The sequence below is a fragment of the Oncorhynchus gorbuscha genome, linkage group LG11, assembly GCF_021184085.1.
Source record: "Oncorhynchus gorbuscha isolate QuinsamMale2020 ecotype Even-year linkage group LG11, OgorEven_v1.0, whole genome shotgun sequence".
In the NCBI taxonomy this organism is placed as follows: Eukaryota; Metazoa; Chordata; class Actinopteri; order Salmoniformes; family Salmonidae; genus Oncorhynchus; species Oncorhynchus gorbuscha.
Genome location: NC_060183.1, coordinates 30,141,087 through 30,196,260, shown reverse-complemented (window position 1 = coordinate 30,196,260; position 55,174 = coordinate 30,141,087). Strand labels below are relative to the sequence as shown.

The window sequence follows — 55,174 nt, the reverse complement described above, 5'->3', positions numbered from 1 at the left end:
AGATGAGTGGAAGACCACTCAGTACCACCTCTGGGCACTATGAGTACCTCGACATGCCGTACGGGTTGATGAATGCATCATCAGTCTTCCAAGCCTTTGTAGACGAGATTTTCAGGGCAGGGTGTAGTAGTGTATATTGATGACATTTTGATATACGCCGCTACACGCGCTGAGCATGTGTCCCTGGTGCGCAAAGTGCTTGGTTGCCTGTTGGAGCATGTACGTCAAGGCTGAGAAATGCCTGTTCTTCCAACAGTCCGTCTCCTTTCTAAGGTATCGCATTTCCACTTCAGGGGTGGAGATGGAGAGTGACCGCATTGCAGCCGTGCTTAATTGGCCGACTCCCACCACGGTAAAGGAGGTGCAGCGGTTCTTAGGGTTTGCCAACTACTACCGGAGGTTTATCCGGGGTTTTGGTCAGGTGGGGGCTCCCATTACCTCACTGCTGAAGGGGGGCCCAGTACGCTTGCAGTGGTCAGCTGAGGCGGACAGGGCTTTTAGTCACCTGAGGGCTCTGTTTACCTCAGCTCCCGTGTTGGCCTATCCGGATCCCTCTTTGGCGTTCATAATGGAGGTGGACGCGTCCGGGGCTGGGATAGGAGCGGTGCTCTCTCAGTGCTCGGGTACGCCACCTAAGCTCCGCCCCTGTGCCTTCTTCTCAAAGAAGCGCAGCCCAGCGGAGCGAAACTATGATGTGGGGGACCGGAAGCTGTTGGCTGTCAAAGCCTTGAAGGCGTGGAGACATTGGCTTGAGGGGGCTAAACACCCTTTTCTCATCTGGACTGACCACCGCAATCTGGAGTACATCCGGGCGGTGAGGAGACTGAACCCTCGCCAAGCAAGGTGGGCCATGTTTTTCACTCGTTTTGTGTTTTCACCCCGAGAGTAACGGGCAGGTGGAGAGAGTGATTCCGGATGTGGGTAGGTTTCTGAGGTCTTATTGCCAGGACCGGGTGTGGGCAGTGTTCGTGCCCTGGGCAGAGATGGCCCAGAACTCGCTCCACCACTCCTCCACTAACCTTTCTCCCTTCCAGTGTTTATTGGGGTATCAGCCGGTTCTGGCTCCTTGGCATCAGAGTCAGACCGAGGCTCCTGAAGGTGAACATGGACGGGCTCCCATGTTTCCTCCTCATGCCGTACTGCGCCAGAAAGTGGGCGCAGACCGTCATCACAGTGGGGCCCCAGTGTTCGCACCGGGGGTCTGGCTCTCGACCCGAAACCTGCCCCTCCGCCTGCCATGTCGGGGCTGGGTCCGTGGTTTGTGGGGCCATTTAAAGTCCAGAGGAGAGTGAACAAAGTATGTTACAGGTTACAGCTTCCCGCCGATTACCGCTTTAACCCCTCGTTCCATGTGTCTCTCCTCAGGCCGGTGGTGGCTGGCCCGCTCCAGGAGTCTGAGGTATGGGAGGTTCCTCCGCCCACTCTGGACATTAAGGGGGCCCCAGCGTACTCCGTTTGTTCAATGCTGGATTCGAGACATCAAGTGAGGGGCCTTCAGTACCCCGTGGACTGGGAGGGGTATGGTCCAGAGGAGAGATGCTGGGTTCCGGTGGAGGGGGGGTGCCGTCACGACTTCCGACCAAGTAGGTCCCTCTCCTTGTTCGGGCGGTGTTCGGTGGTCGACGTCACCGACCTTCTAGCCATCACTGATCCATTTTTAATTTTCCATTGGTTTTGTCTTGTCTTCCTTCACACCTGGTTCCAATCCCATCAATTACATGTTGTGTATTTAACCCTCTGGTTCCCCTTATGTCCTTGTCGGAGATGGTTTTATTGTATGTGACTGTGCTAGTATGTGTTGTCGTGCGACAGGTTTTGTACCCACTCTGTTATTTTTATATATTTTGGTTTTTGGAGTTTGGTCAGCACTTATTAAAAGACTCTGTTTATACCAACAATCCAGGTGTGCATAGCTCTTACATGATGACCAGACGGCACAGGTGACATCGCACACATGTTGATTTTGGCCCCCCACACCAGCCGCAATCAGGACACTCAGGTTGAAGTATCAAAGTCTGAACCAACTATATTAATTTGGGGACATGTCAAAAAGCATTAAACATTTAGAGTAATTTAGCTAGCTAGCTTGCTGTTGCTAGCTAATTTGTCCTGGGATATAAATATTAGGTTGTTATTTTACTTGAAATGCACAAGGTCCTCTATGCTGACAATTAATCCACAGATAAAATGGTGAACCGAGTAGAAATCTCTCCTCTTTCAGGCTTCTTCTTTGGACTTTATATGGCGGTTGGCAACCAACGTTAAGGTGCATCACCACAACCAACTGGACTGAAGTGTGGGTCTCAGAGCAATGATTGAATAACATGCATATATATGTACATTTATTTTGCAACGCTCGTGGTGTGGTCAGCATGTTAGAGACTTACCCAGAAAGACTCACAGCTGTAATTGCTGCCAAAGGTGATTTTAACATGTATTGAATCAGGTGTGAATACTTATTTATTTAAATGTGATATTTCTGTTGTTTTTTATTCATACATTTGAGAAAAAATATTAAAATGTGTTTTCACTATGTCATTATGGGTTGTGTGTAGTTGGGTGAGAAAAACATATTTAATACATTTTTAATTCAGGCTGTAACACAGCAACATGTGGAATAAGTCAAGGGGTATGAGTACCTTTTGAAGGTACTATATGTTGACTTATTGCATTTGCTATGTCACAATATAATGTTATCTCTACTGTAGTGCATGACCCATATCCATTCTTCTTCTTGAATGATATGTGTCTTTGTGTCATACAGGTTCAAATATGGGTTCTAGTTCTGAAAGACGTGCCAGTTTGTACGAGCCTGATTTAAAAGTTATCTTGCATTGTTTTCAGTGCATTTTCTTATTTGACCTGAATGGAAGTACAAAATGCTATGATGAGACAATGCTCTGTTATGTTTCCGCCATTCGCCATTAAGTTCAAAATTAGACCCTTAAGATCTAAGAGAACCAATACTGTTGTGTACTTCACCAAACCTACCAGATCTTCCCATTTCGTGGTCTTCCTCCTTTTGTATTCTAACTTTTATTAAACCAACACCCCTCCCCTTTAAAAAAGGAACCAGACGAACAAAGACTGGGTCAGAGGATAGAGTCATTCATTCATTAGCACAGTCAAACAGACCTCTATGTCTGTTTGACTACAGCAAACAACTGCTCTAGGTCTCTCGTGGAAGATGGTAATAGAGGATGTTGAGGAGTGAGGACACATTCCTGGTTGACGTACTGTCCTATTAGTTCCCTAGGTATAACTCAATGATGTATACACACACACTCACACTCGCGCACACACATCTATGGTATGACCCCATGTGGGCTATGCTATAGGTCATGGAAGGTTTGCGAAGGGTAAGTGATTTTCTGTCATGACACTTTTTGACTTGTGAGGTCAGCAACACAAGACATGCAGTATGTACACTGTGTGCGTGGACATGAGGTAGTAAGCGTGACCCTTTGTGATAATGCTGCTCATTCACTCCCTCCCATTTCAGGGAGGCCGATGCAATGGCCTGTTATCTCTGGTGTAGGTTGAAGTTCCACTTGTATTGCTGATCTAGGGTCAGTTTTGCTTTGTACCTACCAGTGGCTAACCTTTAAATATTGGTTGATTAATGCTGATCTAGAATTTGTGGTTAAAGGCTACTACTTCTGGTTTGGGTGTTATCTCTATCCCCTCTCCGGTCACAGCATTGGCACTCCCTCTCTCACAGCTCAGGGAAAGTTATCTATCACAACGCACACTGTCACACACCACCCATGTTCCACAATCGCCCCTTTGCGGAGATACACCTCGTTGTCCACCCTCAGACACAAACACACTAACACACTGATTACATAAGAGTGAGCCCGTTATTAGAATGGATGAAGATATGCTTATGCATTGAATTAATTCATTAATAATGGATGTATAGATGAATGTCATATTGTCATATGACTGTCCATTGTGCACAACAAATATTATAAAAGTCATTTTAAACAACAATATTGAAATGCAACATTTGATAAGCTTGAATAGCCTAGGCTATGTGATAAGATTTTGAATCAGTGTCCAGTTTGATTATCCCAGTCTTGAAACAAAAACAAGAGAACGTTCAAATCAATATGACAAATGAATTGGGCAGTGACATGTTTTTTCTGTCACAGTGATCGATTGGTAGTGAGTTGCTCAATGGACTTATGGTAATACATTTCACTAACCAACCAAATCTCAGATTCAAAACTGGACCCACCCCGCATAATTACATCCACACGAGCGTGAAAGTTGTTTGAGTTGGCGTCAATCAACAACGCAAGAAACTCCACCGTGACCACCTCAACTTAGTTGGTGATCAGAATAAGTTCCACTGCGAATAATTATGATGATATATCGTTTACTAAGAAGACTCGTGATATGTAGTTTATTAACTTACTGAGGTTGGACTGCTTCATTCTTTGACAAAAGTGCTGCAATTGCTCAGTATCGTCACAAAGGAACTCTGCTGGCTGGCTAGCTAGCTAACTCGCACGAGCAAAGAAGATCCATTTAACTATTTCTTAGGCATAGCCCAGTTAGAACACTATTTAGCTAGCTACCCATTAAAAACACGCACTGACTTGAATAGTTATCAACGTGAAGTAGCTAAGATCTCAGGGGGAACAGGTAGCCGCTGTTTTAGCTTGAGTGAGACCTCCCCAGTCAAGTTCTAGAAGTTTGGTATTCTAGCATTTACCAGAAATCCAACGAGAGCTAACTAAAACCTTGAGTTGCAGCCGTCTTGGGAAGATGTCTTGCCGAAGCGGAGTCAGCCAGACCCGGGGAGACACTTCTGGTCCACAGCCTTTGAGAGCAACAGTTCCATTCCAGCTGCACAGCAAAGCACAGACCAGCTTGAAAAATGGCAAGTCCGGTATGGTAAACACAGACAGTACAGATATAGCTAGCTAAGGTTACCTGCATGTTTTGATTTTCATTGAGTATCTTATTCAACATAAACCCAAACAAACAGTGGTAGAAATGAACGTGGGTGAGAAAATAAGGTCTTGCAATTATACTGTTAATTGTTCATTTATGGTAACTGCTTTCAAAAGTTATGCTTTCATCCGATGACAACCAGTGAAATGTACAACAGAACAATTTAATAATTTCCTGCCAAAGGAAATGGTTGAAACAATGTTACACCCATTCAACCATCCCATGCTGAATAAGGTCACTTGAACAAAAACAGACAAAATGGCTGTAATATACAGCAATTACTAATATTACTCTATGTTACATAACTTAGATTGTATGACTTAATTTGAAACTGTCATAACAGTGGTAGAAATACAGCTGTACTCTTGGAACCTTCTGGCAACAGTTACTAGTTAAAACAGGTTGAACACCTTTCTGGGCTTCATGAATTATCAGTTTCCCCATCACCAAATACAACTAAAAGAAGTGTAATGGGATTCTATACTAACTTTTTTCCACTGGTGGCACCAGCACATGATTTGGTCCACACACTTGTTTTAACAAAAAAAATGATACTTGACCTAGTATGAGTCCTATAATGTGCCCTCATTCCGTACAGAACCAGGCTTAACAATGACTATTCATCTTTTAAATTACCATGCCCTTGTTCTTACATTGATTTGGATAGATTTACTGTAACGGCAAAGAAAAGAGACTGCTCAAATAAAGTGCAAAATGTATTTATTGCAGATGTTGACGGTTGTTCTTTTCTGCGAAATCCTCTAGAGAGCAGAATTTCAAAATTTTTGTTTTTCAGTGTCAATCAACAGTGCGTAAAACTACATCTGGTGACCATTTATGAGGTCTGGGAGAAATGTCTTATTTTTTGTTGTGTGTTACCGTTTAATTCAGGTGCACACCAGTCAGACAGTTGTTTGACAAGCAGTGTTTCTGTAGCGTACATTGTAGTTACCTTTTTAATTGCCTTTCCATCTACCCTAGAACGGTTAGGCTATCAATAGCATCGTTAATGGCTACGCAAAGTAGTGGACATATAGGTCCTATGCTCACTGCACATGCAATTGAAAGATACTGGCCCCAAAATATTTAATTACTGGCCCGGTCAAGATCTGCCTGGAAAGTGAATGATGCGTTCATCATTTAAATAGCAGGTGATTTTATTTATATCGAGCTCTTAAATATTGACAAGTCAAATTCAAGGAATTTCAAATACTTTTTCATTTTTATATCTAATTGTTTTAGCCTATAGGGGAAAAATGTATGCAAAATGGTATGCATTACCGCTTTTAAGAATATATATATGGGCTCCCGAGTGGCACAGAGGTCCGAGGCACTGCATCTTGGCGCTAGAGGTGTCACTACAGACTCTGGTTTGATTCCAGGCTGTATCACAACTGGCCGTGATTGGAAGTCCCGTAGGGTGGCGCCCAATTTTCCCAGCGTCGTTAGGGTTTGGCCGGGGTAGGCCGTCATTGTAAATAAGAATTTGTTCTTAACTGACTTGCCAAGTTAAATAAACCTCTTGCTCCTACCTGGCACGCAGGCGTCCCATCTAGACATCTGGAAATGCAAATGCGCTACGCTAAATGCTAATAGTACTAGTTAAAACTCAAACGTTCATTAAAATACACATGCAGGGTATTGAATTAAAGCTTCACTCGTTGTGAATCCAGGCAACAAGTCAGACTTTTAAAATGTTTTTCGGCGAAAGCATGAGAAGCTATTATCTGATAGCATGTAACACCCCAAAAGACCCGCAGGGGACGTAAACAAAATAATTAGCATAGTCGTCACTACACAAACCGCACAAATAAAATATAAAACATTCATTACCTTTGACCATCTTCCTTGTTGGCACTCCTAGATGTCCCACAATCACTATTGGGTCTTTTTTCCGATTAAATCGGTCCATATATAGCCTAGATATGGAACTATGAAGACTGTGTGATAAACGGAAAAAAGTAGCATCTTGTAACGTAATTTTTTTAAATTAAAAAAGTCGACGATAAACTTTCACAAAACACTTCGAAATACTTTTGTAATGCAACTTTAGGTATTAGTAAACGTTAACAAGCGATCAAATTGATCACGAGGCGAATTATATTCTTTAGCTGTCCGTCTGGAAATAATGTCCGGGTAAATCTCATGGTCAGAGACCGGAAGAAATGCACTGCCTTGCGTCTGTTTGACCAAGAAACAAATAGTAGGCAAATGACAAGACTCTAGACAACGTGTGGAAGCTGTAGGTATTGCAAGCTCAGCCCCATTAAATGTGGTTCACCTTTATCAATAGGTTCAAGTCGCGCATGGATATATTTTTCCATTTTCAGTGATCAGATTTTCCTGCACTTTTTGATGAAACATACGTTCTGTTATAGTCACAGCCGTGATTTAACCAGTTTTATAAACGTCTGAGTGTTTTCTATTCACACATACTAATCATATGCATATACTATATTCCTGGCATGAGCAGCAGGGCGCTGAAATGTTGCGCGATTTTTAACAGAATGTTCGAAAAGGTAGGGGGTAGGAGTAACAGGTTAAATAAATATGAAATATATATATTCTTTATAGGCCTACCCAATGCATTGACATTCACATTATTTTTACATTCTAACATTTCAGAATAATGTGGGCATTGCCTGATTTAAATGGGGTTGAGGTCAGAGCTCTGTGCATGCCAGTCAAGTTCTTCCACGGCGAGCTCGACAAACCATTTCTCTATGGACCTCACTTTGTGCAATGGGGCATTGTCATGCTGAAACAGGGAAGGGCCTTCCCCAAACTGTTGCCACAAAGTTGGAAGCACTGAATCATCTCGAATGTCGTTGTATGCTGTAGCGTTAGGATTTCCCTTCACTGGAACAAAGGGGCCTAGCCTGAAAACAGCCCCAGACCATTGTTCATCCTCCACCAAACTTTACACTTCACACTATGCATTGGGGCAGGTAGCATTTTTCCTGCATCCGCCAAACCCAGATTCGTCCATCGGCCTGCCAGATGGTGAAGTGAGTTCACTCCAGAGAACGTGTTTACACTGCTCTAGAGTCCAATGGCAGCGAGCTTTACACCACTCTAGCTGACGTTTGGCATTGCGCATGGTGATCTTGGGCTTGTGTGCGGCTGCTCGGCAATGGAAACCCATTTCATGAAGCTCCCGCCGAACTGTTCTTGCAATTGGCATTGAGGAGTGTTTCTGTTCAGTTATAATGCCCTTTTGTGGGGAAAAACACATTCTGAATTGGCTGGGCCCGGCTCCCCAGTGGTTTGGCACTGGCTGCTAAGTGGGTGGGCCTGTGCCCCCCAAGGCCCAACAATGGCTACACACCTGCCTAGTCGTGAAATCCATAGATTTGGGCTCAATTTATTTATTTCAATGGACTGATTTCCTTGTATGAACTGTAACTCAATAAAATCTCTGAAATTGTTGCATGTTGCATTTCCATGCATGTTAAAATTCTCCTCCTTTCATTGTTATCAGAGAAGAAGACCAAAGCGAGACAGGTGACCCCTGGGATGCGGCGGACACTCTCTCTGGATGCCATTGTGGGCCCCTACCTGCAGGGCCACTGGCCCAAAGAGCCCGAGGGCCAGGCAGGCCTCTGCAGGAAGAACCAATCAACCCAGGTGACTACCTCCCATTGAATTCTCTGACAATATCCTTTTGTTATATTTCCTCCATTTTGTATCTGAATGGGGAAAGTCACAAAAGTTTTTGATTTAAGTTCAGGGATGGTAGTTATAGATGTTCTGCTAGTTAGGCTTTGTTAGGAACATTAAGTTATATGTATGTAGAATGAAAACAGACAAAATGATCTACAATAGGCTATGCCTACATCATTCGACTCATGTTTTGAGGTTAATAATAGCCAGCACAAGCGACTGTAAATTACCTGTAAAAGTATTTGTCTAGGCTTTGGAGAGGTTGCGTTTAGGTCTGGGCTTGTATAGCAGAGGATTGAGAGTGAGCGAAAAGGCAAGTACTGAGAGACAAAAAAATGAGTGTTAGGTGGTGGTTCTGCTCTCTGAAGGAGTGAGAACCACAGTCGTGTGAACATGTCTGGAGTCAGCTGACAGGGCCTTTTTTTGTTGCGCAGCAGGCTGCACCCATCCTATCTGTGTGCTTGCGCTCTGCAGGGACTCGCCACTAGCCCACATCCTCTCCCTCTTTCTCCATTTCTCTGAGGCTTGAGAGGCAGCAAGCAGACTAAGTGTGTGTGTAGGGGTACGGTGTGAGTCTCTTACCTCAAGCCCTTATGCTCTGCTCTCTCTCTGTGCAAAGATTTGTGTTTTCAACACCGTATGCATGATGTAATGTCACTTATGCTTTATGCTTATCTAGTAATAGGTGATGTGTCTTACATGCCCAATGTGTCTTACATGTCCCCTCTGTCCTAGTAAAAAGGTCAATGTTGCACGTTATTAGACATTATTCAATGCCCTAAACATAAAAATAAAAAAACATTGAAGACACCAATGCACTTGTGTTTTTTAACTTGCATTAGGCATGGATCAAATGTTTTTGATTCCATGTGGTGAACCCCTCATGACATGGAATAACGTGTGACTTGGGAAGATGATAATGATGACACTGCTCTTCCTCCTCCAGACGCCTGACTCGTGGTCAGACGAGGCTTCGAACAGGAAAGGCAGCGAAGGGCACAAACGCTCAGCATCGTGGGGCAGTGCTGAGCACCTACAGGAGGCATGTAATACACTGACACCCACTCACATCGCATGAAATCACAAGTGTTTGTGTGAGAACAGGAGTTGAATTCTCTTAGGTCTCAAAAAGACAGACGGGTTGCAAAACTCCCGGTAATTCACCAAAGTTAGCACATTGTTTGGACATTTTGGTCATTAAGGAAATCATGGAAACTTTGGTTATTTATAGTTGAATAATAAAACAAAATATATTAATTAGGGATGTAACGATTGACCGATGCGCATTAGTCCCCGATTTTTAAATGTTTTAAGATACAAGTGTGTGGGTCCGTGGACCCCAAACCGTTCCAAATGTAGCATGCATTGGTCAGAAAATGGATTCAAATGTTTTTCTTTGGCTCCTATTACATTATTTCTACCTTCTGGAAATACCTCATCTTTTGTGATCTACAAGTCATTTTGCATGCCCCACAACCCCAGGCAATAAATGGCTTATGTGATATTAGGCTTTATTAGTTTTGACAACGTATGTAATTTGCTAGGTTATTGTTAATCGATGTGCTGTTGAAATTGTGTTTTGCCGGTATTAAAGTAGCTACCGGAGAGACAACTGTCATCTGGTTATACCTGCTTTACAGGGCTTACAATACATTGTATTTGAATGTTCAGGTACACCATCAGCAATTGTTTGAAGCAAAACTACCAAAACTATCAGTGTATATGGTCATTTTTAGATATACAGGTTAAAGTTACAACATTATATATACAGCAATCCCTTTTGAGAGGTGCTCTGCATGGCCAAAGCGAGAGGAGCAGACATTATCACTCTGTAGAAACTTCCAAGTGTTCAGAACCAGTTGATTTGCGATAAGGGGATGAAATCCAAAGTTGTGCGATATATTCATTGCCTACAGTGCATTAGGAAAGTATTCTGATCCTTTCCCTTTTCGAAACATTTTTACGTTACAGCCTTATTGTAAAATGGTTTAAAACATTTCCCTCATCAATCTACACTCAATACCCCATAATTACAAAGCAAAAATAGGTTTTTAGAAATGTTTGCAAATTTATAAAATAAAAACTGATACCTTATTTACATAAGAATTCAGAGGAATTGTCCGTAGAGCTCCGTGACATGATTGTGTCGAGGCACAGATCTGGGGAAGGGTAACATCACATTTCTGCAGCATTGAAGGTCCCCAAGAACACTGTGACCTCAATCATTCTTCAATGGAAGAAGTTTGGAACCACCAAGACTTCCTAGAGCTGGCAACCTGGCCAAACTGAGCAATCGGGGGAGGAGTGCCTTTGTAAGCGAGGTGACCAGGAACCCGATGGTCACTCTGACAGAGCTCCACAGTTTCTCTGTGGCGATGGGTGAACCTTCCAGAAGGACAACCATCTCTGCAGCACTCCAATCAGGCCTTTATAGTAGTGGCTAGACGGAAGCCCCTCAGTAAAAGGCACATGACAGGCCTCTTTGAGTTTGCCAAAAAGCACCTAAAGGACTCAGACCATGAGAAACAAGATTCTCTAGTCTGATGAAACCAAGATTGAACTATTTGGCCTGAAAGCGTCACGTCTGGAGGAAACCTGGCACCATCCCTACGTTGGAGCGTGGTGGTGGTGGCAGCATGTTGTGGGGATTTATTTCAGGGACTGAGAGACCAGCCAGGATCAAGGGAAAGATTAATGGAGCAAAGTACAGAGAGATCCTTGATGAAACCTGCTCAGGACCTCAGACCGGGGCAAAGGTTCACCTTCCAACAGGACAACAACCCTAAGCACACAGCCAAGACAATGCAGGAGTGGCTTCGGGACAAGTCTCTGAATGTCCTTCAGTGGTCCAGCCAGAGCCTGAACTTGAACCAAATCGAACATCTCTGGATACCTGAAAACAGCTGTGCTGCGATGTTCCAAATCCAAACTGACAGAGCCTGAGGCCCTGCAGAGAAGAATGGGAGAAACTCCCCAAATACAGGTGTTTCAAGCTTGTAGCATCATACCCAAGAAGACTTGAGGCTGTAATTGCTGACGAAGGAGCTTCAACAATTGTGGGTGGCAGGTAGCCTCGTGGTTAGAGCGTTAGGCCATTAACCGAAAGGCTGGCGGATCGAATCCCCGAGCTGACGAGGTAAAAAAATCTGTCGTTCAGCTCCTGAACAAGGCAGTTGACCCACTGTTTCTAGGCTGTCATTGTAAATAATAATTTGTTCTTAACTGGCTTGCCTAGTAAAATAAAGGTAAAACAACCAATGTACTGAGTGAAGGGTGTGAATACTTATGTAACTAATATTTCATTATTTTATTATGAATATTTTGAATTTGCAAAAATGTTTAAATCAGTTTTTGCTTTGTCGTTGTGGGGCATTATGTGTAGCTTGAGAGAACCTCAAATGGATTTAAGGCTGCAAGGTAACAAAATAAGGAAAAGTCAAGGGGTCTGAATAATTTCCAAATACACTGTCATACCTGATAAAAAATAAAAACATATAATAAATTAGATACAAATTAGATACAATCTAGTGTGACTGTGATTTCAATGGGGGGGGGGACAAAACACACAAGTCCCCAAGTCCAGAACAGATTTCGGGAAACTACATGGAACTCTATTCCACATCAAGTTACTCGTGCAAGCAGTAAAATCAGATTATTTTCTTAAAGATAAAACTACACCTTGTGCGACAATGTGGACTGTGAAGAGTCATACACACGCTAGCGAACATGCACTCTACACACTTCAGTAAAGGCTCCTCAGGAGAAAGGAGTGGACCATACTTAAAACATTTAAAAGTTATCTTTTTTAGATAACTATACTAAATATATTTGCATGTCACCAATTAATTGATTAAAAGTATTTGCAATGAAGATCTACAGTAGCCTCAACAGCACTAGGTTAGCACTAGAGGACAGATAGCTTCCGTCCTCCTCTGGGTACATTGACTTCAATACAAATTCTAGGAGGCGCATGTTTCTCACCCCCTTACATAGACTTACACAGTAATTATGACAACTTCCAGAGGATTTCCTTCAACCTATCAGAGCTCTTGCAACATGAAATTACTTTGTCCACCTAATCAAAGGATGAGAGAATGAATCTAGTACTGAAAGCATAAGTTACAGCTAGCTAGCAGTGCATAAAATGTGGTGAGCATTTGACTCAGAGAGAGAATAACTGAACAGTTTTGAACACTTATTTCTTCCAAAATGAGGGAGAAGCGAGAGATTTCGTCGCTTTTTTTCAGTTTTACTTATGTATAGCAAATGTAGCTAGCCAGTTTAGCCTGCTCAGAGGGATGCTATGTTAGCTAGCTGGCTATGACTATCCAACACAACAGTGGAACTCTTCCAAGTCAAGGTAAGCTTTTTGTTTTACAAATGTATTGCCACTGTGGCCTGCCTGTGTAAATGCTAATCTGCTTACTGACTACACGGTAACTAGCGTTACTGCATAATTGTATCAGGTTTACTAACTCTTTAGTTCTATTAGCTATGTTGACTATGATTTTACTTTAGCTAATATGGTGACGATGTTGGCTGTCTAGTGGTTATGATATGGTTTGGCTTGGAAAGGTTTTTTCGCCTGGTCGCATTAAGTCCTCAAGCAAAGAGAAAAGGTGAGCAGAGGAGAGCGCATAAATGCGAGAAGTAATACAACTTGGCTGCTATGAAAGTGAACTGTTTACGTGTGATCAGGGTGGTATTCATTCCACCGATTCTGTTGAAAAACTATTTTTAAACGGAAGGAAATGAAACGGGGATTAACATACCTGAATTTGTCCATTAGGAACACTTGTTTCTATTGGACAACTTAAACGGCACCAACCGCCATGGACACGTACATTGTAATATTGTTGTATGGTGGTATTATACATTTTTTGTATTGTAGATATGTAGTTGTCTAATAATATATGATCTACTGTAATTTATTGTATTTATTTTTCGTGTGAAGTAAGTTCCTTGACGTGTTTGGCCCGAGGAAGAGTAGCTGCTGTAAAAAAAAAAAAAAAAAAAACTGCTACATTGCCCCCCATAATCTGATAGTGGTGGTGTGGTGGCAGATGCCTTGTCTCCCTTATGGCTCAGCTCAGGTGCCTACATAGTACATATAGCATAGACATACATTTACACACACACAGTACATACTGTATAGACACACACACACACGCCAGCTCAGATTTAGACCGGCAGTCCACTAATTGATGCTTTGACTTATCAGATCAACTCTGAAAAAGATGTGAAAAGGTCTCATCTGATTGGTCAAAAGACCAATTAGTGGGAAAAAATGTCAGAATTGGGCTGCCTGTGTGAACGCAGCCAGAGGCCCAGCTCTGGAGCCTCATCAGCAGCAGATTTGATTTAGAATGGAAAATTACGCAACAAATGTTAGTTCAACTAAAATGTGTACTTTCAGAGCCATGTATCTAATCGTCCTTAATATTCACGTCTGTGTTGATGAGTTTCTAGATAGACCTTGTGGTTCAGGAGTGAATAGCCTAATTAATGGGGGGAAAAGAACATAATTTACAATTAACTCTGCAACTCATCCAACTATTGACTTTTTCACAACCGTGACCATTTCTGCCCCAAAACACATACAACCAAGATATACACTCCTCAAAAAAATAAAGGGAACACTTAAACAACACAATGTAACGCCAAGTCAATCACACTTCTGTGAAATCAAACTGTCCACTTAGGAAGCAACACTGATTGACAATAAATTTCACATGCTGTTGTGCAAATGGAATAGACAACAGGTGGAAATGATAGGCAATTAGCAAGACACCCCCAATAAAGGAGTGGTTCTGCAGGTGGGGACCACAGAACACTTATCAGCCAGGAAGCATAGGAACTGATGTTTTGGTCACTTTTGAATGCTGGCGGTGCTTTCACTCTAGTGGTAGACTGAGTCTACAACCCACACAAGTGGCTCAGGTAGTGCAGCTCATCCAGGATGGAACATCAATGCGAGCTGTGGCAAGAAGGTTTGCTGTGTCTGTCAGCGTAGTGTCTAGAGCATTGAGGCGCTACCAGGAGACAGGCCAGTACATCAGGAGACGTGGAGGAGGCTGTAGGAGGGCAACAACCCAGCAGTAGGACCGCTTCCTCCGCCTTTGTGCAAGGAGGAACAGGAGGAGCACTGACAGAGCCCTGCAAAATGACCTCCAACAGGCCACAAATGTGCATGTTTCTGACCGTTTGAGCAGACACAGACTCCATGAGGGTGGTATGAGGGGCCCGACGTCCACAGGTGGGTTTGTGCTTACAGCCCAACACCGTGCAGGACATTTGGCATTTGCCAGAGAACACCAAGATTGGCAAATTCGCCACTGGCGCCCTGTGCTCTTCATAGATGAAAGCAGGTTCACACTGAGCACGTGACAGAGTCTGGAGATGCCGTGGAGAACGTTCTGCTGCCTGCAACATCCTCCAGCATGACCGGTTTGGCGGTGGGTCAGTCATGATGTGGGGTGGCATTTCTTTGGAGGTCTCCATGTGCGCCCCATAGGTAGCCTTACTGCCATTAGGTACCGAGATGAGATCCTCAGACCCCTTGTGAGACCATATGCTGGTGGGGTTGGCCCTGGGTTCCTCCTAATGCAAGACCATGCTAGACCTCATGTGGCTAGAGTGTGTCAGCAGTTCCTGCAAGAGGAAGGCATTGATGCTATGGACTGGCTCGCCCGTTCCCCAGACCTGAATCCAATTGAGCACATCTGGGACATCATGTCTCGCTCCATCCACCAACGCCACGTTGCACCACAGACTGTCCAGGAGTTGGCGGATGCTTTAGTCCAGATCTGGAAGGAGATCCCTGGAGGGAGACCATCCGCCACCTCATCAGGAGCATGCCCAGGCGTTGTAGGGAGGTCATACAGGCACGTGGAGGCCACACACACTACTGAGCCTCATTTTGACTTGTTTAAAGGACATTACACCAAAGTTGGATCAGCCTGTAGTGTGGTTTTCCACTCCAAATCCAGACCTCCATGGGTTGATAAATTTGATTTCCATTGATTATTTTTGTGTGATTTTGTTGTCAGAACATTCAACTATATAAAGAAAAATGAATTTAATAAGAATATTTCATTCATTCAGATCTAGGATGTGTTATTTTAGTGTTCCCTTTATTTTTTGAGCAGTGTATATTAACATAGTTACATTAAAAAAACTAAAATATAAAGGATATTCCATTCTGAAACACTCATATTTAACAGCAACTGTATTCAAATCCACTCATTTGAAGGGGTGTCCACATAATTTTGTATATATAGTGCATGTGAAAATGCCACGTTTCCATGTGTTGTAGTAAAAAATAGGAAGGTGAGTTTCCAATGACGTCATGCCTACTCATAATTTAAAATCACATGATGCACATCAATGATGTCATTAAACACTTATCTTCCTAAATGTTTTACTACAAAACATAGAAACGTGCCATTTTCAGATGATGATTTAATGTTCTCGTTCTGAGTGGAAACATTTGCAAGAAACATGTTTTGGTTTATTTCATAACCATAATTTGAGTTTTGTAAAAATAAAAATATTAACAAATTGTACTGCTCTTTTTGGGGCGTAAGCCTAGCGGTTAAGAGTGTTGGGCCAGTAACTGAAAGGTCAATGGTTCGAATACCGAGCCAACTAATTGCTCCTGTAAGTCACTCCAAATAAGTGTCTGCTAAATGACTAAAATGAACGTGAGCAATGAGTGTGGTTTTTCTGATAATGTTTAGGGAGCACGCATAATAATATAATAATAATATTATATGCCATTTAGCAGACGCTTTTATCCAAAGTGACTTACAGTCATGTGTGCATACATTCTACGTATGGGTGGTCCCGGGGATCGAACCCACTACCCTGGCGTTACAAGCGCCATGCTCTACCAACTGAGCCATTTGCGACCAAGCATAAAGTACCTGGCCTGCTCTGCGCAAATGTAGGAAAGTGCTCAATTGAGAATGCCTGATTTGTCTAAACTCACAATGTCCACCACTAATAAACTAAGTCAACAAAGTTTGTTTTTCAACATCCATTACGAATAGGTCCCTCACAGTATCTGAAAAGTCTCTCAAATACTCTCCCGGCTTCTATAATCACCAAGCCTCAGTGTGAGAGCAAAATATCATGATCTGATGATCCCATATGTCCAGTGGAAAGGTCATAAAATACCTGAAATGTTTCCCTTGTGCAAAAATAGCTGTCTGTCCCAAGCTCATTGGCAAGGGAAACTGAGCCCCCGGAATAGGCTAGTTAATACAATGTTGCAAGTTCCATAGCAATGGCATTCGGGCTGGATCCATTTGATACAATGTTGCCACTTCCCTAGAGGGCTGGATAAGTTTGATACATTGCACTTCACTAGTGATGGCTCAAGTCAAGACAGATGGATAGAAAGGGAGGCAGACAGGCGGAGTAGAGATGAATTCGAATGAAAGTGTTTTTTTTATTTGTCAGTGTTAGGCTTATGTATTTTAATTAGTTGACAATGGAATTCATAGCCTATAGGTCAATGCAGCAGTAGGCTTATCTCTGAGTTCCATATGCCCATTTCTAAACTATAGCCTACCATACTATGGAAGTTAAAGACAACTTCTCCGCCCATGTAGCATAGTATACAGGCTATTTAATTGAGACCACACACAGTTGAAGTCGGAAGTTTACATACACCTTAGCCAAATACATTTAAACTTAGTTTTTCACAATTCCTGACATTTAATCCTAGTAAAAATTCCCTGTCTTAGGTCAGTTAGGATCACCACTTTATTTTAAGAATGAAATGTCAGAATAATAGTAGAGAATTATTTCTGCTTTTATTTCATTGAATTCCCAGTGGGTCAGAAGTTTTATATACACTCAATTAGTATTTGGTTTTGGGTCATTTGGGTCAAATGTTTTGTGTAGCCTTCCACAAGCTTCCCACAATGAGTTGGGTGACTTTTTGCCCATTCCTCCAGAGCTGGTGTAACTGAGTCAGGTTTGTAAGGCCTCCTTGCTCGCACACACTTTTTCATTTCTGCCCACATTTTCTATAGGATTGAAATCAGGGCTTTGTGATAACCACTCCAATACCTTGACTTTGTCCTTAAGCCATTTTGCCGCAACTTTAGAAGTGTGCTTGGGGTCATTGTCCATTTAGAAGACCCATTTGCGACCAAGCTTTAACTTCCTGACTGATGTCTTGAGATGCTGCTTCAATATATCCACATAATTTTCCTACCTCATGATGCTATCTATTTGGGAAGTGCACCAGTCCCTCCTGCAGCAAAGCACCCCCTCAACATGATGCTGGCAACCCGTGCTTCACGGTTGGGATGGTGTTCTTCGGCTTGCAAGCCTCCCTTTTTCCTCCAAAAATAACGATGGTCAATATGGCCAAACAGATCTATTTTTGTTTCATCAGACTAGGGACATTTTTCTAAAAAGTATAGTCTTTGTCCCCATGTGCAGTTACAAACTGTAGTCTGAATTGTTTTATTGTTTTAGGTTTTGGAGCAGTGGCTTCCTTGCTGAGCAGCCTTTTGGGTTTTGTCGATATAGGACTCATTTTACTGTGGATATAGATACTTTTGTACCTGTTTCCTCCAGCATCTTCACAAGGTCCTTTGCTGTTCTGGGATTGATTTGCACTTTTCACACCGAAGTACGTTCATCTCTAGGAGACATAACACGTCTCCTTCCTGAGCGGTATGACTGCTGCGTGGTCCCATGGTGTTTATACTTGTGTACTATTGTTTGTACAGATGAACGTAGTACCTTCAGGCATTTGGAAATTGCTCCCAAGGATGAACCAGACTTGTGGAGCTCTACAATTCTTTTTCTGGTGTCTTGGCTGATTTTTTTTTCTTTTTTTCCCATGATGTCAAGCATCGAGGCACTGAGTTTGAAGGTAGGCCTTGAAATACATCCACAGGTACACCTCCAATTGACTCAAATGATGTCAATTAGCCTTTCAGAAACTTATAAAGCCAAGCTGTTTAAAGGTACAGTCAACTTAGTGTATGTAAACTTCTGACCCATTGGAATTGTGACACAGTGAAATAATCTGTCTGTAAACAATTGTTGGAAAAATTACTTCTGTCATGCATGAAGTAGATGACCTAACCGACTTGCCGAAACTATAGTTTGCTAAAAAGAAATTTGTAGACTGGTTGAAAAACTAGTTTTAATTACACCATCCTCAGTGTATGTAAACTTCTGACTTTTCTGACTTCAACTGTATAGTCGCTCCTGATCTCGCCCGCCCAACAAAGACAAGGGTAGGCTACTGAATGTAAATCAGCAAGAATTAGGTTTTGAGTTTGAATGTTGCTACAGTTGCTTTTAATACAATATATAATAAATAACCTACAAAACGAAGAACTAATCAAAATAATCTTGCATTACTTTGATGGGAGCAGGACAATTTGCAGGCAGACTTAAATGTGTTATCAATATTTATTTCCAGTCAATGTCGGAGCCTAAACTATAGCCTAACATATTTAAGAAGTTCATTTTCATGGAAAGACAACTGCGTGTGCTAGTCCGCCCATGCGTATAGCCTACAGGCAATTTTAATTAAGACCAAGCCTAGGCGCATTTTTATCTCACACACCCAACATGAGAGCAGAGGTAGGCTACTGAACTTGAAACAGAATAGGTGATGAGAGTTTGTGAATAGTACGACAGAGGATTTTAAAACAATAGATAACGCTTACAAAACAGACAACTCTTCTAAAATAATCCATGGGAATGCAGCTCTTACAGCCTTAGAGACTGTTTGTGTTTTGAGGTTGACTGACACTACTCTGCCTGTCACAGTTTGCCAAGCTGAAACACCTGCTGCAAAGGTCCGAAAAGGTCCGCCACCACCACTACCTTCAAGGCAGCTACTCCCCAGGCACCACACAGGTATGACTCCCACACTCCACCATTGGTGATCTTTGTCCTGCATCTGCTCACTTCATTCATAGTTGGTCCAAATGTATGTATTTGTTTATGTATTATGAACTTAGTATTCTAGACGAGTCTAAGACTTCTCTTATTGGAGTCAAACACCGAGTATACAAAACATCGCGCCTACAGAAACAAACATCTTTCTGGTAAGAAGAGGGGCGGGGGCGTATGCCTTATGGTTAACGAGACATGGTGTGATGAAAGAAACATACAGGAACTCAAATCCTTCTGTTCACCTGATTTTAGAATTCCTCACAATCAAATGTAGACCGCATTATCTACCGAGAGAATTCTCCTCGATTATAATCACAGCCGTATATATCCCCCCCAAGCAGACCCATCGATGGCTCTGAACGAACTTTATTTAACTCTTTGCAAACTGGAAACTATTTATCCGGAGGCTGCATTCATTGTAGCTGGGGATTTTAACAAGGCTAATCTGAAAACAAGACTCCCTAAATTTTATCAGCATATCGATTGCGCAACCAGGGGTGGAAAAACCTTGGATCATTGTTTGTTACTCTAACTTCCGAGACGCATATAAGGCCCTCCCCCGCCCCCCTTTCGGAAAAGCTGACCACGACTCCATTTTGTTGATCCCTGCCTACAGACAGAAACTAAAACAAGAGGCTCCCACGCTGAGGTCTGTCCAACGCTGGTCCGACCAAGCTGACTCCACACTCCAAGACTGCTTCCATCACGTTGTCTGGGATATGTTTCGTATTGCGTCAGATAACAATATTGACGAATACGCTGATTCGGTGTGCGAGTTCATTAGAACGTGCGTTGGAAGATGTCGTTCCCATGGCAACGATAAAAACATTCCCTAACCAGAAACCGTGGATTGATGGCAGCATTCGCGTGAAACTGAAAGCGCGAACCACTGCTTTTAATCAGGGCAAGGTGACTGGTAACATGACCGAATACAAACAGTGCAGCTATTCCCTCCGCAAGGCTATCAAACAAGCTAAGTGTCAGTACAGAGACAAAGTAGAATCTCAATTCAACGGCTCAGACATAAGGGGCATGTGACAGGGTCTACAGTCAATCACGGACTACAAGAAGAAATCCAGCCCAGTCACGGACCAGGATGTCTTGCTCCCAGGCAGACGAAATAACTTTTTTGCCCGCTTTGAGGACAATACAGTGCCACTGACACGGCCTGCAACTGAAACATGCGGTCTCTCCTTCACTGCAGCCGAGGAGAGTAAGACATTTAAACGTGTTAACCCTCGCAAGGCTGCAGGCCCAGACGTCATCCCCAGCCGCGCCCTCAGAGCATGCGCAGACCAGCTGGCCGGTGTGTTTACGGACATATTCAATCAATCCCTATACCAGTCTGCTGTCCCCACATGCTTCAAGAGGGCCACCATTGTTCCTGTTCCCAAGAAAGCTAAGGTAACTGAGCTAAACGACTACCGCCCCGTAGCACTCACTTCCGTCATCATGAAGTGCTTTGAGAGACTTGTCAAGGACCATATCACCTCCACCCTACCTGACACCCTAGACCCACTCCAATTTGCTTACCGCCCAAATAGGTCCACAGACGATGCAATCTCAACCACACTGCACACTGCCCTAACCCATCTGGACAAGAGGAATACCTATGTGAGAATGCTGTTCATCGACTACAGCTCGGCATTCAACACCATAGTACCCTCCAAGCTCGTCATCAAGCTTGAGACCCTGGGTCTCGACCCCGCCCTGTGCAACTGGGTACTGGACTTCCTGACGGGCCGCCCCCAGGTGGTGAGGGTAGGCAACATCTCCTCCCCGCTGATCCTCAACACTGGGGCCCCACAAGGGTGCGTTCTGAGCCCTCTCCTGTACTCCCTGTTCACCCACGACTGCGTGGCCACGCACGCCTCCAACTCAATCATCAAGTTTGCGGGCGACACAACAGTGGTAGGCTTGATTACCAACAACGACGAGACGGCCTACAGGGAGGAGGTGAGGGCCCTCGGAGTGTGGTGTCAGGAAAATAACCTCACACTCAACGTCAACAAAACTAAGGAGATGATTGTGGACTTCAGGAAACAGCAGAGGGAACACCCCCCTATCCACATCGATGGACCAGTAGTGGAGAGGGTAGCAAGTTTTAAGTTCCTCGGCATACACATCACAGACAAACTGAATTGGTCCACTCACACAGACAGCATCGTGAAGAAGGCGCAGCAGCGCCTCTTCAACCTCAGGAGGCTGAAGAAATTTGGCTTGTCACCAAAAGCACTCCCAAACTTCTACAGATGCACAATCGAGAGCATCCTGGCGGGCTGTATCACCGCCTGGTACGGCAACTGCTCCGCCCTCAACCGTAAGGCTCTCCAGAGGGTAGTGAAGTCTGCACAACCCATCACCGGGGGCAAACTACCTGCCCTCCAGGACACCTACACCACCCGATGTTACAGGAAGGCCATAAAGATCATCAAGGACATCAACCACCCAAGCTACTGCCTGTTCACCCCGCTATCATCCAGAAGGCGAGGTCAGTACAGGTGCATCAAAGCTGGGACAGAGAGACTGAAAAACAGCTTCTATCTCAAGGCCATCAGACTGTTAAACAGCCACCACTAACATTGAGTGGCTGCTGCCAACACACTGACATTGACACTGACCCAACTCCAGCCACTTTAATAATGGGAATTGATGGGAAATTATGTAAATATATCACTAGCCACTTTAAACAATGCTACCTTATATGTTACTTACCCTACATTATTCATCTCATATGCATACGTATATACTGTACTCTATATCATCGACTGCATCCTTATGTAATACATGAATCACTAGCCACTTTAACTATGCCACTTTGTTTACATACTCATCTCATATGTATATACTGTACTCGATACCATCTACTGTATCTTGCCTATGCTGCTCCGTACCATCACTCATTCATATATCCTTATGTACATATTCTTTATCCCCTTACACTGTGTATAAGACAGTAGTTTTGGAATTGTTAGTTAGATTACTTGTTGGTTATTACTGCATTGTCGGAACTAGAAGCACAAGCATTTCGCTACACTCGTATTAACATCTGCTAACAATGTGTATGTGACAAATAAAATTTGATTTGATATTTATTTATTTGATTTAATAACACCTGCTCTTTCCATGACAAACAGCTTCTAGGCCTTCAGACTGTTAAATAGTCATCAATAACCGGCCTCCTCCCAGTACCCTGCTCTGAACTTTAGTCACTGTCACTAGCTGGCTTTACCACCCTGTTACTCTACCATGCACCTTAGAGGCTGCTGCTCCTATGCACATAGTCATGGATGCAAATATATAAAAAATTAAAAACAGCTTAAATGCATAAGAATTCAGACCCTTTGCAATGAGACTCGGAATTGAGCTCTAGTTCATTGTTTCAATTGATCATCCTTGATGTTTCTACAACTTGATTTGAGTCCACCTGTGGTAAATTCAATGATTGGACATGATTTTGGAACGGCACACACCTGTCTATATAAGGTTCCACAGTGCATGTCATAGCAAAAACCAAGCCATGAGGTCAAGGAATTGTCCGTAGAGCTTCGAGACAGGATTGTGTCGATGCAAAGTTCTGGGGAACGGTACCAAATCATTTCTGCAGCATTGAACGTTCCCAAGAACACAGTGGCCTCCATTCTTAAATGGAAGAAGTTTGGAACCACCTAGACCCCTCCAAGACCTGGCCAAACTGAGCAGTTGGGGGAGAAGGGCCTTGGTCAAGGTGACCAAGACCCCAATGGTCACTCTGACAGAGCGCCAGAGTTCCTCTGTGGAGATGGGAGAACCTTCCAGAAGGACAACCATCTCTGCAGCATTCCACCAATTAGGCCTTTATGGTAGAGTGGCCAGACGGAAGCCACTCCTCAGTAAAAGGCACATGACAGCCTGCTTGGAGTTTGCCAAAAGGCACCTAAAGGACTCTGACTATGAGAAACAAGATTCTCTGGTCTGACGAAACCAATATTGAACTTTTTGGCCTGAATGTCAAGCATCACGCCTGGAGGAAACCTGGCACCATCCCTACATCAGGAACAAGGGCAAGTTGAATGGAGCCAAGTACAGAGATCCTTGATGAAAACCTGCTCAGGACCTGGGGAGAAGGTTCATCCAACAGGACAACTACCCTAAGCACACAGCCAAGACGATGCAGGGGAAGCTTTTGGACAAGTTTCTGAATGTCCTTCAGTGGTCCAGCCAGAGCCCGGGCTTGAACCTGATTGAACCTCTCTGGAGAGACCTAAAAATAACTGTGTAGCGACGCTCCCCATCCAACCTGACCGCTTGAGAGGTTCTGTAGAGATGAATGTGGGGAAACTCCCCAAATACATGTGTGCCATGCTTGTAGCGTCATACCCAAGAAGACTCAAGGCTGTGATCGCTACCAAAGGTGCTTCAACAAAGTACTGCGTAAAGGGTCTGAATACTTATGTAAGTGGGATATTTCAGTTTTTTTATTTTTAAAATGTCATCTGTTTTGCTTTGTGATTATGGGGTATTGTGTGTAGATTTGATATGGGGGGGACGATTTAATACATTTTAGAATAAGGCTGTAACTTAACAAAATGTGGAAAAAGTCAAGCGGTCAATACTTTCCGAATGCAGTGTAAATTAAATGAGTCATTCCATGGATCATTTATCTTAAAACAGTTCCTAATGTCAGCTTCTATATGTCAGCTTAGACTCAGTCTTCAGAACTAAAGAAGGATTTTTTTAAGCCGTGAGACAATTGAGCCATGGATGGGGTGAAGGGGCAAGACAAAAGCTTTTAGTGCCCTTGAAAGGGTCAAGAACTGCAAAGCTGCCGGGTTTTTCACACAAGTTTCTCGTGTATCAAGAATGGTCCGTCATCCGCACGACATCCAGCCAACTTGACACAACTGTGGGAAGCATTGGTGTCCACATGGGCCAGCATCCCCCTGGAAAGCTTTCAACACCTTGTAGAGTCCATGCCCTGATGAATTGAGAGTGTTCTGGGGCAAAAGTGGGGGGGTAAAACTTATTTTAGGATGGTGTTCCTAATGTTTGGTATACTCAGTGTTAAAATAAAGAAATACAAAAATGTATACATTTTTAAAATATACTTAAGTAAACATATTCTGGTCCCGGTTAATGTGCACATTTTGTCCAGCCACTCAATCAATGCAAACTTTTTTCAAGCCATATATATAACATTTTTGGACTTATAAATTAATGCTCTTCACCCATTGATTCTACCAGAATATAACTTATAAATGCCTCGTGAGCTTACTTCAACTGTTGTACCCCATCAGAACCCAAAATATAAGCTTATTTTACTCCGATGTTTGTAAACAAAGTAAATGAAATGAAAATGTAGCCTCATGGTAGAAACCATCATTTTGATATGATGGATGGTCAGTCCTTGCATCCATAGCTCAGTCTATGCATTTAATTGTGGTTACATTTATCCAGCCCCATATCAGATTTTTACAGAAACAGGAGCGGTGGACCACAGTCAATTTTACAGAACTGAGTGGTGGACCACACAGTCAATAAGCAAAGCAGCATATCAGAGGAAGTGAATCAAATTAGCCGACTAGTGAAGCAACAGGAAAGTGACGATATCACTACCTACTTCTGCTTTCTGCACCAGCTGTGGAACACACTGTTTCCGATGCTAGCCTGTAGAAGTGGGTTGTGTTCATTAGGGCACACAGCCCCAAAAATGTTTTTAAACGTTTTGCAACAAATGAAAATGAGCATTTCTTAATGGTCATGCCCAGCTAGTATAGCCCTGTTTTCAGTCTTGTTTTCTTTAGTTTGAAGATGCACAATACTCATCGGTTCCCGGTTCAGATGTTTAAGATACGAGTGCATCAGTCCGCTGGAGCCCAAACAGTACCCTGCATCAGTCAGAAAACCCTTTCAAACGTTACGAATGGTCGGTTCCCAAATTAGTTTTGCTCATATTACTTTCTTTCTACCTCATTAAAATACCTAATAATTTATAACTGATGCTTCCTCTCCTTCAGTGTTAAATTAAGCATGTAACTGCATTGACATTTGTGGGAAAAAAGCCAAAAAACTATTATAAAGTTCAACAGTTGGACAAGGGATGAAGATCCATCAGATATTAACTGAATTATAATACATAACATATTTTACTACTAGGGAATTTGGTGGGAATTCAGGTATTACATTTGTCAAATAGCATTTTTTTCTTCTAAATGCACTACTGCATACATTTTCTTAATGTATATGTTAAACTAAAGACGTGTGTAAATATATTGGTGTATTTGCATATATAAATACATTAACATAAAGGGGTGGAACAGGGCTACAACCATCCAACTCTCTGTCTACCCTACCTGAATTCACCTGTGCTGTCTAGACTGCCTCTAATTACTGTTGTCACGTGCTCTTTCGTAACTCAACTGAGGTGTCAATAACAGGATACCCTCAGATTAAAAATCAACACGCTCCACACATACTCCACATTGTTTGCGAGATCAAACATATCACTAATACAAATGTTTTAGTTTCGGAAGTTGTTTTCGATTCAGCGCATCTAATTTGTAAACATTTCAACTGTACTGAATGATTACTTTTTTTCAATTGCACAAAATGGACACCCATCAAAATAAGTTGTCTTCACTTTCTTGTGATGTAGGTGTGTTAAATCCCAGATCAAGTTTTAGCATTTCTTAGATACAACAAAAGAGAACGTATTCCATTGAGCCCATTTTGATTTTTTGACAGGTCATTACAAACATTTCCTATAATGTTAACGGGGAAAAATGACAGGCACAAGCAAGAGTATGAACGAGTCGCAGAAGAAAAATTTAAAGCAATCAATCAGCAAGATTTAAGTGAAAAGTGGAATTTGATTCCATCAAACACAGGAAATGGATGGATATAGTAGACAGATCCTCAGGTGGGTGGGGCATGCGCGTTGCTATGCTGATCTGTAAGACATTTTGCATGCCGAACAACCCCAGGCAGTATCAGTAGCCTAGTCAAACTGTGCTGCTTGGTGCGCGGCATGTTCAGCATTCAAATGGCTTGAGCAATATTAGGCTTTATTAGAGATGCAACCAATGTCATTTGATAGGTTAGTTTTCAAATGCACTGTTAAAAATGTTTTACCCAAATACAATTTAAGGTTCCGGAGACAACTCATCGGGGCTTACATTAGATTTAATTTCTATTAAGTTTCACCAGCAGTTTTGTTTTACAAAATCTGTATATGGTCATTTTTAGATATACAGGGTAAAGTTGAACATTTCATGACAAGGACAGCAATCACTTGTGTGTCGTCCGCTAGTCTCCTTGATGGCTTAGCTCAGGTGACTGCATACACCATAGTCATATACATAATTTACACACACTGCTTAGTCAGCTCAGACAGATCCAGCTCAGAAGCCCAGCTCATGAGCTCAATTAGCAGAAGATTTTAATTTGGAATTGAAAATGTATGTCTTGGCCTCCTGGGTGGCGAAGTGGTTAAGGGCGATGTACTGCAGCGCCAGCTGTGCTACCAGAGACTCTGGGTTCGCGCCCAGGCTCTGTCGTAACCGGCCGTGACCGGGAGGTCCGTGGGGCGACACACAATTGGCCTAGTGTCTTCCGGGTTAGGGAGGGTTTGTCCGGTAGGGAAATGCTTGTCTCATCGCGCACCAGCGACTCCTGTGGTGGGCCGGGCGAAGTGCGCGCTAACAAAGGTTGCCAGGTGCACGGTGTTTCCTCCGACACATTGGTGTGGCTGACTTCTGGGTTGGATGGAGCTGTGTTAAGAAGCAGTGCGGCTTGGTTGGGTTGTGTATCGGACGCATGACTTTCAACCTTCGTCTCTCCCGAGCCTGTGCGGGAGTTGTAGCGATAAGACAAGAAGAACAAGATATCACGAAATTGGGGAGAAAAAGGGGTCAAATTAAAAAATATATACAATAATAATAAAAAAAATGTATGTCTTTACATGCATAACAAATGTTATGCACCGAACTAATTTGTTCCTCTAATCAAACCGCATCGAATCATTTGAAACAAAAACATATATTTTCTGTATAGGGGCCCATGGATCTAGATACGAGTCGAATAGTCTTGAAAGGGAAAGATACACAATGAACATGACCCTTCTATAGGCCTTCAACCCATATGCACTGCCTTATCGTCATTGTGCAAGGAGAGAAGGAAGTATGGGCCAATACACACTCCAGAAATAGGCCTACTCTCATCAAAACATATGAAGACTAGAAATAAGCACAGTAATGGTTATAACGCATTGTAAAATATATCAAACCTGGGTTCAAATGGAAAATTGCTATCTTTCAAATTCTCTGAGTGTTTGCTTGAGCCTGCCTATTGCCGGATAGGCTGGATTTGTACTTTTGGTATGGTTCCATTGCTCTAGGTTAACTCACTCAAGCACAACTAAAGCTAAAGCGATTTCCACTACTAGGCTTATTTAAACCTGGGTTCTTAATTTCCTTACATTTCCAAAGTTTAGTCACTAACTGATAACTCGGATGTGTACTGGGAGCGATATGTCATTTTTATGTGCTTTATCTGTGTGTGTGTGTCCATACTTGCATGTTGCAAGTGTCTGTTTGGTGTACCTATATGCCCTACGCTTGCTTGTTTGTCTATGCCAATGTTTTGTTTACTCTGCATTGCACATACATTATGAATGTGTACTTGATGTCCTACTGTATTGTTCTGTTGTCTCGTTTTACTGTGGTCTTCCACTGATTGTCAGTCAATTTTGAAGTATGAATTCAATTTATTAAATCAGTTGATGCCTCTATTTTTTTCTTCCCCAGCCTATCCCACCCACCCCCCTTTACAAGCTAACCCCTCGTCTGCGCCGCAGCGTGGAGGGCCTCAACCAGGAGTTGGAGGGCATGTTCGTGTGCCAGCCGCCCCACCACCAGTGCTGGGTAAGACATTTACATGTTTAGATTGTGCTAATTTCCATTGCAGCCCTACAATACTCACTACTCAAGGGAAATCTATTCTTGATATTGCGATTATCCATCTCGTTATCTTACCTGTTTTCCTGAATTAGTTCTTAGTTTAAAAATAAATATATATTTCACCCCCGTTTTCTCCCCAATTTCGTGATATCCAATTGTGATCCAATTACGATCTTGTCTCATTGCTGCAACTGTGAAGCTCGAGTCATGCCTTCTCCGCCAAACCGCACTCCTTAACACCTGCCCGCTTAACCCGGAAGCCAGCCGCACCAATGTGTCGGAGAAAACACTGTTCAACTGGCAACACAATTCAGCGTGCATGTGCCTGGCCTGCTGCGTTAGTGACATCCCGGCCGGCCAGACCCTCCCCTAACCCGGACGACGCTTGTGCGCCGCCTCATGGTTCTCCCGGTCGCGGTTGGCTGCCTGGGATCAAACCCTGGTTGTTGGTGATCAGGCTGTTGACACTGTTGTGTCGTCGGCAAACTTAATGGTGTTAGTTGTGCATGGCAATGCGGTCATGGGTGAACAGGGAGTACAGGAGGGGACTGAGCACGCACCCCTGTGTTGCCCCCGTGTTAAAGATCAGCGTGGCAGATGTGTTACCTACCTTACCACCTGGGGGCGGCCCGCCAGGAAGCCCAGGATCCAGCTGCAGAGGGAGGTATTTAGTCCCAGGGTGCTTAGTTTAGTGATGAGCTTTGAAGGCACTATCTGTCACTTCAAGAGTTGTTTCAACAGGTTTGCAGAAAATCTCAATCCTAAACAGAATGTTTAAATATAGCTGCAAGTAGCAATAAGAGGTGCTGGCTTATGTGCAGGCTGAGAGGAAGCATGGCAGCATTATACACAATTCTAAACAAAAATGCCATTTTCTAATCTTTGGATGTATTGCTTTTCTCAAATGTACTAGAGACAGGCATGATTAACATACATTCTGAGTTTGGAGTTCATGAGAACATTTTTATTTTTTATTTGATCTTGTATTAAACAATTCAATCAATATTCAGATTCCAAGAACACAGGATGAGATGTTACTATCCTTTGATAGTAACATCTCAATCAATATTTGAGATTCTTCAAATAGCCACCCTTTGCCTTGACAGCTTTGTAAACTCTTGGCATTCTCTCAATCAGCTTTAAGTTACTCACCTGGAATGCATTTCAATCAACAGGTCTGCCTTCTTAAAAGTTAATTTGTGGAATTTCTTTCGTCAATGCATTTGAGCCAATCAGTTGTGTTGTGACAAGGGGGGGGGGTGATGGCCCTATTTGGTAAAAGACCAAGTCCATATTATGGAAAGAACAGCTCAAATTAGCAAAGAGAGATGACAGTCCATCATTACTTTAAGACATGAACATCAGTCAATACAGAACATTTCAAGAACTTTAAGTTTCTTCAAATGCAGTCGCAAAAAACTGGCTCATGAGGACCGCCACAGGAAAGGAAGACCCTGCTGCACAGGATAAGTTCATTAGTTACCAGCCCAAATAAATTATTCATAGGTCAAGTAACAGACGCATCTCAACATCAACTTTTCAGAGGAGACTGTGAATCAGGCCTTCATGGTCGAATTGCTGCAAAGAATCCACTACTCAAGGACACCACTAAGAAGAAGAGACTTGCTTGGGCTAAGAAACACAAGCAATAGACATTAGACTGGTGGAAATCTGTCCTTTTGGTCTGATGAGCCCAAATTTGAGATTTTTGGTTCCGTCCGCCATGTCCTTGAGATGTTTTTTTGACAGGTCATTACAAACATTTCTTCTAATGTTAACGGGGGAAAATGACAGGCACAAGCAATAGTATGAACGAGTCGCAGAAGAAAAATTAAAGCAATCAATCAGTGAGATTTAAGTGACAAGTGGAATTTGATTCCATCAAACACAGGAAATGGATGGATATAGTAGACAGATCCTTAGGTGGGTGGGGCATGCGCGTTGCTATGCTGATCTGTAAGACATTTTGCATGCCGAACAACCCCAGGCAGTATCAGTAGCCTAGTCAAACTGTGCTGCTTGGTGCGCGGCATGTTCAGCATTCAAATGGCTTGAGCAATATTAGGCTTTATTAGAGATGCAACCAATGTCATTTGATAGGTTATAGTTATCAAATGCATTGTTATTGTCTGTGCAGATTAAGATGGCACGAGGGCTCAACCGTATGTCTCGCATGCTGCGGTTGCACCTAAATGACTGGGCGTATAGCTAAGTCACTCAAAGAAAAGTTTGCATCAGGTTACAAAAAACACTGGAATATAACGAGACTATTCTTTAAGCAGAAACACAGGATAGCATGACTAATTACAGTTGAAGTCGGAAGTTTACATGCATTTAGGTTGGAGTCATTAAAAGTCGTTTTTCAACCACTCCACAAATGTCTTAACAAACTATAGTTTTGGCAAATCGATTAGGACATCTACTTTGTGCATCAAACAAGTAATTTTCCCAACAATTGTTTAGACAGATTATTTCACTTTATAATTCACTGTATCACAATTCTAGTGGGTCAGAAGTTTACATACACTAAGTTGACTCTGTCTTTAAACAGCTTGGAAAATTCCAGAAAATAATGTTGTGGCTTTAGAAGCTTCTGATAGGCTAATTGACATCATTTGAGGCAATTGTACCTGTGGATGTATTTCAAGGCCTACCTTCAAACTCTGTGCCTCTTTGCTTGACATCATAGGAAAATCAAAAGAATTCAGCCAAGACCTCAGGAAAAAAATTGTTGACCTCCACAAGTCTGGTTCATCCTTGGGAGCAATTTCCAAACGCCTGAAGGTACCATGTTCATCTGTACAAACAATAGTACGCAAGACCTTGGACCTTGTGAAGATGCTGGAGGAAACCGGTACAAAAGTATCTATATTCACAGTAAAAGGAGTCCTATATCGACATAACCTGAAAGGCTGCTCAGCAAGGATAAGCCACTGCTCCAAAACTGCCATAAAAAAGCCAGACTACGGTTTGCAACTGAACATGGGGACAAATATTGTACTTTTTGGAGAAATGTCATCTGGTCTGATGAAACAAAAATAGAACTGTTTGGCCATAATGACCATTGTTATGTTTGCAAGAAAAGGGGGAGGATGCTTGCAAGCTGAAGAACACTATCCCAACTGTGAAGCACGGGGATGGCAGCATAATGTTGTGGGGATGCTTTCCTGCAGGAGGGACTGGTGCACTTCACAAAATAGATGACATGATGAGGGAGGAAAGTATGTGGATATATTGAAGCAACATCTCAAGATGTCAATCAGGAAGTTAAAGTTTGGTCGCAAAAGAGTCTTCCAAATTAACAATGACCCCAAGTATACTTCCAAAGTTGTGGAAGTTTCACCAGCTCTGTCAGAAGGAATGGGCCAGAATTCATCCAACTTATTGTGGGAAGCTTGTGGAAGGCAACTCTCACCGTTTGACCCAAGTTAAACAATTCAAAAGCAATGCTACCAAATACTAATTGAGTGTGTCAACTTCTGACCCACTGGGAATGTGATGAAAGAAATAAAAGCTGAAATAAATAATTCTCTCTACTATTATTCTGACATTTTACATTCTTAAAATGAAGTGGTGATCCTAACTGACATTTGACAGGGAATAGTTACTATGATTAAATGTCAGGAAGTGTGAAACTTTGTTTACATGTATTTGGCTAAGGTGTATGTGAATTTCTGACTTCAACTATGTGTGGTCTCAATTAAGTTTATGGAATTTTCCATGACAATTCCTTAATTTTGAGACTAAATTTCAACTTAATAGAACATGACTTACAAACATGTTCATTAAACATGCATTAACATGAGGGAAAGACTTTCTTACACTTAATTTATCGCAATTACATTTACATTTAAGTCATTTAGCAGACGCAATTGAAGATGACTTCCGTTGACATTGAGTTTCAACCATTGCCCTTGATAATGTCTCTCACCTAAGCTGCCAGTGTCCTTTACAGTCCATTTATGCCTTGTCCATTTTCCCACAAGTACACCAGCAGTGTTAGAGAAGTTTGACCAGGATCTCTCTCCATGCTCCCTCCACATGGACTCATGTCGCACTCTATAGAAGTAGTACAGGACAGCCCCGTAATGAACTGAATTTTCCAGACTGTTAATCCATACAAATGATTTACTCTATGACCAATTCTTAATCCTACCAATATATTTATACAGATTTCTAGATCAAATGTCAAAAGAATACACAGTTTAAATAATTCCCCCCCCTAATTGGCTTATACTCCTATCATCTTGGCGATCTCACTGCCAGGGTTAAGGAGTTAGAGGGCCAATCCTTAGGGAGACATCCCGACCATACAGCAGACCCAATGTGGTGAGATTTGTATCAAAACAAAGACAAGAACAACCAAAACAACAGTAATACACATCACTCGAGGTGGGGAAAACTTCAATCCATTTGGAGTAAATGTCAACCATTACCAATATATATTTTTCCCTTTTACGGGCAGGCATGCGAAGAAAATCTATGTGTGTATATTTACCGACAGGCCTCAGTGGACTGGTATTTTAAAAAACAATACTGGCTGTTAAATAAAAAATAACAAATTAGAATAGATCAAATTAGAATTACAACTCTTGATAACTCCATAAGGAAATAATTATATCCCATAAATTATTGGTAAAATAGACTAGACAGGTGTCCCTCATCCGGCCGTAGGGGGAGCTCCCAAATAAGTAAGGCCTGGCCATTTACTTGTTTGTGCCATACGTTTTACCCCACACCAGCATGCACACACAAACACCCCTATTATGAATATTTGTTAAGTGGTGTTAATACTGTGTTGGATTTATTGTGTGGGGTCTTTTTTAATTTGGTTATAAACTGGGTACGTAGAATGATGGAAATGTTTGAAATATTTTTAAATGGTTTCTAGAGGTACAGGGAAAGAACACACTTAATGGGGTTGAATGACCTTTGTTCTGACTTCCTGTTGATGCCCGACACCCTCACTAGAAAAACTGGAGACATTGGGTGAGATCTAAATGGGCTATGTAAACACTAGTAATTAGAAGTTTATAATTCTGGACTAGTAATTAGAAGTTTTGTAATAGTCCTATGTGTGGACCACAAGAAGGACAGAGTGCTACCCCTGAATGGCGATATTGTGACAAAAGTGGAACAATAATAAGTATTCCATCAAATGAGGTATTCATTCTTGTCCTGTTGTCCAGTGTATTCACTGCATTCATTTGTCTCTCTCAGATTCTGGAGGTTCCTGATGGCCACAGGGCTCCAGTTCCACCACTGAGCTGCAGCAGTGGCTCCCAGAGCGACCCCTCCACCACGCCCCTCTCCCCCACACCCTCACCCTACTCCTCTTTCTCCCCCTCTTCTGTAGAAGACCTACCTGTGAATCAGGACCCAGGTCAGTCTCTCCCTAATATAGCCCTGTAACAACAACAGTGCAGTGTTATGTTCAGTACTGTACACAAAAACTTGTTCAGTAAGGTGCACGCAAACCTGCAAAATGTTTTGTAATTGAAAACTGTGTTCTTATTGGACAGGTTCAGGGTGTACCTCCCGGGTTTATCTGTTTCAAAACGTTATCTCCATACTGAACAAGACCCATTTGGTTTATCAACATAAAATTGAGTAATACCAGGCTGGAAAAGCTAGATTGGCTATAAATGGTTGAGACAATTCCCACAGTAATGGTGCCTCTTTACAATGACGTGATACAACTTTGATACATTTCCACTTGTTGTAGCATGAAATGCATGCACCAGAAACAGGGCACACTTTGTGAGATATCAGCAAGCTGTCTGCTTGGATAGCTATCTAGCTGCTTGGCTAAACACAATGTCAGCGCACTGTTCTGATTGGCCAATCGCAAGTCTTTAGCTAAGATTTCACATGTTGAACCTTGGAAACCCCAGCTAGACCGTTCAGATCAAGCAAACTGCATAAAGCCGTCTCGGGTGCTGCATCTGAACTAGGCATCAGTGATAGGAATTTAGAAACACAGATATTGGACCTATTCAGATATTGGACCTATTCTCACACCACGCTTCAGGTGTGGCGGAGGGTGCAGAGCTGTGTCTCCTGTCATCCCAGGGTGGGTGGGAGCCATCCCCCTTGCTGCTCTCCTCCTCGCCCCGGCCCAACAAGAGCTACTGCTTCCAGAGGGAGCCCCCCGAGGGCTGCGAGAAGGTCCGCGTGTGTGAGGAGACCAGGTAGGTTCTCGCAAGTACACGCACACACATGCGTAATTGTTTGATGTGCACTGAAACGTACATGCCCACACAAATGTAAATACACACTAACGTGTGTGTATGGACAGATGTATGCTTTGGTACATAGATAAATACAAAACATTCTGACTTGCATGCATTTATTCCAAAAAGCTTATGAACAGTAACATATGGCTTCTTAGATTGAGTCTGCACTGACCCCCAGTGGTTTCAAAGTTATTGGAGACTGGGTGTGTCAATATCACAGGGTTCATCTGATCATGAAAATCATGAAAAAGTAATGGAATTTTAAAATGGTGTTTCCCAGTCCTGGAAAAGTTTTAGAAAATCCTAAAAGTAGTGGAAATTAATTTAATAATAATAATTTAAATATTTTATGAATAAAATAAAAATCAACGTCTGCCTGGATCGGAATAACACTTTAGCTCGCCTGCATGTGTGCGAGACGAGTGGGCCGTTGCTCAAGGAGAGAGAGCGAGTCAGACATTTCAGCAGCAGGTAGGCTGATAAACAGACTAACTAGGTTGTCAAATCAAAACATATATTGTACCCTCTAGTTAAGTGTTTAGCTATTAGCATGTATTAAAATGTTTTCATGTCCTTAAAAAGCATATCACCGACACTCACGAATAAGGCCATACGAAGTTGATGTACTTTTTTGAACGATTCACATGATTCATTTAAACAATTATTTTCGATGAAACAAACAATTCACTTCACCATTGTATTAGTTGGTATTCGGTTTAATTGCATTGAATCAAAATAATTTGAATTGTGAACATTCATTTTAGTAAAAAAATCATTAGATGTAGCCTTTCTTTTGGATTATGTTGGTTCAAAACTTGTATATGCTTCCAGTTGATTTGGGCATTTAACGTATGGGACGTTGCAATAGATGCTAGTCAGCCTGCAAAGTAAACACTTCTAAGATAAATATGACTAAACTAGAAAAGGAACATTTCTGGGCTTGCTTCAGCTGAATAAAAAGATTTGTAGCCTACCATAGCCATTTGATCTTTGATATTTTGAATAAGCTAATGATTTGTTTTACATCAAGGTAGCTCTCCAGAGTGAGGGTTGACCACATGTTTCGTACTGTTGCCTAACAGGTATTCTACTTTGTGGGGGGTTAAGTGCCTTACTCAACGACAGGAGATGGTACATGGGATCAGAGAGCAGACAGACACTGAGCAGCCTCAGTGTCGATACCACATTACTCATACTTTTTTACACTACTTCAGAGATGCCGTCAATTGTTGGTCATGTAAATTTGGTTAAAAGGAAAAGTCATTCAATTCTATTTGTCAATGTGTATGAACCATGATATCAGGTCGACTGACACATTTGAACAGTTTGTGATCCTGCTCCTAACAACCATCTCTTTCTGTCCCACAGCTTTCCACACCTAGCCCAGTCCTCGCTCCTCTTCTCCTCCTGCCCCGACCCCAACAAGGTGAACTTCACCCCCCACGGCGTCTCTGCATTCTGCCCGGTCAGCCTGCTCAAGCCCCTGCTCCCATCCATGGACCTGCTGTTCCGCAGCCTGGCTGTGGCCCCAGCCACGGGTTGCTCTGGCCAGGGTGCAGACCCCTACCAGGCCCCCTCGCCTGGGTACCTGGGGCCTCACCCCGACTCGGTAACCACTGCCATGTAAAAGAGGCTACATTAAAGGGGGAAATGTCAAGGCAGCGGTATGTTTTGAAAACTACATTACACATCATGAGGACGTCTTGGTTACTCTCCCCAGCCTTGTTGATTGTGGTCCCCCCAAATTAAACACAATGTTTCAAAGTGCCCGAGAAGACAGCCTTTTTACCAACCATGCTCCAGTTTAGTAAGAGTTTACAAACTTGTTACTGTTGACCAAAAATGTCAGGGAATCTTTTTTGGACAGTAGTGGCTTCTATTTTCATTTCTCTTGTCTTAATCATAGCTTTTTTAAAGTGTCATTGGCTGTACTCTGACTCTTTTTCTTTTTTTTCCTTATCCGTATTGAAAAGACATGACACACCAGCTGACTTTTGGCCTTTAACCTTGGGTGCCAACCACAGTCGCTGCCACATTGAAAGTGGTCTGAAATGTATTAACTTGTGGACCAATAGCCACTGAGGCAAGCATACTTTTATAAAAGGATCAATTTAGTTGGTCATTTTTGTTAGAAAAGAAATTGTTTTAAAAAATAATAAGAAGAAGAAATAGACCATGTGTGAGGTTATGTTATTTGCTTGAATCAGTCCCCAAGATGACATTTGCTTTTTTAGAACAGATCGGTCCATAAGGGTTTCGAATCGGAACATAATTAGATTTTCTATGTTAGGATGGTACATATAACACTGCGAGTCATTGGCTTGTCAATGGCTATAGTCATTTTTGCAACAATTCTGATCTTTTGTATTAATGTTCATTAGTCCCTATTTTATGATGCTCAAAAGACACTGAGTTGCTTCAACATTTGGTAGGATGGTGTAGGGTAGTCTTGTCACTTTGACCAAACTACTAACAGTCTTTTATTCTCTGGAAGAGCAATGTTTCCCTATGATTTTTCTAGGGGACGATGCTTCACCCCTCACTTTATGCACATTGAACTCTCGTTTTGGATTTTAGGAGCCTGTTGGCCCACTTCTCTTTTAATGGTGATTCAGATTTTCCCTCTCATTGTATGAAAGGTGTCTTGGGAAAGCTTGTACTCTTTGGAAATGTAATGTTCTGCTCTGGATTAGTTTGTGAATTGTAGGAAAAGGCTGCTGTCAAATACCAGTTAATTATTTAAGTTATTAGAAAAGGGGGCAAATGTTCTTCACCAAAATCTGGTTGCTTTTAGTATTTAAAGATATTTATATAGAATTTTCAATTAAAATACAACTTTTTTAACCTTAAAGTAACATCCATGACACACACATGCAGATGATTTTTTTTCTCCCTTAACCATCTTAGTGTTCTCATACAAGGCATGACGAATCAGTTTGCCACATTTGTGTTAAGTGGAACATAGTGCTCGATGAATTATATTTTTCTTTCTTGCATGCTTTTTAATTATTTTTCTAAAAGCCTAGTTTATATAGGTAATAAGATGAGTCTTGGTGACTAGTTTTTATTTTTTCCCCTGCTTTTCCTCGTGATGGTGAAAGAAGACATTTATAGAAGTTTGGTGCTATTTCTGTTCATGTTTAGTGCCTCTATTTTTGTTTCTAATAAGGCGATTGTATACATGTTAATCAGAGCATAGCTCTTCTAGTTGTGTGTATATATGTGTATAGCTCCATGAGGACTCTTATGACACTGACTACCTATGTAGTGGTCTAGAGTCATAATCTGATCTCATCGGTAAATGTTGATCATTTTCTTGTTTTGTTTGTTTCTCTACCAAGGTTACAAGATCAAGTTAATTGAGAATCTTTGCACAAAGTGACAGCTATTTCTTTTCATTTGCAATTTCTATTTTTGTTTATTTTATACTTTAGAGTTACCTTGTTTTGGTGTATGAATGTATTTTGGTATATTTTTCAATTATCTGCTACATAAGCTAAAGAAGGTTCAAAAGTATGTTCGATGTTCATTTCAGTTCCCCACTCTGTCCGTTTTATGTTAGGGGACTGACAAGCAAATTGTATTTGGGGGAATTATTATTTACTTCAAGGACAAGGTTTTATGTGGCAGCTATTTTATGTTTGAACACATTTCTGTGTAGTTCTAGTTGTTATTATTGAACTCGTTTTCAATGTTTTGGGGGAATTTCCCAGGTGTCATCTTTTCTATGGTTACATCCCAAATGGCACCCTCTTATGAAATAGGGTTCCATTTGGGACAGAAGCCTATGGTACCCCTACTTGGTTCTTATACAGGTGATTGACGATAAGAGGTGGTCTTTAGATTATAGACCGGCCAGTGTAGACACTCTTTATACACTGCCTAACCATTGTACACTGCAATTTGCCCACCTGACGCTTCCCAACATGTTTGGTTCTCCCATTATTAAAACCGATATTTGGGGGTGAACGGATCATCTAGCGCAACAATCGTGTTTGCTTTTATGGCCCAGACGCTGAAAAGCCACCCGGCATAAATGGTATGGTTTTTGAGCAACCTATTGATGAATTTAAAACGTGCCTTTGGGTTTTGCTCCGCCACCCATTTATAAGCGCACTCCGATTTTTCATTTTAGGAGATTCATGTACTTTAATGGCTGAAACAATCCAGTAGCCTCAATAAAGCCCAATAATTGTTGCTGTATAGATTTTTTCGATAGGCATATTGATACTAGGCTATAATAAACAAATACATCGTTTCTTTACGTTGAGTTAAAAGTCAAATGTAGGCATTGGCCTACTGTAAGAATTTATACACGGCTAGCTCCCATGGTTTTATTGTTAACACAGACAGGTGCTGCAACCTGCGACGATGACAAAAATCTGGTATGTTTGGTGCATAAATGAAGAAGCAGATGTGCGCTTCACCCAGGTCTGTAAGAATAAACATAACAAAAATACGTTTCTGTTAAATACATACATTACACACTATGGCTGCTAGGTTTTATGTCAACTATAGAGAAAAGGCGGGTCATGACAAATGAAATAAATATAGTTCATGTGAACTACAATAATAAAGATTTTTCATATGTATAGCCTTTCACAACACAAGTATTGATGGGAATAATTCCGCGTTTATATGGCAGTCGGAAATAGAAAAGTCAGACTTTTCTGATTAGTTAATACATTGAACGAGGCACGTAATTAACTACAACTAGTTAGCAAGTCGAAAATGACCCAGTTCTTGACTAGTACGTGAACGTGGTAAAAAGGTGGATAGACCAAATGTAAACCAACATGTCTGTAGAAGGTTGTCCAGTGGCAACGTGAACATTCAATTGTCGTCCGACAAGCGCAGATACATCCAAGCTCTGTGACAGTGCTGGTCAGAAAGAAAGCTAGCTGGCTGATGAATGCAGACAATAGACCAAAAATAGCTAAATGACAATCTGTTTCAGTAGCTAGCTAACTATCTTGCTCGGTGTCATCTAAAATAACACACATTTATAAGTCGGTTCATTTGATTAATTATAGTAGGACATGCTTATGTGAAGCTAGCCACAATAAAGTAATTTGCGGTTCGCCTTCAAAATAAAAGGCCCTCTTTGAAAGTGACACCAACAGAACACAACTGAAGCGTTTACACAAATAAAACCGTCATAGCGCTGATTGCTGGACTTTGACTGTGGGGATTTACCTCCCCAGTCACCCTATTGTGTGTATTGACATTCATATTGCACTGTACAGCCTTACCCCATTTCATTGATCCACAATCCATAGGTATCAGTCTATTCAGTAGCCAAGCATGTAAATCTTGGTGGGGCAAACTCCCCTAAAATTTTGGGGGATTCATGTCAGCAAAGCCACTACACAACACTAAACAATACATTAATTGCACTATACTGGTGACAAACAGTGCCCAAACTTAGGGCTGACATAAAGCTGTCCCAAAAGCAGAGCTTTCTTTTCAGCACCATGGAGTGAATCCTTCTGACTTCTACACCTGGCTATCAGTGGAGCCTTGTCTGACAGCAAAACAATTCATTCAGACTCATTTACTGCCTTTAAAAAAAGATGACTTGCTTAAACAAATGTGATTTCTACTGACAATTTAGATGTACAAATTATGGCATAAGGGGACTATGAGCGCATAAGAGGCAATCCATTTTTTTGATTAAGACATTAGTGAGCTAGGTCGGACGTAGTCAATATAACTATTTGGTCAGCACTTTTGAAATGTACAGCGACAGAATTCACAACACTTGCCATTTTTACAGTATTCTCCCTGTGCACCAACTGTAGGATAAATAAAAGGGACATACAGTTGAAGTCAGAAGATTACATACATGTAGGTTGGAGTCATTAAAACTCGTTGTTCAACCACTCCACAAATTTCTTGTTAACAAACTATAATTTTGGCAAGTCAGTTAGGACATCTACTTTATGCATGACACAAGTCATTTTTCCAACAGTTGTTTACAAACAGATTATTTAACTTATAATTCACTGTATCACAATTCCAGTGGGTCAGAAGTTTACATACACTAAGTTGACTGTGACTTTAAACAGCTTGGAAAATTCCAGAAAATTATGGCATGGCTTTAGAAGCTTCTGATAGGTTAATTGACATAATTAGAGTTAATTGGAAGTGTACCTGTGGATGTATTTCAAGGCCTACCTTTAAACGCAGTGCCTCTTTGCTTGACGTCATGGAAAAATCAACAGAAATCAGCCAAGATCTCAGAAAAAAAATTGTAGACCTCCACAAGTCTGGCTCAACCTTGGGAGAAATTTCCAAATGTCTAACGGTACCACGTTCATCTGTACAAACAATAGTACGCAATAAATTTCCAAATGTCTAACGGTACCACGTTCATCTGTACAAACAATAGTACGCAAGTATAAACACCGTGGGACAACGCAGCTGTCATACCACTCAGGAAGCAGATGCGTTCTGTCTCCTAGAGATGAGCATACTTTGGTGCGAAAAGTGCAAATCAATCCCAGAACAACAGCAAAGGAGCTTGTGAAGATGCTGAAGGAAACCGGTACAAAAATATCTATATTCACAGTAAAAACGAGTCCTATATCGACATAACCTGAAAGGCCGCTCAGCAAGTGAGAAGCCACTGATCCAAAACCACCATAAAAAAGCCAGACTACGGTTTACAACTGCACATGGTGACAAAAAACATATTTTTGTTTGGCCATATTGACCATTGTTATGTTTGGAGGAAAAAGGGAGAGGCTTTCAAGCCGATGAACACCATCCCAACCGTGAAGCATGAGGGTGGCAGCATCATGTTGTTGGGGTGCTTTGCTGCAGGAGGGCACTTCACAAAATAGATGGCATCATGAGGTGTGAAAATTGTGTGGCTATATTGAAGCAACATCTGAAGACATCAGTCAGGAAGTTAAAGCTTGGTCGCAAATGGGTTTTCCAAATGGACAATGACCCCAAGCATACTTCCAAAGTTGTGGCAAAATGGCTTAAGGACAACAAAGTCAAGGTATTGGAGTGGCCATCACAAAGCCCTGACCTCAATCCTATAGAAAATCTGTGGGCAGAACCGAAAAAGTGTGTGCGACCAAGGAGGCCTTCAAACCTGACTCGGTTACACCAGCTCTGTCAGGAGAAATGGGCCAAAATTCATCCAACTTATTGTGGGGCGCTTGTGGAAGGCTATGAGTGCATGTAAACTTCTGAACCACTGGGAATGTGATGAAATAAATAAAAGCTGAAATAAATCATTCTCTCAACTATTATTCTGACATTTTACATTCTTAAAATAAAGTGGTGATCCTAAATTGACCTTCAACAGGGAATCTTTTATTATAATTAATTGTTAGGAGTTGTGAAAAACTGAGTTTAAATGAATTTGGCTAAGCTGTTTTCAAACTTCTGACTTTAACTGTATATGCAGACAATGAAAGCTCTTACTTGGAATACACACCCAATCCACTGAATAGCAGGCTAGGGATTGCTTTGCAGTGCTTGCTGTTAGCCACAGATTCTTTTCCAATCCACTCATTGTTGAATTGATTTCCAACTTGTGTTATGTTTATGTTCGATGAGCACCAACACGTCTATAATTTATCTTCATATGACCGGTGTCAGTAAACATCATCAAAAAAACGTTGTTAAATTGTTGCCAGTGTAACAGATGTGAAACGGCTAGCTTAGTTAGCGGTGATACGCGCTAAATAGCGTTTCAATCGGTGACGTCACTTGCTCTGAGACCTTGAAGTAGTAGTTCACCTTGCTCTGCAAGGGCCGCGGCTTTTGTGGAGCGATGTGTAACGATGCTTCGAGGGTGACTGTTGTTGATGTGTGCAGAGGGTCCCTGGTTCGCGCCCGGGTACAAGAGGTCAACAAAACTAAGGAGATGATTGTGGACTTCAGGAAACAGCAGAGGGAACACCCCCCTATCCACATCGATGGAACAGTAGTGGAGAGGGTAGCAAGTTTTAAGTTCCTCGGCATACACATCACAGACAAACTGAATTGGTCCACTCACACAGACAGCATCGTGAAGAAGGCACAGCAGCGCCTCTTCAACCTCAGGAGGCTGAAGAAATTCGGCTTGTCACCAAAAGCATTCACAAACTTCTACAGATGCACAATCGAGAGCATCCTGGCGGGCTGTATCACCGCCTGGTACGGCAACTGCTCCGCCCTCAACCGTAAGGCTCTCCAGAGGGTAGTGAGGTCTGCACAACTCATCACCGGGGGCAAACTACCTGCCCTTCAGGACACCTACACCACCCGATGTTACAGGAAGGCCATAAAGATCATCAAGGACATCAACCACCTGAGCCACTGCCTGTTCACCCCGCTATCATCCAGAAGGCGAGGTCAGTACAGGTGCATCAAAGCTGGGACCAGCTTCTATCTCAAGGCCATCAGACTGTTAAACAGCCACCACTAACATTGAGTGGCCGCTGCCAACACACTGACACTGACTCAACTCCAGCCACTTTAATAATGGGAATTGATGGGAATGATGTAAATATATCACTAGCCACTTTAAACAATGCCACCTTATATAATGTTACTTATCCTACATTATTCATCTCATATGAAAATACATGTATCACTAGCCACTTTAACTATGCCACTTTGTTTACATACTCATCTTATATGTACATACTGTACTTGATACCATCTACTGTATCTTGCCTATCCTGCTCTGTACCATCACTCATTCATATATCTTTATGTACATATTCTTTATCCCTTTACACTGTATAAGACAGTAGTTTAGGAATTGTTAGTTCGATTACTTGTTGGTTATTACTGCATTGTCGGAACTAGAAGCACAAGCATTTCGCTACACTCGCAGTAACATCTGCTAACCATGTGTATGTGACAAATACATTTGATTTGATTTTGATTTGGTATGGGCGAGGGGACGGTCTAAAGTTGTACTGTTACATTGATGCCGTGACCCGGATCACTGGTTGCTGTGGAAAAGGAGGAGGTCAAAAGGGGGGTGACTGTAACGGATGTGAAACTGCTAGCTTAGTTAGCTGTGGTGCGCGCTAAATAGTGTTTCAATCGGTGACGTCACTGATTGAAACGCTATTTAGCGCGAACACCGCTAACTAGCTAGCCATTTCACATCCGTTACACCAACAGCACAGTTGCAGTCACCAAATAAAATTTTATTGGTCACATTCACATGGTTAGCATATGTTATTGTGAGTGTAGCGAAATGTTTGTGCTCTGGATAACATGAAAACATAATAACCAGCTCTGCTAGGGCTAGTAAGATGGTCAGAGTGTGATGTTCTCTCATTTGTGTCCGGAAGTAGCTAGCAAGCTAGCCAACTATAGGCAGTTAGCTTGGGTACTTAACTACCATTGCGAGGTCAGAACTCTCAGATCAACCCTTTACCTCTGCCAGAGCATCCAGTGTGCACTCTAAACACTCAGAGAGCAAAATGCTCTGAATTTACAAATGTACAATCTGACAACGCAATCTGACAATGCTCTGAATTGACGAATGCCCAGAGTGCACTCTGGTACTCCAGATTTAAATTTACAAACACATCCGGAATTGTAAGATGTCTAGCTAGTCATTTGTTACGTTAACAAACAGGTTAACAAGTAAGAGGTTGCATAGCAACAGCATCAACTTCCGGTAGACAGGCGAAATGCCAATACGCTCAACTGAAAGGATACCGTTTCCTTACAGTATACTAAAATAACTAATAGTATGTAGTATATACTCATTAAGTATGTAATATACATGATGTTACTATGAGTATTCGAACACAGTTCATGTTTGTTTGCGGCTTTATTAACTAAATAATTATTATTATTTTTTTTACATTGTTTGCAAACTGACACGTATTAAAGCAAAAATAAAGTTGTAAAAAATGTCCGGACTGACTGACCTTCATGTCTTAAAGTAATTATGAACTGTCGTTTCTCTGCTTATTTGAGCTGTCATAATATGGACTTGGTCTTTTACCAAATAGGGCTATCTTCTGTATACCAGCTCTACCTTGTCACAACACAAATGATTGGCTCAAACGCATTAATAAGGAAAGAAATTCCTCATATTAACTTTTAACAAGGCACACCTGTTAATAATTTAAATGCGTCCCAGGTGACTAACTTATGATGCTGGTTGAGAGAATGCCAAGAGTGTGCAAAGCCATCATCAAGGCGAAGCGTGGTTACTTTGAAGAATCTCAAATCAAATACATTTTGACTTGTTTAACGCTTTTTTTGTTTACTACTATTACAATAAATGAGTGATGAGGTGTGGAGTCAGGCGCAGAGAGCAAACGATGTGGGAAAAAAACACACTTTAATGTCCCGGAAACATAACATGAACAAAAGTGGAAACACAAATGAACAGAAATATAAACGGACAGCGTGAAACCCAAATGCAAACAAAAATACACTCAAACAACAAAACAGACGAACAAGCCCGCAAGAAACAGAAGCGGGCTGAACAGACTATATATAACTCTACTACCCTAACAACCAAACAAGAAACAGGTGCTACCAATTAGACAGAACTAAAGGAACACAGAACAACGGATCGGCGATAGCTAGTAGACCGGCGACGATGACCGCCGAGCGCCACCGTGACAACTACATGATTTCATATGTGTTATTTCATAGTTTTGATCTATTCACTATTATTCTACAATGTAGAAAATAGCAAAAATAAAGAAAAACCTTTGAATGAGTAGGTGTGTCCAAACGTTTGACTGGTAGTGTGTTTATATAAGAAGGAAAAATTACAAAAATCTTATCCCGTCTTAATCGTCCTCTGGAACATGGACATTCTGCGGTAATAAATACATAACCAACGTTCTCTATTAATACTAGTCCTCTGCAAATAGGGCCTAAATAATAACTCATGCAGAATAAAACATTTGTTGCAGTAAAATTATACACCAAATGGGCTGGTGTGGTTACACGTGGTCTGCGGTTGTGAGGCCGGTTGAATGTATTGCCCAATTCTCTAAAATGACGGAGGCGGCTTATGGTAGAGAAATTAACATTGACATTTTCTGGCAACAGCTTTGGTGGACATTCCTGCAGTCAGTATGCCAACTGCACGCTCCCTCAAACTTGAGACTTCTGTGCCATTGGCCTTTTACTATCCATAGCACAAGGTGTTGTTTAATCATCTTCTTAATACGCCACACCTGTCAGCGATGTAAACAAATTTGTGCACAACATGTTTGAGAATTACTCTTTTTGTGATCATGGAACAATTCGGGGATCTTTTATCATGAAATATAGGACCAAAACTTTACATGTTGCGTTTATGTTTTTGTTCAGAATACATTGTCTAAGAGCGACATGCTGCGACCAGCCATGTGTGCATACCATGCTAGCACATAGTGCATGGTCCCATCCGTGATGTGCCCAAGAACACCAAGGTAACCTGCCTAAATGACTACCGACCGTAGCAGTCACGTCTGTAGCCACGAAGTGCTTTGCAAGACTGGTCATGGCTCACATCGACAACATCATCCCAGAAACCCTAGACCCACTCCAATTTGCATACTGCCCCACAGTTTCACAGATGATGCAATCTCTTTTGCACTCCACACTGCATTTTCCCACCTGGACAAAAGGAACACAATACGTGAGAATGCTGTTAATTGACAACAGCTCAGCGTTCAACACTATAGTGCCCTCAAAGCTCATCACTAAGCTAAGGACCCTGAGGCTAAACACTTCCCTCTGAAACTGGATCCTGGACTTCCTGACAGGCCGCCCCCAGGTGGTAAGGGTAGGCAACACCACATCTGCCACGCTGATCCTCAACATGGGAGCCCCTCAGGGGTGCATGCTTAGTCCCCTATGTACTCCCTGTTCACCCATGATTGCGTGGCCAAGCACGACTCCAACACTATCATTAAGTTTGCCAAAGACACAACGGTGGTAGGCCTGATCCCTGACAATGATGAAACAGCCTATAGGGAGGAGGTGAGACACCTGGCTCTGTGGTGCCAGGATAACAACTTCTCCCTCAAAGTGATCAAGACAAAGGAGATGATCGTGGGCTACATGAAGGGGGCTGTAGTGGAGCGGGTTTAGAGCTTCAAGTTCCTTGGTGTCCACATCATTAACAAACTGTCATGGTTCAAACACACCAAGAAAGTCATGAAGAGGGCATGACAATGCCTATTTCCCCTCAGAACACTGAAAATATTTGGTATGGGTCCTCAGATCTACAGCTGCATCACCGCCTAGTATGGCAACTGCTCGGCTTGGTGCCGACCTGAATAGAGATTTGGGAGAGAATGGGGAGTACGTCTCAAGGACAAGGTCACTATCTCTGTCGGCTGGGTAGTGAGACAGACAGTGTGTGCGAAGCAGGACATGTGTGTGCATATGTTTGTGTGTATGTGTGTGCGTATGTTTGTGTGTATGTCTGGGTTTGAGAAGTCTTGTTTTGATGAATTGTTTTGTATTCTTTACTTTAGAACGTTCTCTGAATAAACTGTACTAACCTTTTGTATAAGCTGAGTCTTTGACTAATTATTATTATACCCATGGTCTTACAAACCTCGGGAATTGGTCAGAGCTATTTATTGACTGTTATTATCATTGGGATTGGAAATTCTCTTATCAATAGTCAAATACCCTTTCCCTCTGCTACCGCACGGCAAGTGTTACCAGAGCGCCAAGTCACCCCCTTTATATATCCTCGTTATTGTTATTTTATTGTTGCCATGTTTATTTTTTTACATTCGTTTATTTAGTAAATCTTTTCTTAACTCTTATTTTTCTATTAACTGCGTTGTTGGTGAAGGGCTTGTAAGTAAGTATTTGACGGTAAGGTTGTATTCCATGCATGTGACAAATACAATTTGATTTGATGTGATAAGGCAATATGATGATCTTTACTGTATCATAAACTTAAACAGCAGGGGACTGTATTTTATCAAGGATGACGTAATGGCCGGGTTAAAACCCCTAAAAGTCTAAGCCTTGGGGGTGTTCTACTAAGCTAACATATGGAATTGTTTTAACATGGTCATACCATGGATCATTTTGGTATTTGATTTTAAATGTTAGTACCCCCATAGAGTCCCCCAAAAATAAAAATACATTATTTTATTGAACATTGAATTTGGCCTTACTGCTATTAGCCCATAGAAAAACGCATTGAATAGAATATTCATACATGGTAAAACAGATAGTCAAAAAATACATCAAAAGGAAGTTTGTTTTGAAGTGTCTCCTGTATCTGAGCAATATAAGAAAGATCACTGTTTTTGGGACCCATATTTAACTCCATTTTTGTGGCACTAAACTACTTCCATATACACTACCTTTCAAAAGTTTGTGGTCTCATAAATGTCCTTGTTTTTGAAAGTTACGTAATATCCATTAAAATAACATCAAATTGATCAGAAATACAGTGTAGACATTGTTAATGTTGTAAATGGCTATTGTAGCTGGATTTTTATGGAATATCTACATAGGCGTACAGAGGCCCATTATGATCAACCATCACTCCTGTGTTCCAATGGCACGTTGTGTTAGCTAATCCAAGTTTATAATTTACAAGGCTAATTGATCATTAGAAAACCATTTTTCAATTATGTTAGCACAGCTAAAAACGGTTGTTCTGATTAAATAAGCAATAAAACTGGCCTTCTTTAGACTAGTTGAGTATCTGGAGCAACAGCATACTACTATTTTTTTTAAGTGTTACTGGGCTACCATCAGATGAGAATTGTATTCGTGAGTCTTATCTTTCCATAGATGGGTCATATTAGGTTTGGACGCTAAAGACGTTTTCTTGAGAAGACTGATATTCGGAATGTCTCCTGCTCTGACGAACACTGCAGTGAATTTTACATAGACTATAAGGCGTTGAAACAACTTAATGGTAGCTTCCATGTTATTTAAATAGGCTATAACTGTTGTGCCTCTTCCTATGAATAGGCCTATGCATTATTCTAAGATCAAAGCCATGTATCCTAGAAGTTACTAGAGACCACAACCCTATAATAAAAATATAATTAATCAATAAAAATGATTTGAGGAAGACCCTATAGTAATGAAAAATTGTATATTTATGGGTTTGATATGATAATTACACCTTCACATTCAGTCAAATATGATTTAATTGGTTGTTCTAGAAGAGGTGGCTACTGTAACATATTGATGTTGGCACAGTGCCAGTGTGCAACCCCATGGTATTGATCCTTTTACAGTATTTGACAGTATGCCATGTATAGTTTTGAATGCCACCTAAATATATTACAAATGTTAAAAGGTGTCTGCCTGACTCATAGTCCATTCATCTCTCCTGTCTACTCTCACCCTATAGTCAATCCCACTCTTTGTTTTCATCGTGGGCGGAACAGTCATGTAAGTGTTTTCTGCATCTGAGGGAAAACTCACTAATTGTCCCTTTAGTCATTGATACTGCCAGGTCCATCAGAGTCTATCCACAGGGGTTGTAGTGTGCTCATTATTGTAATAGAAGTTGCATGTCTTGTCTCTGTAGATGGGATCACAAGAACAACCTAGAGCCTTGGAAAAAGATGGCTCCCACTGACATAAATTGGCTCTTACCCTTCCCCCTTTTGCCTATCTATCAATGAATGAATCAATGTTTTTTTTATAATGCCCTTTTTACATCAGTAATTGTCACAAAGTGCAAACTTATGTGCAGGCACTTTTTTTTGGAACCACTCAGCTACTCTGCTATGGCGTATGGCACTGTAATTCTTGTATCAAAGATCATATCGTTCTGTGCTTGTCTTTTGCAGCTCTTCACAGTCAACATGGACTACTCCAAACTAAAAAGGGATAGGCCTGTCTTTCTCAACTTCCTCTCTCCGACATTGCATTTAGTTTGAGGGGCCAACGCACTTTCGCCAGATGCCATAAAACCCATAGCACTTATATAATTCTGAGACACGCAGTTCACTTTAGTAGTTCTTCAGGTTCGTTTCCATTTGAGGGGGAAAGGAATCATGCCGTATAAGGTCTATGGGTGTCTACATGGGTGTAGACACCCATAGGCCTTGGTGTCTACAATCATATAGAATCATATAGAACAGGCAACCACCTACCTGTAGTACAAGGCAAAGTGATTTTGTTACTGTATTGTAAATTATTTGATAAATATTGACATAAACCTATTTTAATCATATCTCCTTCCATGTGTACTTTTTGGGGTATTATGTGTCAGTCTGGGGTGTAGTGATGTCGGTGCTCCCTCACTTTTGTTCAATTTGAGAATACACAGAGCTGGTAAAACTATTTCTGGAAAATGTATTCTGATCAATTCTAAATATATTTAATTACCACTAAAGTTACATAGAAAAATGATAGAATCCCAAATCAAATATGTATAGCAACCTAAATGTAATTGGTGGTTTCTTCCCTGTCTTCTCTCTGGTGGTGGCGAGAATGATGAACTATAGGCTACGTGTGTGTACTGCGGAGGCCCGTTGGAGGCTCACTGTGTGTCTGCCTTGATGTTCATAAAACTCCACGGACCCCTCTTGCGCAGTGGAACCCAGAACGTTTTGTGACCACGGCAACACCGTTCTGCCGAGGAAACCCAAGCCAGAGAGGTTGTAGACCTGCTTGGGATATTTTGCCTACATTGGCTATTGGTTGAGACACAGGCCCAAATCTAGCTTGGTATGTCAGGGCGGGCAATTGGAAATGTGAATTGGGCCAATTTTTTGAGGTAATAATTTAGCTTATAGTTCATTGAGATGCATGAATACACCACATCAAAAGATTGATTTAATGGCTGTTTTAAAATACATTTCCTGCAATTCTACGTAGTAGTGATTTATGTTCACTACTTGGTCAATTGATATGATACCATGTGTAATCTTTAATTTTGCAAATACATTCTGAGTTCACCTCTGTTTTCTTTTATTCTGTAATGGAGTATATTGTAATAGATGATGTGTGTTCAAGCTAATTAAATCAAAGTTGATTTATGATACCGTGCGTGAGCTACAGAATACAATTAAATGCCTACCTGCGATGAAGCTCTCGTCTAACAGTGCAATGATATTAAGCAACAGGTTTTTGTATTTGCATTGGGGTATAGCCTACAAATAGCGATACCACTTAGTCGTAGGCCTATTAGGCTAAAGGCCTGCTGCAAATTGTTATTGTTCCTGAACTATCCGAATGGCAGAACTTTCCTTCAGCACCACAAGTTGGTTCAACTTCTTTAACATCATTGAGCGATCCTGGTGCTGTCCTTTCAGCACCATGAAAATGACATCTCATCAAGATATGTTGCCTACGCCTAATAGTCATACTCATGACTTATTATTTTTTACAAATAGAAGATTATCACTTCTCACAATTTTTCCCATTGGGTAAAGTTAGATCAAAGCTGAATCAATGCCTTGCAAGATTACAATGATTCATTTTAGCATTTTACTTAACAGAACCGAATATACAGTGTATTCTGAAAATATTCAGAGCCCTTGAATTTTTCCACATTTTGTTACATTACAGCCTTATTCTAAAATGGATTAAGTAATTGTTTTCCTCATCAATTTGCACACAAACCACATAATGACAAAGCAAAAACTGATTTTTAGAAGTTTCTACAAATGTATTAAAAATGAAAAATAGATTATTTACATAAGTATTCAGACCCTTTGCTATGAGACTCGAAATTGAGCTCAGGTGCATCTTTTTTTCTATTGATCATCCTTGATGTTTCTACAACTTAATTGGAGTACACCTGTGGTAAACTCAATTGATTGGACATGATTTGGAAATGCACACACCTGTCTATATAAGTTGACGGTGATTGTCAGAGTAAAGTAGAGTGCCGAGACAGTAGAGTGCCGAGACAGGATTGTGTCGAGGCACAGATCTGGGGGAAGGGTACCAAAATATTTCTGCAGCAGTGAAGGTCCCCAAGAACACCATGGATTCCATCATTCTTAAATGGAAGACGTTTGGAACAACCAAGACTCTTCCTAGATCTGGCCATCTGGCAAAACTGAGCAATCGGGGGAGAAGGGCCTTGGTCAGGTAGGAGACCAAGAACCCGATGGTCACTCTGACAGAGCTCTAGACTTCCTGTGTGGAGATGGGAGAACCTTCCAGAAGGACAACCATTTCTGCAGCACTCCACCAATTAGGCCTTTATGGTAGAGTGGCCAGACGGAAGCCATTCCTCAGTAAAAGGCACATGACAGCCCACTTGGAGTTTGTCAAAAGGCACCTAAAGACACTCAGACCATGAGAAATAAGATTCTCTGGTTTGATGAAACCAACATTGAACTCTATGGCCTGAATGCCAAGCGTCACGTCTGGTAGAAACCTGTTATCATCCATGCTTTTCAGCCGCAGGGATTGGTAGACTAGTCAGGATCAAGGGAAAGTTGAACGGAGCAAAGTGCAAAGAGATCATTGATGAAAACCTGCTCCAGAGCGCTCAGGACCTCAGACTGGGGCGAAGGTTCACTTTCCAACTGGACAACGACCCTATGCACACAGCCAAGACAATACAGGAGTGGCTTCGAGACAAGTCTCTGAATGTCCTTGAGTGGCCAAGCCAGAGCCCGGACTTGAACCCAATCTAACATCTCTGGAGGGACTTAAAAGTAACTGTGCAGCAATGCTCCCCATCCAACCTGACAGAGCTAGAGAGGATCTGCAGAGAAGAATGGGTGAAACTCCCCAAATACAGGTGTGCCAAGCTTGTAGCGTCATATCCAAGAAGCCTCAAGGCTGTAATCGCTGTCAAAGGTGCTTCAACAAAGTACTGAATAAAGGGTCTGAATACTTATGTAAATGTAATATTTCAGTTTGTCAGTTATAAATTGGCAAAAAAAACTAAAAAACGTTGTCATTATGTGATATTGTGTGTAGATTGATGATGAAAAAAAACGCCGCATGCAACCAATTACCTTCAAAAGTCACATAATTAGTTAAATAAAGTCCAACTGTGTGCACTCTAAGTGTCATATGATCTGTCACATGATCTCAGTATATATACACCTGTTCTGAAAGGCCCATGAGTCTGCAACACCACTAAGCAAGCGGCACTATGAGGACCAAGGAGCTCTCCAAACAGGCCAGGCCAGGGACAATGTTGTGGAGAAGTACAGATCAGGGTTGGGTTATAAAACAATATCATAAACTTTGAACATCCCACATTGAAAGAACGTGGCACCACAACAAACCTGCCAAGAGAGGGCCGCCCACCAAAACACACAGACCAGGCAAGGAGGGCATTAATCAAAGAGGCAACAAAGAGACCAAAGATAACCCCGAAGAAGCTGCACTCCACTTTTTAAGCGGTACACTCCACAGAGCTGGGCTTTACGGAAGAGTGGCCAGAAATAAATAAGCGAACATGTTTGGTGTTTGCCAAAGGGCATGTGGGAGACTCCCCAAACATATGGAAGAAGGTACAGATGAGACTAAAATTGAGCTTTTTGGCCATCAAGGAAAACGCTATGTCTGGCACAAACCCAACACCTCGCATCACCCTGAGAACATCATTCCCACAGTGAAGCATGGTGGTGGCAGCATAATGCTGTGGGGATGTTTTTCATCGGCAGGGACTGGGAAACTAGTCAGAATTGAAGGAATGATAGATGGCGCTAAATACAGGGAAATTCTTGAGGGAAACCTGTTTCAGTCTTCCAGAGATTTGAGACTGGGACAGAGGTTCACCTTCCAGCAGGACAATGACCCTAAGCATACTACTGCTAAAGAAACACTTGAGTGGTTAAAGGGGAAACATCTAAATGTCTAAACATTTAAATGTCTAGTCAAAGCCCAGACCTCAATCCAATTGAGAATCTGTGGTATGACTTAAAGATTGCTGTACACCAGCGGAACCCATCCAACCTGAAGGAGCTGAAGCAGTTTTGCCTTGAAGAATGGGCAGAAATCCCAGTGACTAGATGTGCCAAGCTTATAGAGACATACCCCAAGAGACTTTCAGCTGTAATTGCTGCAAAAGGTGGCTCTACAAAGTATTGACTATGGGGGGTGAATAGTTATGCACATTCAAGTTGTCTGTTTTTTGTCTTATTTCTGGTTTGTTTCACAATAAAAAATATTTAGCATCTTCAAAGTGGTAGGCATGTTGTGTAACTCAAATGATACAAACCCCCCAAAAGGGGTGGGGGATTAATACTTTCATAAGCCACTATATTTAATACATTTTTGAATAAGGTTGTAACAGAACAACAAGTGGAAAAAGTCAAGGGGTCTGAATACTTTCCAGGGGCACTGTAATACCATTGCATAGTAGGCCTATAATGTTACTGTTGCACCAAAAACACCTAATTTCTAATGAGATTTTAAGGTGGTTAGCTGAAGCTGAATTGTCAAATTTGTTTTCTCATGCGCCAAAGCTCAACAGGTCGCACCACTAGGCAGGATATATGCTTTGATTGAAACAAAATACAAGAAAGGCTAATAGTTTGTTAACACCATCCGCACTAATTCACTCACGAAACAGTCATTAAAAAATATCTAAATGCATATTCCCATGAAACTGATTGAGACCAATCACATGATTGGCATGGAGAAGCAGTTTGGATGTTTCTCCATAAATTGTGACGTATTATCATTCATGATTGATGGCCTATTTTGAAATTAGGTCGCCTATGCCTAACTTTGTGTTTTAAGATATTAAAGACAATATGTGGGGGCAAAGGCAGATGTTGCAATTAGAGGATGCATTTTCTGCATGTTCTATATTGATAGGCTATTCAATTGGCTACATCTGTTGGTGCAAACTTTGAGGAAATTATGGAGTCATTTAAAAAAGTGCATTGCGCTCCCTCACCTAAAAAAAACATTGCGCTACATTACTGCAGTCAGGATGTCATCTGTGCATTATTGTCTTTTTTCTAAAGCTCTTGCATGGTGAAAATCTGATGTTTTTATAACAGATTAGTTGCAATAACAGTGTATCAAAAATCAAAAATGGTTGTTTAACCAGTCAGACTAGTCCTTTATGATCACAGGGATATACAAATCCATACCAATTTCAACCTTGAATTTCTGCTTCAGTTCAATGGAAATGTCATGCAGGTGAAAGAGGACCCAAAAGCGACTTAACAGAAACAGAGTTTATTTAAGTCCAAAACGGAATAACAGAAATCCTCTAGACTTGTAGAGGGGAAACAACTGGAGAAGCGGCCACAGACTGCAGGTCGCTTCGGGTAGGCGCAGGCCGTAGTCGACAGAGACACCTGCTCACACGCAGCATCTGATGAAGGCAAAAACACGACAGGACAGGGCGATACACAATCACGGCAAAAACACGACAGGACAGGGCGAAACGCAATCACAGCATGGTGAATACAATACAAGGAACCGACGGGACAGGAACGGATCACAAAGGAATAAATAGGGACTCTAATCAGGGGAAAGGATCGGGAACAGGTGTGGGAAGACTAAATGATGATTAGGGGAATAGGAACAGCT

General features: G+C 41.7%; 1 protein-coding gene across 2 annotated transcripts; it reads left to right on the top strand.

Annotated features, from left to right (window-relative positions):
- Nucleotides 1-4,266: 4,266 nt before the first annotated feature.
- On the top strand, nucleotides 4,267-38,929 carry LOC124048479 (protein FAM117A-like). Of its 2 annotated transcripts, none has more exons than XM_046369315.1 (8): nucleotides 4,267-4,888; nucleotides 8,444-8,589; nucleotides 9,572-9,667; nucleotides 19,432-19,521; nucleotides 28,344-28,460; nucleotides 33,717-33,879; nucleotides 34,528-34,687; nucleotides 36,101-38,929. In XM_046369315.1, the coding sequence occupies exons 1-8, from the start codon at nucleotides 4,774-4,776 to the stop codon at nucleotides 36,357-36,359; spliced, it is 1,146 nt and encodes a 381-aa protein (XP_046225271.1). In that variant the 5' UTR covers nucleotides 4,267-4,773; the 3' UTR covers nucleotides 36,360-38,929. The 2 variants fall into 2 exon arrangements, with proteins under 2 accessions (XP_046225271.1, XP_046225270.1); XM_046369314.1 differs by having other exon boundaries at nucleotides 4,267-4,897.
- Nucleotides 38,930-55,174: the final 16,245 nt, after the last annotated feature.

What these genes read in the sequence shown, in the direction of transcription:
- LOC124048479 (XM_046369314.1), top strand. Translation starts at nt 4,774, where the DNA reads ATGTCTTGCCGAAGCGGAGTCAGCCAGACCCGGGGAGACACTTCTGGT. An exon ending in GTGCTGAGCACCTACAGGAG is followed by an intron (nt 9,668 to 19,431) that starts GCATGTAATACA and finishes TGCCTGTCACAG; the next exon opens with TTTGCCAAGCTGAAACACCT. An exon ending in ACCTGTGAATCAGGACCCAG is followed by an intron (nt 33,880 to 34,527) that starts GTCAGTCTCTCC and finishes ACCACGCTTCAG; the next exon opens with GTGTGGCGGAGGGTGCAGAG.